General features: G+C 36.5%; 1 protein-coding gene across 4 annotated transcripts; it reads left to right on the top strand.

Annotated features, from left to right (window-relative positions):
• Positions 1-32,841: 32,841 nt before the first annotated feature.
• Positions 32,842-38,143, top strand: LOC110636300 (uncharacterized). Of its 4 annotated transcripts, XM_021785955.2 has the most exons (10): positions 33,085-33,254; positions 33,667-33,757; positions 34,155-34,295; positions 34,521-34,616; positions 34,696-34,822; positions 35,551-35,660; positions 35,990-36,070; positions 36,769-36,851; positions 37,011-37,274; positions 37,583-38,143. In XM_021785955.2, exons 1-9 carry the CDS (start codon positions 33,238-33,240, stop codon positions 37,228-37,230), a joined length of 966 nt encoding a protein of 321 aa, XP_021641647.2. In that variant the 5' UTR covers positions 33,085-33,237; the 3' UTR covers positions 37,231-37,274; positions 37,583-38,143. The 4 variants fall into 4 exon arrangements, 3 of the variants coding, with proteins under 3 accessions (XP_021641646.2, XP_058006078.1, XP_021641647.2); XM_021785954.2 differs by lacking the exon at positions 33,667-33,757 and having other exon boundaries at positions 32,842-33,254; XR_009150061.1 differs by lacking the exons at positions 33,667-33,757; positions 37,011-37,274; positions 37,583-38,143 and having other exon boundaries at positions 32,891-33,254; positions 35,949-36,070; positions 36,769-36,844.
• Positions 38,144-72,089: the final 33,946 nt, after the last annotated feature.

Below are 72,089 nucleotides of genomic sequence, written 5' to 3'. Positions count from 1 at the left end.
CACTTCAGCCAGAGAGGGAATTAAAATTCAAAACTAATTCCTCCTACTAGTCATGCTAGTGAGGCATTCAAATATATGGTCTTGACACTATGGTTTCAAAACTATCTCAATAATTTTTCAAACATTTATTGATAATTAACACACATGCAATTAAATTTTCAACAATTTAGATCAATAGCATAATATATATTTCAATCACCATTTTACAATATAAGTAAACCACAATTCATTTCATGCACTTTACAAAGGAAATTTTAAAGAATATTTTTATTGTGCACAAACCTCGTGCCAGTCGCCTCTAGGCATTGACTCGACGTATCGGGTTCTTTCCCGATATTCCTTTCAACTGAAATACACAATTTTACAGTGTTTCAGTATTTCAATTTATCATAAATCCAAAAACAAATTCAAATCTATTTATTTCTAACTTTAACATGCTTAACTTGACGTTCTTTAAAATTTGCATTTTGGGGTTACTATTCATGATACTATTCAAGTCAAATTGTTGACTTTCTCATGCTTAATAGGTATAGGAATTTTAATTTTACCCACATACCACATTTTGGTTACCTAATTTGTTAGTTTTGGTTGTTTCCTCAAATTTTAAGTCTCTTAGGTGAAATTTCAAAATTTTAGATTTGGTGTCCTATTTTGCACTGTTCCATTGGTCAAGTTGCTATTGAAATTTGGCTAAATTTTCTTCATAGTAGTTGTTCTTTATTGTCTTAACTTTATTTCTCTTTTTGAATCACTCCATTTGGAGTTTTGTAGCCCAAGATATGACCATTTGAATGGGGCTGGCCGGATTTGGTGTTACCCAGAATTCTGAGCATTTTTTGGATATTGGCAGTTTTGGTGTGCTGACTGCAGGTGACTTTTCAGATAGGTTATGGAATTTGGGTTTATTTTCTTCATGAAAGTTGTAGGGCTATGTCTCGGCTTTCCATCGGTATAAGATTCAGGTCATTTGGACCTTCCTAGACCAAGTTATAGTCATTTAAGTAACTACTGTTCATTTGGTCATTTTTGTACAGGGCAGTGTGCCCAAAGCTGGATTTGGCCTAATCGTTCACTATCCTAATGTCATTTTCTGAGCATGGTTCCTGAATGAAAAATGTGTCATTTTGTGTCTATTTTCATTCTCAATTGACCTTACACCAATTGGTTTGGTAAATTTCCATTTTTGGTCCCTGAAAGGGACCTAGGTCAAGTTGCCAGAATCTGATCACTAACCAATCCGAATTGTAACTTGGTTTTAGCAATTCACGTACACCACAAATGGTCACAATTGACAATTTCTCAACTCAAGTAAGGTCAATGGCATTAATTAACCAATTCTTCAATTTTTTTCGCAATCGTCAATGTTAGTAGTATGCTCTAGAGCATATCATTTAGTATGTATCTCGTACATATTTTTATTAATAAAAGGCATTTTTGCTTTTTCGTTTACATAATATATTTATGTGTAATAGAAAAAGTCTATTGATATTTTGTTAGAAATTCTATTTTTAAGTTGTTAAGAATATGAGTGACAGTATTTCTAACACAAAGTATCATAAATTAGTTCACAATCGAGGATACTTTACACAGGACATGACTTATCCAGAAAGAATGTATTCATGTTTGTTCCCAATGTATTTTTATGAGATATAAATAAGATGGAATGATGAGTCTCATGCCATATAACAAACATGATAGGCACTTATGCATGATAAGTAGGCTGAACCAGTGACATTTATGACAATCACATGGAGTTTACTCTTGTCAATGCATTGTCATAAATTATATAAGTGCATATAATCTTTAGACCTGAGATAGCACAATTATCTTGTATATAGGTAGTTTGAGTTTGATACTGCTTTCATACTTGTACTGTGTATGGGTATATGGGCATGTGTTGGCTCCTACTAGTTATATATGGAGGTAGGTGTTTATCAAGAAGGAATCTGTTACCCTAAGTAAATAAAGATAAAATCTTATGTTCATTTAATTGTTCTTGATGTTTCAAGTTCCTGGCCAGGACAGATAGATTTAATCAAAAAAGAGTTTCTTATGAGAAAATATTTTTAATCAAGAACTGGAATTAAAAGAGAACATAATATTCATAGTAAATGGGGTTTGACATAAACCGTGACTCCAGCTCGAATTGGGATTTTATGACAGAGAGATTCTAGTGCATGGTAACATATGATTATAGGTTCATTTAAGGTAAACCTTATTACTGATTGGGTGGCCATAGCATGCTATGCTAGGTGTTAACCATGGTCTATGAGGTGCATAAAATGATTTAGAGAAATCATTTATGGTAAGAAAGAGTTCTGATGATATTAAGAGTTGATATCATATCTCATTGCCTATTAGTGATGAGCCTAGTGAGTCACACACATACATAAGTAATCACTAAGTTAAATGTGATTTAATTAATTAGTTAAAGAGTTTTATTGATTAATTAAATAAGTTTGGTTTGCAATTAGATTGCAAAGTCCCTAGCATGGCTTGAAACCAAATATAGGTTATTAGATGTATAGTATAAATTAAATTTATATTTAAAGTGTTTAAATATAAATTTAATTATGAGAAATTAATTAATAGATATTAATTAATTAATTAATTTATATTTGATATAAATTAATTAAAAAAGAGAAATAATTATTTTGGGTTGAGAACTCAAAATTAAGACACAAGGATATTTTGATCATTTCACAGGGTGACATGTGGCACCATGAGATGGTGACACATGGCACTACACATAAGCTTGCCATTTGTCTTTTAATCATGTAAGATGATCAAAGTCAAGATTAAATCTAAGTTTGACATTTGGCACAATGTGATTGGGTCAATTAAACTAAGAGCCAATCAGAATATGACATGTGGCAAAGGTTTTAAGTGATAACCTAGCTATATAAGGGAAAGGATGAAAGAATAAAATAATAAGCTGCTATTCTTTCATATGTGCCACCACCCAAAGAAGCTCTCCCCTCTCTTCTTCTTCATCTCTTATCAATTCAAAGAGAATTGCCAACATTCTCATGAATTAAAATTGCTAGAAATCGTTTCTAGTATCCTATATACATCTATAACATCTCTAAAGGCAAAACCTTAATTTCTAATTGATTGGAAAAGCTTGAGAAGTTGTTCAAGGGGCTGCCATTGGTGATCTTGGCATGGAAAAGCTAGAGGGACAACATCTGGTGTCCTAGGTGCATCCCAAAGGTACCAAACACAAGTACAGTGCATCAAAAAGTTAGTGCACATGTTCTTGAATTAATCTAGGGTTCTAATGAATTAATCTGTTAATTCTAAAATCTTAAATGGAAAATGTAGATCCAAAAACATATTAAAAGTATTTTAATATGCAACATTAAAATCAATTAGGTAAAAATTGAATCTTGCATGATGCATGAGACCCTAGAAGAAAATTTTTGAATTCAATGTTCTAAACTAATAATTTTCATGCTTCCGCTCCTTCTGTCAAAATACTCAAGAACCTTAATTACATAAAGTTCAAATCTAAAGCATTCAAAATATATATCCATACTCTACATACCTAACTCAACCTAAACAACCATTTAATTTCACCAAATTCCATCAATTCCAACCACACCTAAGGCTGGCTGAATTTCTAGTTACTCCCCCAACAAGTGTTTTCTTTTGATTTTAAGTTAAAATCTAAGCTACTTAAACTAAAAACATAAGTATTAAACACAAATTTTCAATTCAACTACTAACCTCAAACTTGAAATTCAATCACCAAATTTCCTTCACTTTCTCCTTTCTTTTTCCTCTTCAATCTCCTTCTCTATTGTAGATTAGAAGCTTTTATCAATTGATTGGGGAAGAGATTAGGGTTTAGTGGGGTATTTGAAGCTTGAAGCAAGCTTTAATGGTGGATTTTAATGATGGAAAAAAAAGTAAAGAGAGAGAGGAAGGAGATGAGCGCCGGCACGGTTGGGAAAAATGAGCTTTTTCTCTTTAATTAATTTTTTTTTTGTTTTTATGTTTATTTAAGCAATAGTTGACTTGGTAAAAAATGGGGGTAATAAAATTGAATTATGATGTCATAAATGAGGTAATGTGATGATGTAAATTTTCATTTTTCTTTTCTTTTGTATTTATTTTTTCATTAGTTTTTTAATTTAATTTCTGATTCCAAAATTTTCTTTTCTCTGATTTTATTGGACATTTAAGTCAAAAGTCAGCTCTAGGGGTGAATTGACCAAATTGCCCATCGCTGGTTCAGTCCGGTTTGCAAGTTATTTGATATTTCTTTCGGATCCCTGACCTTATTATTTGACCTGTTTAACAACTCTTTTTCATGATTTTCTCTTTTCCATTGTGTTCGCAATAATCGTAAGGACCGCGGCGTCACATTTTCTGGTTTGAAATTTGAGTTAAGACTGACCTCGCAGTCATTTTTTGGGAAGGTCATCCATCGCTATGACTCCCAGCTCATTTAACTTTTTTTGTTATGTTTTTTTTTCTTTATACTTAACTATTTGGCAATTACTAATTATTTGTATTCAGGGCTTATCTAGGTGTTTTAGATGTGGTTCTAATTCTCTTAATTATCCGGACCGACACTGGTCACCGAAATAGTAAAATATACCAGGCAATGCAAATAGGGGTGTTACAGACTTGATCATGGGAGAAGATTCGATTTGTAAAAGGAAACATAGATTTGGCTAAGGTGACCGCTGCAACTCTATGCCTCCCAAAAGATCGTCTCTAGATGGGACTAAAGAGCATTGAGGACCTCCTCTATCATGCCATAAGCCTAAATTTGGAGTCTGCTGCCACTTAGCAAATGGTGAAGGAAAAGGTGCATTTCTTGAGGCGGGAGATATTCAGGGCGGTTAATAAAGCCATAGCCTTAAAAAATACCCTAAACATTGCCCGTGCCAAGGTACAAGAGCTGGAAGAGAATGTGAAGTTTTCTGAAGAGTTTACCACATAGCTACAAAAGGAGCTGGAGAATGTCAAGGTGAGCCAAGCTTCTAAGCTAGCAAAACTGAAAGATGAACTCAAAGCCAAGGAAAATGAAATCATTGACAAGGAGGCTATAACACCTATGTTCAGGCTCACTGTGATTTGCTTGCCGAAATGCTGAAATGATACTCGAATGAAAATTTCTCCTGGCTTGAAAGTGCACCCCTAGTGCTGGAGTAGAGAGTGATAGCGAGGGTGAAGAGCTGGAGGGTCCCAGAGTGTAAATCATGTTATTCTGACCGGTGGAGATCCACCTGTCGCATGAATTGTACTTTTTTTAAGTTAAATGAAATATTTCCTTGTTTTGCATTTTTACCAAACTACCGGATATCCAATCAATAATTCTACAATAAATCTTAATTTGATCATAATTTCCAAATTTTAATATGTAAACACCCTTGACATTTAGGACCCAAGCTTTTATCTATTATTTAAAATAAAACAATAAATATTCCAAGCATAAAATAATTAGTTCATTTAAAAATAGATATTTAAATAGATTTAATTTGATATCTCTCATTACTCTCAATTCTATATATTTTAAAGGTGCAAAAAAATTAATCAAATAATTTAGAAAAAATTTTGATGCTTTACTACTTTATTATGTTCATTTAATATAAATTCAATTTAACCTTATGTAAAAATAAATTTAATAACGATTGGATAAAATATTTTATATTAAAATATGTATAAAATTAATTAAAATATATATAATGAGTTAACCCATTCTATACAGAAATATTTGATATATAAACTTGAGCTTAATAATCTCAACTTATTTGATTATCTGCATATTCAGTTACATAATTTTGTGGTTTATATTTTGACATTTGTTTGACATTGATGGATTAGAGCCATAGAGGCGAGAGTTTTGTTCTGGCTCCAAACGCTCCCTCTGTTTACCTTAGGACAAGCTTATGAATTTTTTATTTTATATATATATGATAAATTTTAATGCCTTGTGAAATTACTTAATTTGAAACTATTTATAATTTATTTTAATTTATATAGAATTTAAAATAATTTATAAAATTAAAAGTCAGTTTCACTTTTTTAATGATTTAATCCAACACTAACTTATTTAAGCTGTCAGGAGTAAGTAAAATTTTAATTTAAAAATTAAATGCTTAAAATTTTATTAAAACAAAATTAACATTTTGATATTAAATAACTCATAAATTAAACATTTTGATATGAAATAACTCATAAATTAGCATAAATCTAATATAACTTTTTATCCAGTAATCTAAATTAATTTATAATCCACAATAATTTGATACAGACTTAAAAATAAATACTGATATGCACTTGGATTCATCTATTTGAATTTGAAATTTTCAAATATTGGATTTGAAATATAAAATATAAAATTTATATTTAAAAATACCTAGTTTAAATAAAAAAAATTTCAAATTTTAAATTAAAATGGAGGTTATAAAATTAAAATTTTATATTTAAAAATACCTAGTTTAAATAAAAAATTTTCATATTTTAAATTAAAATGAAGGTGAGTATCCAACTAAAAAATATTTCTCAGGTTGACATTAAATTTTAAATAACATAGGTAATATTGTTATTTCAAATCCTTGCTTTTTTAATTCTCTATATTTACCTTAGATTTATCAAAATTCTAGTTGATATTCTTTAAACTTTCCATATTTGATCCAAATCTAAATCCATGACTTTAAATTTGTATTTAAATAAGAAATCAATTTAACTAATCAAATTAAAATTTTTAAATGATAATAGATTTCCAAGTTATATTTTAGCCAATCAAAAATAGAACACGGTTTGTCATTTTATATATATATATATATATATATAAAAGGTAATTGGAGAAAAAAAACACTAAACCTTTTCATCGATTGTAATTTATCTTAGTGTTTTAATTTTAATTTTGGCATTATAATGTTTGATATTGAGTGCAGTTATATGCAATTTCTAAAATTTGCAATTGGATATAAAAGCCCTTGGCAATAATATACAATTATAACCAAACTTTTTAATATTGGATAAAATTAATCACAACCTTTGAGATTGGATGCAAGTATAATTAAAATCTAAAATTGATTTAGAAAAATTTAAATTTTATCAATCAAACTTATAATTTTGATAACTAATTGTTTTAAACTTACCATTATGGTAACTAAATGCTCTAAAAATATTTTGTACTTTGGAAATTAAGTTGATTGATTGTTTTAAAAGTTATCATCACATCAATAAAATAAATAAATAAAATCTGTTCATTTAAAACATATAGATTTCTATGGATTTAGGTAATAAAATTTAAATTTTAGAGTGTTTAGTTATTATAATTATAAGTTTAGTAGGTAAAATTTAAATTTTTCTAAATCAATTTTAGATTTTATGTATAATTCTCAAATATTTAAATCTATTATCCAAAATTGGAATGCTTGGATAATTACAAATTACCCGCAAATCTTTGGCTTTTATGTGTAATTGTAAATTTTAAAAATTATATAAATTACACCCAAAATGTCAAATTTGGAGATGAACAATTTTTTATTCTCAAAATTTTAGTGTTAAGATAAAGTTCTACATATGAATAAATTTTAGTTTAAGAACTAATAGGAAACTAAAATATGTATATGTCCCTTGGATTGTTACAGCTTAATTGAGTTGAATGTTTGATTGGCCAGTTGTTGGGCTTTTCCCCTAGCATCACAATGAGTATTAATAGCGGTACCTAACTGAACCTGGAAGGATCTGGAACCAACAATATTCATACTCTGCACGTCTGGGCAATTGCTACCCACTATCAGTAACTACTGTTAACCTCCCTTATAACAGGTAAGTTCCCACTAGCTGACAATCTCTATAGCTTCCCACAAGCAGGTAACTCCTTGTAATCTCCATTAATTATTAACTTCCAATAATAGCTATCTAAAAATAATTAATAAATATTACTCAAATCTCCTAATTAAATTAATGCAATAGAATTAATTAAATTAATTCCAAAAAAAACTAATTTAATTAATTATAAATTTAAAAATAAGTAATGAGCTAGAAATAGTTATTTTTAGTGCAAACAAAACTCAACAATCCTCAACTCAAATAACATATTTGATTCCATGGAAAGAGAGAGACCAAGATTCGCTATGATTGGAACTGCGGTTAAAACAACGACCGTAGCAACTCCTAACCCTACACTCACGTAGCCCATTTGTTGTTATTAGAAGAGTTGTGTTTGTCAATCGGAAAGATGGAAGTCTGTGAAGAAGGGCAGTGAGAGCCATAAACTAGCTGAGTGCTTTGACTCGAACCATTGAAACAACATACAATCTCTTTCTGCAATAAGGACTCAAGAAAGGAGTGGTTGTTTTTGGCTAGTCTTTAGTCATGATAGATGGCTGGACACGGTATGTAAAGGCGAGCGATGAGAACTGGCTACAAAAACTGCTTAGCTACTCCCCCCTGTCCCTTAACCCTTGATAGCGAGAATTGCTTAGATTTGGATTAATTTTGATCATTGGCTTAGAGAGACATTGAAATCCAAAGGATAGCAACTCCTGAAGGAAGATCAAGAGCCAGAGCTAGAATTTTGGATACGAGTTTTGTTTTTACTTTTAAAATAATTTAAATTTAAATTAAATATAAAAATAATATTTATCATATTAATTTAAATTTAAATAAAAAGTTCATTATTGGTTTAACTTAAAAGTTCAAAATGGACTTATTTATATATCATGAAAAAGTTGAAAGATAAATATGGCATTTTCTCTTACCAGCATTTTAAAATTGGAAACTTGCAATTATACTATATTTTTTAACGTGTGTGTTTCACGTGACAATAACTTGACTTTGTTAGAATGCGGCTAATATAAATTAATTGCACCAACCATCCCTCAATTTTAGAAGTAATTTTATTTCATTTACCTAACTTCAATTTGTTAAATAAAATTCCTCAACTCTATTTTAATTATATATATATAAAAAAAAAAAAATTCCTTTATCCTCCTATAAGAGGTTTCTGGTTGCAATCCACCCTCTCGCTTCTGTTGTCTGTCCGCTTTCTCTGTCCCTTTTATCTCTCTATGAACTATCAATTTTCTTTGCCCTGACGCCACCCCTAGTTGCTCCTTCTTATCCTTTTCCCTCTCCCTCTCGGCCTCTCCCTCATCATTGAATTCTTTGCTCTACTCATAGCTAACATATCTACAATCCCAAAAAGCTCACCACTCTAGATTCTAACCTAACTAAAAACAACAATTCCGAGCAAGTCGCATGAGTATCAGATGCCCCAGTTGAGCAACACCACCAATTCCATGCAAGTGCTATGGGGAAAACCTAGAGACAGACAACTAGCTGATTTCCGTTGGGCTTGCGGAAAATGGTTTTCTTCTTGCCTTTGTTTCTTTGAGTTTGTTCCACTCGGAGTTAATGTTAAATGGTTATTGAATGTCATTGTGGAAGTGGAAGTGCCTAATGACAAGCTTGTTGATCTGGTGTATGTTGGGCTTTGCTGTTATTAAAGTTGGTGGTCAATACCTTTTCTTGTCTCTGTTTTTATTTTTCGTGTCAGTAAGGAAGAATTAGCTAGCCAATTTTTTTTTTTTTTTATGTAAAATCCAATCGAGTAGTTTTAGCTTGTTTCCTCAATCATCATTTTTATGTTTTCATGTTTTTGTGGGTTTGTATTTGGGGTAGGAGAGGAGTTCGTTGGGTTGAGTTTTTGTTTCGGTTTTTGAAGCAGCAATGAGAGTTTTTTTACCGTAAAAGGTTACTGTAGAAAATAAAAAACAAAAATTGGGTGCGATGTGAAAAATTTATCTGAGCGGAGTGGAAAAAGTCAACCTACCATGAGTAGCGTTTCTATGTCGAGTCGCGGGACCCACACTTACAGACTCCAAAACGCTACTATATGTAGCGATTTTAATTTTGCACAGCTCGAAACCACTACTATGACTAGTGATTTTGTCCAAGGCATTATAAGATTTTATTTATATATAAAAAATAATAACGTATAATAATAATAATAATATGTTATAATTTTTAAAACATAGTATTTTCTATTTTTTAAAATATAATAGTTTTGTAAATTTAAAATATTAAAGTGTAAAATTGTAATTGTATTAAATTAACAAAAAATATGTACTATAATTTTTATTAAAGTGTAAATAATTATTTTTATATATTTAAGGAAATTAAATGTTAAATGTAAAAGGGTATTGTACAATTTCAAATTACTAGAAATTTTATTTGCAAAAAATAAAAAAAAATATGAACTATAATTTTAAAAAAAAAATATGTGAGTTTTATAAAATATAAATTTAAAATATTAAAGTGTAAAATTGTAATTGTATTAAATTAACAAAAAATATGTACTATAATTTTTATTAAAGTGTAAATAATTATTTTTATATATTTAAGGAAATTAAATGTTAAATGTAAAAGGGTATTGTGCAATTTCAAGTTACTAGAAATTTTATGTGAAAAAAAATATATATGTACTATAATTTTTTTAAAAAAATATGTGAGTTTTATAAAATAAAAATATTATTTGAACTAAATTTTTTGAATAAAAATTTAAATTGCAATTATTAAAAGAATAATTAATTTTATAGATTTAAAGAAATTAAATGTTGTAAAATTTAATGGAAAGTATTCTGTATGTAGCACGCTAGCTTAATTAGCATCTTGAGACTATACTCGTACATGTAGATATAAAAATTTATAATAATTAATACACGTTAAAAAAATTAAAATTGTTTAAATATAATTTCACAAAATATTTGTAATATATAAAAAGTAAGAAATTAAGTAAAATTCATTGCTTTAATATTATTTTTATTCTTATTATAATTAGGAATAATTTATTTTGTTGATAGCAATTAATAAATTTAAATTTTAAAAGAAATTAAATTATTATTTATTATGTGTTAGCATGTATAACAATATAAAATTTAAATACTGTAATTGATTTTCAGTTAGTGTCAAATTAAGTTATTAAAAATTTGTAGGAAATTTAATTGTGCAAAAAATATAAAATTGTCACTAGCATATTGTAGCAATTGACTTAAAGCGAGAAATAACTTGAGAGAAGTATTCATAATTAATATATAAATGAAAACAAATATTTAAATCAGTCATGTGCCACAACCAGGTCTTCGTATATGTCGTCTCAGTCGAATAACTCGATGTTCTCCCTCTTCTTGATGTTCAGTTGGATGACCTTGTGTATCTTTGGGTTGGCTAGCTTGCCCTTGATGTTGTCGCGATGATTTCCCCCCCTGCAATATAATGCACAGCACTTTGTTCATGGTGTCCAAATAGACCTGCAACAGATAGAATATGGCCTAAGGTACCAGACTGATATGGTGCAAAGTATTGTTCTGACCCATATCCACTAAATTGACCTTGTAACACCTCAAAAATTTTAAATTTATGAGCATTTTTGGTATTTTAATTTTATTTAAATTTTAGGAATTTTTTTGAGATTTTTCGGATTTTAAAAATCGGGTTCGATTTTCCGAAAATATAAACTTTGATGATTTTTAAAAATTAATTTAAAGACCACGTGGCAAAACTAAAAATATATTTGGAGTCTACGTATTTTTCTGAGTTTTCTGAAATTTTTTCGGAATTTTTGGACCTCGTTTTCGGTCCCGAGGCAGAGTAAAAATTCAAAATTTTGTATCTTGAATCGAACCGGCCGAATCGAACCGGACCGGATCGGACCGGTCGAATCGGACCGGTCTTCTTCTCTTTTTCTCCTCCCTCCCGCGCGCGTCGACCCTCTCCTCTTCTCTCTCTCTTTTCTCTCTCCTCCCTCCTCCCCTTGCCGCGCCGCCGCCTCCCCTGCGTCCCCACCTCGCCGGCGCCCCACCTCGGCCTTCCCCCACGGCGCGCACTGAACGCAGGAAAGCGGCCTTGGAGCGGACGCGGCGCGCGCGTGATGAGACTTCCCGGCCAAAATTCGGCCGATCCGGCCACCAATTGGACCGGGTCTTGTGTCTAAAATCATCTACTCGACGAGAGCTTTCCATAGACACCAAGAACGCTGAAATCCATAGAGCGGTTTGTCCAATTTTTGCTCGGAAAGATTTTAGCCCATTTCGACTTTTGGGCTAGATTTCTCGAAAACCGTGAATCCCACGAGAAAACCGAGGGTATCAGCACGCTCCACTCGTCGAGAGCTTCGTGGCGACATAAATTTCAAATTTTTCCGACACCGTTTTTCGGTGGGTCCCACGGAACTTCGCAGTGTTTTTCTGAGCATTTAATGAGCTTAGAAAATTCTGAAAAATTTATGTACTAACCCCCGTGTTATGGGCTTCGTGTAGGTATCCTCGATTCGCGGAAATTCGGCTGATTGGCCAAATTCTGCGAATTCGGCGAATGGACCGTTCTGGGAAAAGTCTCCGAATTGGACCGAGGTTTTGGCTAGCCCCCCATTGTCAGACGTCTCGAGCGTGTCCCCGAAGTCGGAATCGGCAAAGGTAAACCCGAACCTTGCTTTTTCGTAATTTTCTAGTGCTTAAATAGGATTAAAAATCCATAAAATATTCGTGGTAGCTTAGAAAATTATGATTCTTCTTGCAATAGCTTAGTAATATTGCTAAGGACCGCGGGGCAAAGTTTTAGAATTTTTAGAGCTGATTTGGGTAGTTTTTGCAAAAATGGTCAATTTATAGGGACTAAATTGAAATTTTACATGTTGTGATGGATGATTGATTTGGTGGGCCCAGGAGGGGCTGTGTGATGTGATTGAGTTGTGGATATATGGATTGTGAGTATAGAAGTGTATTTTGAGCCCTTTTGCAGGTTGGGTAGGTCCTAGGTATAGGGGAGACTCTGCCGGATTTTCGGCACGACTTAGGACGTATTGGTCTTTTTCTTTGTTTGTATTGAGTCAGATTGTATTAAATAATTGTAATATAATTGTCAGGTGAGCCGGGACAGCCTTCTTCCTCCGCCCAGCCGCCTCAGTGACCATCGTCAAGTCTGTGAGTAAAATATTAATTTTAATTGTAATTTCGATATTATTATATGTTCAGCATGCCCATGCATCACTTATATGCATATATTTATGTAGTTAAACTCTAGGCACGATTTATGTTGCATTCATAACTGTTAAAGTGCCATGAATGTTGTTGCGGTAATTTGGAGCAGTGTGCGTGCGTTGGCGTGCGTGTGATGTGGTATGGACTATGGATAGGACGGGTAGTCACGGCTTGAGTTCTTCGCTGGGACCCGATCCTTCGAGGGGTAGTCACGGCTTGAGTTCTTCGCTGGGACCCTCGATTTGGTTATTAAGTGGAAGTCCGAGCTGAGTTCTTCGCTGGCACCAGGTTGGATTTAAGAGAGCTGTATAGGGGATCAGCTCCCATATATTATGATTGATGTTACAGGGTGCGTGAGTGCTCCAAATTACCTTTTTGATGTTATGATGTGAAAATGTTGTTGCTGTTGCATTTCACTCCACAGGTTGCATTAGTACTAGATAGTTATAGAGATTATGGTTAAAATTGATATTTTACTCTCTGAGTCGAACGCTCACTCCTGTTCAAAAATTTTTACAGGCCACAGGAGGATATTTTTTTGAGGTTAACCTGCTTTCTCCCTCGCAGGTCAATTACTAATGTTTGTATAAACTGGTTAAATCTTAGAATTTTCGCATGTGTTAGAAATGTTTATTTGATTTGGGTCTGTAAACTAAATTATTATTTTGAGACCTGTAAACTTAATATGCTATGCATGTTTGATGGATTGGATGAGGGAGCTGAGCTCCCATTTATTTTTATGTTAATGAGTATGTGGAGGGTGAGCTGAGCTCCCCAATTGAATATATATTGTGTTTACAGGTCGTGTGAGTTGAAAACTCCCCGTTGGAAAGTCCATTTTATGGCTGGACTCTGTCCGTTTGTTTTCTTGAATTTGGGCCCAAATGGGCCTTAGAGTTGGGTTAATGAACAGTTAGGCTTACTACGGGCCTCGGGGGCTTTAGGCTGGCCCAGGTCCTAGTGCTGGTCCGGCCCATAGGTTGGGTCGTGACAAATGTGGTATCAGAGCCTAGGCTCCAGATTCTTAGGGAATGTTTGTCTAAAGTGTTGGGAAGAGTCTACTAGGAGTCACATGCGAAAAAATAGGGTCCACATTCGTCTTGCATTGTCGTCTTTGCTTCTAGTTTCTGCTTCAAATATTGTGTGTAAATATGAGTCTATAGAGCTGTGTAATGTGCAGTTTTGAATTTTGTGGGCTAATGCTGCTGAATTTCAGGAAAATGCGTAGAAGCAGGAGAGCTACCACTGCACTAGAACCAGATGTGCCTGACGAGGTGTCGGCACAGGATGAGGCGCCTGCCCCGAGGAGGCGGGGTAGGAGGCCTAGAGCTGCTCAAGTAGAGGAGCAGCCACCCCCAGTACAGGATCAGTCTTTTATGGCACAGGGTCCCAGGGACCCAATGGCAGCTACTCTAGCTGGGTTGCAGAGGACCATCGACATGATGGCGCAGTATATGGTCCACCCTCCACAGCAACAGCAATCCACCGCACCAAAAGGAGAACCTTACAAACAAATCATAAATTTCAAGAAGTTGGTGCCTGGTACTTATGATGTATCAGACGATGCATATCGGTTTTTGAATTCCTGCAGACAGGCAGGAACAGAATTGCAGTTGACTGATAGAAGACTAATAGAGTGTATACAGCATGTCATGGGGCTTATGCCTAGACAATGGATGAATGACTACGTGTTACCCCGGATGGAGGGTTTGACATGGGCTCAGTTTGTGGAACTTTTTATCAATCGGTTTGTGCCAGAAAGCTTTAGAGATCAGAAGCAGTGGGCCTTTGAAGCCTTAAGACAGAATGGCAGGTCTGTAGATGAATATGCTACAGAATTTCTGGAATTGAGCAGATATGCCCCTACAGCAGTATCTACAGAGACTATGAAGGTGAAAAGATTCCTAAAGGGGCTTGACAAGAGGTATGCAAACCTGGCCATGATGTCTGATCAGTCTTTTGACGTGGTAGTTGATCGAGCCAGACAGATAGAGATTAGCTATGCTGTGGATGACAGCGGAAGAGCAAAGAAAAACATAGCAGAGGGTTCTACCGGTGTTCCCCAAATGGGTACTCCGGATAGTGGTGGCCAGAGTAATTAAAGAGGAAAGAGTAGGAACGAAAGAAGTGGTTTTAGACACAAACCACGAGGATTCAGACCAGGGTACGGATCCAGCAGTGGTCATAGTTCGGGGTACAGTAGTTCTGGGTCTGGATCAGGATCCTCCTTAGCACCTTGTGCACAGTGTAGAAGAGGACATTCAGGACCTTGTCTGATGGGTTCAGGAGTATGCTTCAGGTGTGGCCAACCAGGTCACTTTGCTAGGGAATGCCCCGTTTTCAGTGAGCCACAGATGGGGTCACAGGGTTCTGTTGCAAATGTTCCTCGTCAATTGTATCCGGGTACTTCCAACATGGCAGGCAGTCAGTTCAGTGGCCAACAGGGCCGAGGACAAGGGGGACGTGGATTTGGAGGCAGATCAGGAGGTAGAAGTCAGTATCAAGGTTCTGCCACTCAGGGTAGGGGTCAAGCTCGGGTTTTCACCCTGACCCACCAGGATGCTCAGGCTTCCAATGCAGTTGTGGCAGGTATTCTTCTGGTCTGTTCTTATGAGGCTCGTGTTTTGATAGATCCGGGTGCTACGCACTCATTTGTCTCCCCTGTGTTTGCCATGAGGTTGGGTAGAAACCCTACAACTTTAGAGTACCCTTTGTCAGTAGCTACCCCACTTAGTGACAACATAGATGTAGATATGGTTTTTCCGGGTAGCCCAGTGGTAGTGGATGGAAAGATCCTCCCAGCAGACTTGGTTCCTCTACCAGTAATGGATTTCGATGTAATCTTGGGGATGGATTGGTTGGCAACTCACTATGCCACCTTAGACTGCAAGAACAAAAAGGTGTATTTCCACATACCTGGTGTGGAAGAGTTTAGCTTTGATGGTGACAGGAGCGTGGCTCCATATAATTTGGTGTCAGCAATTAGTGCCAGAAAAATGTTGAGGCGTGGATGCCAAGGGTATTTGGCATTGGTGAGAGATACATCTGTAGAAGGTGTCAGCATGGAAAATGTTCCTGTTGTCAGAGAATTTATGGATGTCTTCCCAGAGGAGCTTCCAGGGTTGCCACCAGGAAGGGAAATAGAGTTTTGCATTGATGTTGTGCCGGGTACAAACCCCATATCAATGCCACCTTACAGGATGGCACCAGCAGAATTGAAAGAGCTGAAGGAGCAACTACAGGAGCTTTTGGACAAGGATTTCATACGTCCGAGCACTTCACCCTGGGGCGCTCCTGTGCTATTTGTAAGAAAGAAAGATGGGTCATTGAGGTTGTGTATTGACTACAGACAGCTGAACAAGGTGACTGTGAAGAACAAGTATCCACTTCCTCGGATCGACGATTTGTTTGATCAGCTCCAAGGAGCTAGATTCTTTTCCAAGATAGACCTGCGATCAGGCTACCATCAGTTGAGAATCAGGAATGAGGACGTGTCCAAAACGGCTTTCAGGACAAGATATGGTCATTATGAGTTCTTGGTGATGTTTTTTGGACTCACTAATGCACCAGCAGCCTTCATGGACTTGATGAACAGGGTGTTCAAGCCATTTTTGGACCGTTTTGTCATCGTATTCATAGATGACATTCTGGTATACTCTCGGACCGAGGAAGAACACGTGTGGCACTTGAGGATGGTGTTGCAGACATTAAGGGAGCACCAGCTATATGCCAAATTTTCAAAATGTGAATTTTGGCTAGAAAGCATCTCATTCTTGGGACACGTGGTTTCTAGTGACGGCATTCAAGTGGATCCCAAGAAAATTGAAGTCAGAATCGATTGGCTTAGGCCTACAACAGTCACTGAGGTGCGAAGTTTTCTGGGTTTAGCTGGCTACTATAGGCATTTTGTACAAGATTTCTCCAGGATAGCGGCTCCCCTAACTAAGTTGACCAAGAAGAATGTTCCATTCATTTGGACAGATGACTGTGAGGTGAGTTTCCAGAAGCTTAAAGAGTGTCTAACCACTGCCCCTGTGTTGACACTACCTGTGAGTGGTGAAGGATACACCGTGTATTGTGACGCCTCCAGAGTTGGCCTAGGGTGTGTTTTGATGCAGAATGGAAAGGTAGTGGCTTATACTTCAAGGCAGCTGAAGAGGCATGAGCAGAACTACCCCACCCATGATTTGGAAATGGCGGCTGTAGTCTTTGCACTTAAAATCTGGAGACACTACCTGTATGGTGAAGTGTGCGAGATATACACCGACCATAAGAGTTTGAAGTACATCTTCCAACAGAGGGATTTAAACTTGAGACAGAGGAGATGGATGGAGCTTCTGAAAGACTATGATTGCACCATCCAGTACCACCCTGGGAAGGCCAATGTTGTGGCAGATGCTTTGAGCAGGAAATCTTCTGGCAGTTTGGCGCACATTTCAGTAGAGAAGAGACCGTTGATTCAAGAAGTACATGAGTTGATGGATCAAGGTTTAATCCTAGATCTTTCAGATGAGGGGGTATTGTTGGCTCATTTTTCAGTGAGGCCAGACTTGAGGGACAGAGTTAGAGTTTCCCAGCACAGAGACCAACAATTGATGAAGATCATAGAAAGAGTACAGCAAGGTGAAGGTGGTGAGTTTGGATTTGCCAATGATGGCGCCCTAGTGCAAGGTTCTAGGATATGTGTGCTCGATGTGGACAACCTCAGGAATGAAATCATGCGAGAGGCACACTACACACTGTACAGTGTCCACCCAGGTTCCACCAAGATGTACCATGATGTGAAAGATAGCTATTGGTGGAATGGCATGAAGAGAGACATAGCAGACTTTGTGTCCAAGTGCTTGACTTGTCAGAAGGTGAAGTTTGAACACCAGAGACCGTCAGGGAAGCTGCAAGAGCTCCCTATCCCAGAATGGAAGTGGGAAATGATCACTATGGATTTTGTGACTGGGTTGCCTCGTACCACGCGAGGATATGATTCGATATGGGTAATTGTAGACCGCTTGACCAAATCAGCTCACTTCTTACCTGTAAAGACTACATACTCTGTGGCACAGTATGCCCGGCTCTACATTCGAGAAATAGTCAGATTGCATGGAGTTCCAGCTTCCATAATATCTGACAGAGGGCCCCAGTTCACTTCTCGGTTTTGGAGAAAGTTGCAGGAGGCACTTGGCACCTGATTGAACTTGATGCGGCTTTCCACCCTCAGACAGACGGACAGTCCGAAAGGACAATCCAAACACTGGAAGACATGCTTCGCATGAGTGTCTTGGATTTTGGAGGTCAATGGGATGAGCAGCTAGCTTTGGTGGAGTTTGCCTACAACAACAGTTATCACTCCAGCATAGGGATGGCACCCTATGAGGCATTATATGGAAGAAAATGTAGGTCTCCTCTGTGTTGGACAGAAATGGGGGAAGCGAAGGTGCATGATGTAGACCTAGTGCAGTACACTTCAGAGGTAGTTCCTTTAATCGAGAACGATCAAACAATTTTCAGATGGCGAGAAGAGTTATGCACGGACCCAGACGGAGGATGTGGAGTTTGCAGTGGGCGACTATGTATTCCTGAAGATTTCTCCAATGAAGGGAGTCATGAGATTTGGAAAGAAGGGCAAGTTGGCACCTCGGTATATCGGACCTTTTGAGGTTACTGATAGAGTTGGAGCAGTTGCCTACCGGTTGGAGCTACCACCCAACCTCTCTCACGTTCATCCCGTGTTTCACATCTCCATGCTCAGGAAATACATTCCAGATCCTTCTCATGTATTACAGCCGGATGTGATAGAGCTAAAAGTGAACTTGACATTTGAGGAGCAGCCTGTAGCCATAGTGGACTACCAAGTGAGGCAGCTAAGATCCAAACAGATCCCTATGGTTAAGGTTTTGTGGAGGAGTCAGTCAGTGGAAGATTGGACCTGGGAGTCAGAACGGGACATGCGTAGCAAGTACCCTTATTTGTTCAATGTATAATCATGTGTTTTATTCTACCTTGTGTAAAATTCGAGGACGAATTTTCTGTAAGGGGGGAAGAATGTAACACCCCAAAAATTTTAAATTTATGAGCATTTTTGGTATTTTAATTTTATTTAAATTTTAGGAATTTTTTTGAGATTTTTCGGATTTTAAAAATCGGGTTTGATTTTTCAAAAATATAAACTTTGATGATTTTTAAAAATTAATTTAAAGACCACGTGGCAAAACTAAAAATATATTTGGAGTCTACGTATTTTTCTGAGTTTTCTGAAATTTTTTCAGAATTTTTGGACCTCGTTTTTGGTCCCGAGGCAGAGTAAAAATTTAAAATTTTGTATCTTGAATAGAACCAGCCGAATCAAACCGGACCGGATCGGACCGGTGGAATCGGACCGGTCTTCTTCTCTTTTTCTCCTCCCTCCCGCGCGCGTCGACCCTCTCCTCTTCTCTCTCTCTTTTCTCTCTCCTCCCTCCTCCCCTTGCCGCGCCGCCGCCTCCCCTGTGTCCCCACCTCGCCGGCGCCCCACCTCGGCCTTCCCCCACGGCCGGCCGCCGCCTGGAACGCCGAAAAACGGGCTTGGAACGGACGCGCAGCGCGCTCGCGATTGTTGGACTTCCCGGCCAAAATTCGGCCGATCCGGCCACCAATTGGACCGGGTCTTGTGTCTAAAATCATCTACTCGACGAGAGCTTTCCATAGACACCAAGAACGCCGAAATCCATCGAGCGGTTTGTCCAATTTTTGCTCGGGAAGATTTTAGCCCATTTCAACTTTTGGGCTAGATTTCTCGAAAACCGTGAATCCCACGAGGAAACCGAGGGTATCAGCACGCTCCACTCGTCGAGAGCTTCGCGGCGACATAAATTTCAAATTTTTCCGACACCGTTTTTCGGTGGGTCCCACAGAACTTCGCAGTATTTTTCTGAGTATTTAATGAGCTTAGAAAATTCTGAAAAATTTATGTACTAACTCCCGTGTTATGGGCTTCGTGTAGGTATCCTCGATTCGCGGAAATTCGACAGTTGACCGGGTCTGCGAAATTAGGCGAATGGACTGTTCATCGAAAAGTCTCCGAATTGGACCGAGGTTTTGGCTAGCCCCCCATTGTCAGATGTCCCGAGCGCGTCCCCGAAGTCGGAATCGGCAAAGGTAAACCCGAACCTTGCTTTTTCGTAATTTTCTAGTGCTTAAATAGGATTAAAAATCCATAAAATATTCGTGGTAGCTTAGAAAATTATGATTCTTCTTGCAATAGCTTAGTAATATTGCTAAGGACCGCGGGGCAAAGTTTTAAAATTTTTAGAGCTGATTTGGGCAGTTTTTGCAAAAATTGTCAATTATAGGGACTAAATTGAAATTTTACATGTTGTGATGGATGATTGATTTGGTGGGCCCAGGAGGGCCTGTGTGATGTGATTGAGTTGTGGATATATGGATTGTGAGTATAGAAGTGTATTTTGAGCCCTTTTGCAGGTTGGGTAGGTCCTAGGTATAGGGGAGACTCTACCGGATTTTCGGCACGAATTAGGACGTATGGGTCTTTTTCTTTGTTTGTATTGAGTCAGATTGTATTAAATAATTGTAATATAATTGTCAGGTGAGCCGGGACAGCCTTCTTCCTCCGCCCAGCCGCCTTAGTGACCATCGTCAAGTCTGTGAGTAAAATATTAATTTTAATTGTAATTTCGATATTATTATGTGTTCAGTATGCCCATGCATCACTTATATGCATATATTTATGTAGTTAAACTCTAGGCACGATTTATGTTGCATTCATAACTGTTAAAGTGCCATGAATGTTGTTGCGGTAATTTGGAGCAGTGTGCGTGCGTTGGCGTGCATGTGATGTGGTATGGACTATGGATAGGACGGGTAGTCACGGCTTGAGTTCTTCGCTGGGACCCGATCCTTCGAGGGGTAGTCACGGCTTGAGTTCTTCGCTGGGACCCTCGATTTGGTTATTAAGTGGAAGTCCGAGCTGAGTTCTTCACGGCACTGTTGGATTTAAGAGAGTCAGATAGGGATCGGCTCCCATATATTATGATTGATGTTACAGGGTGCGTGAGTGCTCCAAATTACCTTTTTGATGTTATGATGTGAAAATGTTGTTGCTGTTGCATTTCACTCCACAGGTTGCATTAGTACTAGATAGTTATAGAGATTATGGTTAAAATTGATATTTTACTCTCTGAGTCGAACGCTCACTCCTGTTCAAAAATTTTTACAGGCCACAGGAGGATATTTTTTTGAGGTTAACCTGCTTTCTCCCTCGCAGGTCAATTACTAATGTTTGTATAAACTGGTTAAATCTTAGAATTTCCGCATGTGTTAGAAATGTTTATTTGATTTGGGTCTGTAAACTAAATTATTATTTTGGGACCTGTAAACTTAATATGCTATGCATGTTTGATGGATTGGATGAGGGAGCTGAGCTCCCATTTATTTTTATGTTGATGAGTATGTGGAGGGTGAGTTGAGCTCCCCAATTGAATATATATTGTGTTTACAGGTCGGGTGAGTCGAAAACTCCCCGTTGGAAAGTCCATTTTATGGCCGGACTCTGTCCGTTTGTTTTCTTGAATTTGGGCCCAAATGGGCCTTAGAGTTGGGTTAATGAACAGTTAGGCTTACTACGGGCCTCGGGGGCTTTAGGCTGGCCCAGGTCCTAGTGGGGTCCGGCCCATAGGTTGGGTCGTGACATGACGTATAGTGTGATGGCCCAATGCTTAATGGTCTGCCAAATGGAGCAAATAAGCCGCCGAATGGTGTTTGCGGCAGTTGAGTCTCAGTAAAGTCGAATGGGCTTCTGTTTTGCATTTGAGTTTGATATGACATCCATGGTGCTAATGGGCCCGGCATTGATGGGGTAGCCATCCAACCAGTGTAATAAGTGGGGATAGTTGCTGAATATGGTTGGAATATAGTGGATGGAGCAGGGTCAGACGGTTCAGGAGCCGAGGGAATAGGATCAGAATGATCAAGCTGTAACACCCCAAAATTTTAAATTTTATTATTTTATGAGCATTTTTGGTATTTTAATTTTATTTAAATTTTAGGATTTTTTTTTGAAATTTTTCGGATTTTAAAAATCTGGTTCGATTTTCTGAAAATATAAACTTTGATGATTTTTAAAAATTAATTTAAAGACCACGTGGCAAAACTAAAAATATATTTGGAATCTACGAATTTTTCTGAGTTTTCTGAAATTTTTTCGGAATTTTTGGACCTCGTTTTCGGTCCCGAGGCAGAGTAAAAATTTAAAAATTTTGTATCCTGAATCGAACCGAATCAAACGGATCGGACCGGATCGACCAATAATCGACCTACTTTTCTTTTTCTTCTTCCCTTCCCCTTGCGCATCCGACCTCCTCCCCTTCTCTCTCTCTTTTCTCTCTCCTCCCTCCTCCTTGCAGCCGCCACCTCCTCGCCTCCCCACCTCGCGCCGCCGCCCTCCCCACGACCGATCACGCTCGAACGCCGGAAAATGGCTCCAGAAGCGACGAGTAGCGTGCGGGTGACCGTTCACATTCCCGGCCAAAATCCGGCCGATCCGGCCACCAATCGGACCGGATCTTGTGTTTAAACTCATCTACTCGTCGAGAGCTTTCCATAGACACAAAGAACACCGAAATCCATCGAGCGGTTTGTCCAATTTTTGCCCGGGAAGTTTTAGCCCATTTTGACTTTCGGACTAGATTTCTCGCAAACCGTGAATCCCACGAGAAAACCGAGAGTACCAGAGCACTCCACTCGTCGAGAGCTTCGCGGCGACATAAATTTCAAATTTTTCCGACACCGTTTTTCGGTGGGTCCCACGGAACTTTGCAGTGTCTTTTCGAGCATTAAATGAGCTTAGAAAATTCTAAAAAATTTATGTACTAACCCCCGTGTCGTGGGCTTCGTGTAGGTATCTTCAATTCGCGGAAATTCGACAGTTGCTCGGTGCGTGAATTTCCTACGCATGCACTGCACTAAAAAAAGTCTCTGAATTGGACCGAGGTTTTGGCTACCCCCCCATTGTCAGACATCCTGAGCGCGTTCCAGAAGTCGAAATCGGCAAAGGTAAACCCAAACCTTGCTTTTTCGTAATTTTCTAGTGCTTAAATAGGATTAAAAATTCATAAAATATTCGTGGTAGCTCAGAAAATAATGATTCTTTTTGCAATAGCCTAGTAATATTGATAAAGACCGCGGGGCAAAGTTTTAGAATTTTTAGAGCTTGTTTGGGTAGTTTTTGCAAAAATGATCAATTATAAGGACTAAATTGAAATTTTACATATTGTGATGGATGACTGATTTGATGGGCCCAGGAGGGGCTGTGTGATGTGATTGAGTTGTGGATATATGGATTGTAAATATAGAAGTGTGTTTTGAGCCATTTTGCAGGTTGGGTAGGTCCTAGGTATAGGGGAGACTGCCGGATTTTCGACACGACTTAGGACGTATTTGGTCTTTTCTTGATTGTATTGAGTCATTTGTATTAAATAATTGTAATGTAATTGTCAGGTGAGCCGGGACAGCCTTTTTCCTCCACCCAGCCGCTACAGTAACCATTGTCAAGTCTGTGAGTAAAATATTAATTTTAATTGTAATTTCACTATTATTATATGTTCAAGCATGCCCATGCATCACTTATATGCATATATCTATGTAGATAAACTTTAGGCACGATTTATGTTGCATTCATAACTGTGAAAGTGCCATGCATGTTATTGTGGCAATTTGGAGCAGTGTGCGTGCGTAGGCGTGCGTGTGATGTGGTGTGGACTATGGATAGGACGGGTAGTCATGGCTTGAGATCTTTGCTGGGACCCGATCCTTCGGGGGGTAGTCACGGCTTGAGTTCTTCGCTGGGACCCCCGATTTGGTTTATTAAGCGAAAGTCCGGCTTGAGTTCTTCGCTGGCACCAGGTTGGATTTAAGAGAGCTGTATAGGGGATCAGCTCCCATATATTATGATTGATATCACTAGGTGTGTGAGTGCTCCAAATTACCTTTATGATGTTATGATGTGAAAATATTGTTGATGTTGCATTTTCACTCTACAGGGTGCATTAGTTTTAGATAGTTATAGAGATTATGGTTAAAATTGATATTTTACTCTCTGAGTCGAACGCTCACTCCTGTTCAATATTTTTTCAGGCCATAGGAGGATATTTTTGAGATTAACCTGCTTTCTTCCTCGTAGGTCAATTATTAACGTTTGTATAAACTTGTTAAATCTTAGAATTTTCGCATGTGTTAGAAATATTTATTTGATATGGGTCTGTAAACTAAATTATTATTTTGGACCTATAAACTTAATATTCTATGCATGTTTGATGGATTGGATGAGGGAGCTGAGCTCCCATTTATTTTTATGCTGATGAGTATGTGGAGGGTGAGCTGAGCTCCCCAATTGAGTATTTATTGTGTTTACAGGTCGGGTGAGTCAAAAACTCCCCGTTGAAAGGTCCATTTTATGGCCGGACTCTGTCCGGTTGATTTCTTGAAATTGAGCCCAAATGGGCCTTAGAGTTGGGTTAAGTAAATAGTTAGGCTTACTACGGGCCTCGGGGGCTTTAGGCTGGCCCAGGTCCTAGTGCCGGTCCGGCCCATAGATTGGGTCGTGACACAGGCACTAATGTGATGCAGTAAGGGTGGAATGCGACAGGTGGGGGCAAAGCATCATCGGGAGGAGAGGCTGGACGCACTGGATGTTGACGACGTCGAGCAGGACGTGATTGTGCTGCTCTATGTGAGGGCTCATGCTGGTTGATGGGTTGGTCCTCTTCTAATTCATCATTAAAGGTTGTTGCTTGAGGTGCGGACTGAGGAGGTGGCATTTGGCAAAGCTGACTTTCTTCCTCTAGAGCAATCATCATTTTTATTAATGTATATTTAACTTCAGCCACATTTTCTGTTGATGGGTTCTGTAATTTTAGCAAACAATCCTCAATTGCATCCTCCTGTAAAAATATGAAGTCCATGTATTATGTTACAGTTTGTGTTAAATACTGTAATTAAAAATTATTATTACTGAGTATTTAATAATGAAAAAATATGTATTGTAAATGATTATCACACAACCAATGGCAGCTCTACTTATTGAGATCCAACATCTTACAACTCAACGATACCACTCCATATATTCAGAATGATGGTGGAGTGGCCATTTCTTGCCCTTGAACAATGTAATGTTCTCGCCTATTCCAACGATTAATGTACGTCGCATGGTGGTGCGCCCAATTACTCTCACTAAATCGGAGAGTAATCTCATGTAACTCATCTGTTTGCATCGATTATCGTGGAATAGGTTAGGCCAAACCAAACTGCCTCATCACTCTATCAGGCTGGTGCCATTCAATAATATGGAAGCAAATTAATGGCACCACTGCCTTCCATACGGGACGACCCTGTATGCACATGTCGGGCAGCTCATCTAACAATTCCTCATTACATGGTTCCCATGTAATCTGCAAGTGAATATGAGCAAAACATGAAGTATTAAATTTTCAAAACATAAAGTGATTATAAATATAGGAAAAAAATATAACACTATTTTAAGTCAGATTTTGAGAATTTTGATTTACATCTTCAGGTCGCATCCGATCAAGATTGTACCGAATTTGTTGTAGTACATGGGTTGTAACTTCAGTGATCTGTCGAGCTCTACTCCTTAGTTGATAAGAAAATTTAAAATATAATGCAATAAAAACCAATTTTTTTATTGTTTAATGGAAAAAAATATAAATTTAGTTACATACCTAGCACCTAGGGGTGCATCATGAGGTGCCGATGGATCTCTTATTGATGGAGAGATTATTTTAAATCTCTCCCAAGCCCAGATTTGCAATATGAACAGGGGTCCTGAAATCTCCTTTGCTTCAGTAATTGCAACATGACAAAGCTCACGATAAAGGAAGGCTAAGCAAGCTCCACCCCAACTGTATGTCGCAGCTTCCCTCAAGTCTTCTAATAGGGGTAGGAACATCAAGTTCACACATGAGTTTGTCTTGTCGGGAAATATCGAACCAATGAGTCGTAATATGAATGCTCTTGCATGCCATAACACTGTTAAATCATCAGCTTCATGTGGAATAGCTCCAAACTCATCAGTTAGCCATGATAATTTTAATGTAAGTCCTCAAATCATTTCTGGAAGTGGTCTAGCTCCCAACAAGAGCTCACAAACTTTTGGCCATTCGGCTCGTGACATTCCAGTTACTGCAGAACCATGTATTGGCAATCCGGTGATAATGCCAACATCTTGAAGACTGATTGTGCACTCCCCAATTGGCATTATAAATGTATGAGTTTTTGGTCGCCATCGCTCTACAAAGGCACTAATAAGATGCCAGTCAAGGGGAAAAAATCCTAATCTAGCAATTCCAATAAATCTAGAATCGTGGAGATGAGGAACAATTCGGTCATCAATGTCAGCATGCAATAAGTTCCCCTGCCTTCTACACGTAAGCACCTCATGCTCCATTGTACCAGTCTAAATCCCTTCAGAACGGTGTTGTGACTGGAGTCATAGAAGCTCTGGATCAATTGGACCTGGCACAATGTAATCTCTTCTTGTTTGTTGATTAGCCATACCTATTCATTATATGAAATATACATTTTCATTTTGTATTTTGACAGGTAAAACAATGCACATATTTTCCTTGTACAGTAAATAATACATGAATGGTAAAAAAATATTTAATACACATATTAAATGGTATAAATAAAAATTTCTCATTCAATGCATTAATTAATAAATCTACATTACATAGTCAATGCAAAGACAAAAGTACATCATTGTTTACTACATCAACTAATTAGGTCAGTCTGACTATTTGATTTACTAGACATGATCTAATTAGCTCGTCATAAAGATCTTTCTCCAATGTGTAGTCGATTGTAGGTAAACAAGGCTTTAACAGAGTATGTTTCTTACTATCACATATTTTTATACTACTCGCCCGACACATTGTCCTTGTAGCGACCCAACTAGCATATTCTTTGACAAATCTTTTAAGAAGTAGTAAATATGATGGGGTACGGTTAGCTTCTAATTTTCACCATACACTGTCAAGTATACCTTTATCCTGGACACAACTAAAAACTGACTTTAAAGCCAAATATCTAGGTTTATCTGTTAATAGCTCTCCTTCCCATATGATTTGTTGAATTAGCCCATTCACCCTTATCATATACTTAACAATGCAGAGTAGGTAATCTCCTGTAGTTGATGGGTTACTTCCATAGGTAGATTAATCAAATTCCTAATTAAACCATGTACTCTTGCCCGCTATTATTGACTGACAATTCTTTTCGAAGTGCGCATTATACGAGCCATTATTTTATCTAAGACATAAACAAAAGAGAGCATAAATAAATATATACGAAATAAATCATAATGCAGTAATTATATTAAATAATGCAATAATTTAAGCTGATTACCATAATATTAAATAATGCTAGGAGTATAACTTATTTAATTTTTTTAATGCAGACTTACAGTAAGTAGCCCCAACAAATGCTACCATTATTAGTAAAAAACAAATACCTCAAAAGGCAATAAGTAATATTTAAATGTATCTATTATGAATATCTTACCATCACAATATATATAAAGATTAAGATAAAATTGTAAAGTACGTAACCTAAAAACACGAGGTAATAATACACATAAAATGAAAAAATAATAATGAAAATTGTGTCCAACAATTAATAATAATAATACAAAGTATTTGAAAATAGTGTCCTTCAATGGATTTTAGACGGATCCCCTCTTTTTTGAATCACCATCCAATCCATTTCATTCATCTTCCTTAAAGAAGTTGGTCTTCCTTTAGACCTTTTCCGATTTGGGTCAGGTACAAGGATTGGATCATTGTCTGTTGACCAATCATCATGATGTCCAAGTGCATGAAACTGCCACTCATAACACTTAAGCGTTCATTCCAATGTATAATAATTTGAAACGTATTGCTCATAATTGATTGACATTGATTGGCATGCTGCTATGACATGAGAACATGGAATACATATCTCTTGAAAACTTCTCGCATTTGCATGTCCTCTCATCAAGTTTGACGATGTGCTTGTCCCCAGTTTTATCCTTCCAAACTTCAAATTCACCACATTCGCAATTAAACAATCAAACATTAAGTGAGTTTGCTTCATTCAAATTTTCAATCAAAATTTGACGACATGCCGGGGTTAAGTTGAAGCCCAACTGCAATTGTTCGCGGAAGGTCGTGTGGCGTGTGTCAAAATATTGGACACATTGGAAAAATATTTTCCCTACCATTACAGTTATTGGTAGTGCACGAATTCCCTTAAGCATTCCATTAACTGACTCAACGGTATTAGTTGTCATGGAGCCATACCTTTTCCCTCCATCATGAGAACGTGTCCATTTCTCCAATGGCATATTTCTGGCCCATTCAAACGTATCTGGATGCTCACTCTTGATGGTGTCCATGGCATCATAATTTTTTTTTTTTGAATTTGGTGAGCTGTTAATAAAAAAAATGTCAATTTTTTTATTATATCATATTGAAAATGCAATTAATGTTTGCAAAAATAATATTCTTTAGCAAAAACTAACCTGCCTTTCGAAGAGCTTCTTTTATGTCAGGATTTTTAAACTTCGTGTTATAATTGCTCAGTATGTGTCTTAAGCAGTATTGATGATTTCCATTAGGAGGCTGCCACCAATCTTGCTGCATTGCTTTTTTTATGGCAATATGTCTGTCTGATATAACACAAATATTAGGATGATCAGTCAAAAACACCCATAAACAAGACATGAACCAATCCCAATTCCTTGTATTTTCACAATCAACTATCGCCCATGCAATAGAAAAATATGGTTATTGCCGTCCAGGCCCGTGGTACAAAATAAACACCCTTTGTACTTTCCATATAAAAATGTGAAGTCTATGAAAATAATTGACCGACAGTGCTTGAAACCTTCAATTGTTTGTTTGAACGCCCAAAACATCCTATCGAAAACCCGATTCTTGGGTTTTAATTTATTATTAACAAATAGAGGGTCATCTTCAATCAAGAACGAAGAATCGGGGTTGTGTTTGCACAAAGCAAGCATGAATTGACGCAATCTTGTAAAAGATTCCTCCCAACCACCAAATATCTTAACAACTGCATCGTGTCTAGCCTTGCACGTCTTCCGCTAACTCAGCATATATCCAACCTTATCTTTGATTTCTGCTTGTAACGCAGATATTTTCACATTCGGCTGTTCTCGCACAATTACTAGGATGAAATCAGATATAAATTTGCTATCCAATTGCCTATGATCTTGTGAGATTGATGGATTAACACATGTATGGGGTCCGTTATATCGAGTAATTTTCCATATATCATATCCTTCCCGACGAGACGCATGCATTCTCCAGTTACAATTGTTGTTTCTATATTTGCACCTTATAGCATACGTTTTGCTCTTTGTCTCATCATAAGAAAACTCATGGTGCCTAAGTAAATGATATTTTGTGGCAGCTTTTTGGACATCCTCTCTAGACGAAAATGTCATTCCAACTTCAAACTCATTCGATGGATCCCACATTGAACTATATTGCGGTTTTGACCATGGATCAACTGTTAGCAATGAAAAATCTAATTCACAGTAAGGTGGAGGATGGACAATAGGCATTATTGGGTTTGCAACATGAGTGTTATAGTATGAAGGAAAGTTGACTACTACCTCATTATCATGCTCAACATCTTGATTGAAGTCTGCCTCATCACTATCAATCCATTGTTCATCAGAATCCTCTTCATCGACACCATTATTGAGGCAATAATGACTATCAGAAAGGTATGATTCGTTTGAATCGTACACCCATCGACGTTCACAAATATCTTTAGATTCATTGAAAACCCCTAAAACTTTATCCTCAAACGTACTACTATCAAGTTCAGATGATTGATAGCGTACAACTACCTCATTAGTAGTACCAACATTTGATGGTCCCGCTTCATCAACAACATTTCTAGATGCATCCGGTCGAAAAATATCAATATATAATTCTATCGATGACATACCTCCAATTTCATCAATAAAATTAAACATAATATTTACATCATCATCATTAGTCAAACCCATATAGTCCCATTTCACTGAACCATGTCCTTTAATGGGTTGTCTGAAAAAGATATTCAATATAAAGTCACACCCAGCTTCAAGATTAATTGCACGTACTATTTTCATACCTAAAGCACAGAAATCCATACGTCTACTAATGGTAATGACTGTTGATGAACCCCTACAATAGTCGTAGCCTTCACCATCAATAATAATTTCTCCATCCCAATATACGGTAGCAAACGATTGACATTTTTCTGATTAAATAAGAATCCTAGTTATTTGAATGACACATAAGAAAAATTATAATTAATAGTATTGCCTAACTTTGTAAAAAAAAAAAAGAATTCAAATAAAGATGCAGTTTGGTTCTTTATTTCAGCCAAACCTATTAAATTTTAATTCAAATCAGAAATTTTTTTAAAAAATCAAACCTATTGCTACTGCGGTTTGATTCGGTTCACGTAAGAAATTCTATAAGTACTTGGATAAACAGTCCGGTTCACCTCATATATTAAACTATATGTGTTGAAAAAAAAATAATAAAATGAATCGAATCAATTTGATTTTCTGGTTCGATTCATTTAATTATTTTTTGATTTTCTGAATTCTCATAATCGATTAGGTTAACCACAAATATTCGATTATTTTAATTTCTTTTATTTTTTTATTTTTGTTTGAACTATCAACTTAATAATATACATTTATATTATATATTCTCTACATTCTTTATTATAAAATATTATAAACACTATTTTGCTTGAAATTTTTTCTTCTTTCTATAGTTTTTACATTAAATATTTCTAATCTACATATTCAACTACTATATTTTAAAAAATATATATATTTTATGTTTTAACTAATATAAACTTTATTTCGGCTATTTGTGGTATTTATTAATTTTTTTATTTTTTAATTATATTAAGAATATAATATTATATTATCTCTTTTATTTTATTCTTTAATATAATATATTATAAACTAAATTTCCTATTATTTTTTCTCTTTTTTCACTAACTTTTACAATTTTTCAAAGTATATATATATATATATATATATATATATATATATATATATATATATATATATATATATATATATATATATATATATATATATATTCCTTTCGAATCTTAACCTAGTACTAATTTTTTTTTTAAATTAAACCACTATTTAGATTAAATTAACTTTTCCTATTATTCTCAAATTTCTAATTTACATTAAATTTATTTTCTTCCATAATTAAAATTTTTATTAAGAATATACTATTATCTTATCTCCTTCATTTCATTCTTTTATATAATATATTATAAACTAAATTTCCTATTCATTTATTTTTTTATATAAAATTTTATATTTTCAATAAATTTCATCATTTATCAAAATATTATACTATTAATGATATATATATATATATTGTTAAAAATATTTTCTTTAATTTTTAAGATTATCTATAAACTAGTTAAAAATTATAAAAATTAAATATATATTATACAAAAAAATTCATTTGAAAATATTAATAATAAATCACTCATTTTTCTTCTAATATATGACAATATTACCTGACACTTGTAAAATATCACTCAACAACTACGTATTATCACATGCATGCATATTTAAACAAATATTTCATCAACTTTCTACAAATATAAATATATGAAACATTGAAATATTTAAATATATTACATATTTATTTTCTTAAGAAAATAAAATACGTACCAGGATAATATATCTTTAGAAATCACAAAATATAAGCACAATTTTTTTTTCACTGGTCCACTACTACATTTTCTGCTTCTTGGTCCACCGAAAACAAACTGGCTCCACCACCTGCTTCAACAAGCAGTTCCACGAGAAGGGAGAAGGAATGACGGATATGGGAGAAAAAAGGGACGATAGAGAGTGTTGTAAATGAGAGGGACGAATGAGAGAGACGAGAGAGTGCCGTTGGTGGTGTTTAAATTGGACAGTGTGGATGGTTGAGTGGGAGCTCGGGACGCCATTCAAAGAAGCGTCCTCTGTTCATTCTGGCTTGATGGGACGCGACGGGGCTGCATGATCGGGCTGCAGAAAAATCTCTGCAAAGAGTTTCTGCACGCTATCTATGATAGCATCCCGCATTTGGACGCTGTTAAGAACAGCGTCCCGGCTTTCTCCTTCATCTGTACGCTATCTTTGATAGCGTCCCGGCTTTCTCCTGCCTCTGCACGCTATCTTTGATAGTGTCCCAGTCCAAGACGCTATCTTGACTAGCGTCTGTATTTTATCCTCATCCCGTGCCCATAATTTTTAGATTTTCAATTCTTTTTCCGTATTTTCCTTCTCATGGTACACTCCTACGATAATTAACCCCAGCAATGAAGTCCTTAGCTGATTTTCTCCACTTATTTTTGCTTTGTTTATTAATAAAATTTTATGGCTTATAATAATAATAATAATAATAATAATAATAATAATAATAAAGAGAGACGATAAGGTGAGAAGAAAAAAAGGAGATAAAGAGATACGAGAGAGAGAGATAGAGAGAGAAGAATTGCTGAAAAGAAAAATCTTGTTGTAAGAGGTCAGAGACTTTTTCTGCTATTAGAAAAGTATTAAGAGATTCTATTTTAATAAATTAAAATTAAATAATTAAAATAAAATAACATTCAAAATTAAGACACGATCGATGCAATTAATTCAGTTAAATGTAAAATTCTGATTTTTGTGATAAAGAGTTCAAAGTCAACTTATACCCTTAAATTTTGGGTAGAACTGTAGATGATCGAAGAATGAAAGTAAATAAATAAATCTTTATTTAAAGAAACGCCCCCGTATTAGTCATCGAGACCAAAACAAGACCGGCGAAAAAACCCAACCAAGACGCCATGTTTTCTGCCACTAGGGCCTTTACTTTCAAGTTCCCTCTTCCATCTTTCGCATTCTCCGCCAAAACCCTCATGGAGTCTCCACCCAGAAACCCTAAAGCTAACGTTTTTAATTCTTCTTCTCGTAGTCCTTCAAGAAAAGCTGATGCCAGAGACACTGATGATGTATCTATAACGCTGCAGGAATGGCAGGGTTGGGGCACCATATCGCTTGTACCAGCTAAGGTTTTGGAAGTTGTTGAGGATTTGAAGCTTTTGGAGAGAACCAATGATGCCCAGATGACTTTTGGTGGCAATGGTGGCAAACTTCAGGTAATTTAGTCAAAGAACTCTTTTGGGTTGCAGAGAAAATGAGGGAAATGAAAATGAAGTGATATGAATTCTATGTGTCATTTGTTATCTAGTTTGATGGTTATCAGAAACTTATTTGCAGCCCATAAAAGCTAAATTTTATGTTCAAGTTAGATTAGCTCCTAAATAAACAGAGGATTTCTACAAGTTGGGAAGAAAAATTCCTAAAATGTTAGCCCTCAATATGTTTTTCTTTTGTTATTTTCTGCCTTTTCTCGTAAACTGAATGGAAATAAGATAGTAGAGCTTTAAATTTCGAAAGAAAATTTTAGATATTAACATTTGCAAATGAATTTTTGTATTCATTTTAAAATTTCCCAGAAAAGTGTATTGGAAAGCATCCAAATGTTTCTGTTATGTGCTAAATTGCTAGGTATGGGACTTGGATCCCACATCAAGTATGGGATTCTGATGGGGGATTTATATGGACTTGGGCTCTCCAGTCTCAACAAATAGCTTTTGGGGTATGGTTTTCGTGTCACTTTCTTTCTTTCTCCTTTTTTGTTTTTCAATCCTGTGCAATGTTGTTACTCTTTAAAGGGCCTTCTTATAGGACAAGTGCAGAGGAATTACCTCCTAAATCCATATTTATGGGCTTGCCGATATGGTGCACTTTTTGATAACGTGAAATTAAACTCCAACGAGCATGTATAAAATCTTTGACTAGTTTATTGTTTCTATGAATTCATCTTTATGTTTGTTATTTCCATTTTGTGTCTCTAGGTTTTCTTCTCTCTTTTTCTTTTTTAATTTGTATTTTGGATTTCCCTTATGAGATAGAAGAAGAATTATTATATTTCAACTGCATATGGTCCTGTGCCAGAATTTTTCTCATTTCTTTGTCTTCTGGATGTATATCAGGGTGAATTTAAAATTCAAGAGGACAAGAAACACAGAGCAACATATGAGGCTTTAGGTGATTCTGAAAAAAAGATCCAATTCTTTGCAGCTAGACAAATAGCATGTCGTGTGCTTGGAAGTAGAGATTATCTTTGCCAGAAGGTATATTATTGCTTTTCTGTGGATATCTTCCATGGGGGCAGGGTTTTGTTTTGGTTTTTTTTTTTTTTTGGAGGGAGGGAGGGGGGGGGGGGTGTGGTTTTGTGTTTAACGTGTTTCTTTTTGTCTCAAAACTCAAAAGCATAGCTTAAGTAGAGTTGGAAAATTATGGCCAAGTAATTGCAAAAGAGGTTTATTTGTTTTAATTGAAATCCTATTTATTTGCAGTGCTGGCTGACTTTGGAAGAAGATTGCATGTGTTCAAGAGTCAAGCACTCCTCTTTATGGCCTGGTATACGTTTCTGGTTGTATATGCATCCAAAGGTTAGATTGTTTTAATGTTATCACACATGTTATAACTTGTGAATTATATAATGTAATTTTTAGCATTAACCTTTGGCAGGATTTTCTACGACAAAACAACACTGGAAAATTGTTATGGCAAGTATTTGGAATTCAATCAGCTACTTTATGTCTCTTTGGTATTCCTGAGCACGAGGAAATAATGAGGAATGCATTCAAGTTTTCAGGTTTCTTTTTTTAATATGTAGGCATGCCATACACTTAAGGATTGCTACACAAACATCTGCCTGTGTCTGATTTGCATTACTGTCATATGAGAATTTATATTTGCTTGCATTAAAAGACATATATATGAGAGTTTTGTTGTTTTGTAATATTCTTCACTTCACCAGACAATGTGCCTAATTCACTTCACCAGACAATGTACCTAATAGGATGGTTTAAACCATGTTTAATATGGTAAAAGCAAACACACTATATGCCCATGTCCAGATTTCTGGGAATTGCCATGCGTGTCTACGTTGAACCATGGTGCTTGTGCTTGTGTCCACAGATCATAGCTTTTGATCTCTTTGTTCTTCACCAAATGTTGCTGTTTTAGAGCTTCATTCCTTAAATGGATAACTACTTTATGAGACAATTACAATCATTTTGTTTGCACAGAGTCCAAGTGAAATAGATAGTTGCTCTATTTTTTTGGCACAAAAATTTGCTGATTAAAGTTATATTACTATGTTTTGACCCTGACTAGTTTGAGATTAAAGCTTGGTTGAGTTGAGTTGAGTATTGTAACCATGTGCTGGAAATTTAGTAGTGGCCTTTACTTCTTAGTCAAGATGGTGTTGTAAAGTTATCTGTCATTTTGAGCACTAAGGCTGCTATTTTCATATTCTTTAAATTCCATAATTCAACATTTGGAGCCTCTTTTTTCTAATTGTTTTGTATGACATTGCAGGAAAAGACAACGTTTGGTGCCTTTATCCCAACAAGAATGCAGTCACAAAGTCAGTTCACGATGCTTTTGGTCAAGGATTTTCGGATGGCATAGAACACTCCCCCACTGTGGTACTCTTCTCCTGCAGGATTATTGCGTGCTTATTATGCCGCAATTGTTGTATTTACTGGAAATGCTTAGATCAGCATAGGCACCTTATATCTCGTTCAGTTGATTTTTTATGTGGTCCATTCTATGCAAAGAGAAAGAGCAGCAGTAATGGGAGACCCATGCTGTATCTATGATGGCAACAGGGTGCTGATAAAATGTAGAAATTAGGCATAAATTGATAACAGTTGCCTTCTACTTTGAGATGGACTGTCTGTTATCTCAGTTTGAAATCTCCTCTTTTCTTTCAGTTCAACTAGGTGGTAATTCTCATGTTGATTATACTTCACAGAAAAATGAAGACAAAACCTTGAATTTTGTTTTGATTGATGGTACATGGAGTAACTCTGCTGCAATGTTTAGGCGTTTAAAGGTAATACTATAAAGTATCTCTTTTATTCAGTATTTAGCAATTTTAATACTCATTTACACAATTCACGACAAAAATTTTGCAATTTGTTTTAGGAAGGCCTATTTGCTATTGTTGATGTTGATGGTAGAACTAAGTTTGTACTTGCCTCGTTCCTGTAATATCATTGCTTTCCTGAGTAAAAAAGGAAAAGAGGAAAAAATGAAACAATGGGTGGATCTGATGATTCTGTGTCCTTTCTTTATGATGTGAGCGATGCAATTTATTTCCTTCATTGTCTCTGCATGGTCAGAATGAAACCTGAGTTTTCATAATTCTACCCAGGACTAAGGAAAGATCTATAGCTATCTTTATCAATTTCTGAAATAAAATTGTATTGTCAAGATTTTTTTTAGCTGCATCATACATTTCTCTCTTATCAGTCATCAGCTTAGTTGCTTCCTCCTATGTGTATAAAGACCATTTACTGGAATCTCCAGGAGCTCTTTGGAAAATTTAGAAATCTGCCTCAAACATTCATACTTCCTGAAATTATTATTGGTGAATGGGAATGCAAAAGTTAGATATTCTTGAAGTGCACCAGACAATTGCTGAATGCAGGCTTGGACGAACTGATCATAAATATTTAGATTTTGTCAACCTAATTTCTTTTTTCTGTGAGCTTTTTGGAGACTATAAGCATGCAATTATTATACATGCAGGAGCAAACAAAGTCAGTTTGGGGAGAGGAGGATCTTCCTTGCATTTCCCTGGCCACTGGTGCATCTACAATGCACAAACTGCGGTGAGATTTATAACGTAGTGAAATCCTTTGTGAAGCAGCTTCTATCTTTTCCCATCTCTATTCCCACCCCAACTTCTCTCTTATTTTTCTCTTCCATGTTTTAAAGCCCTTTGCTCATATTAAACTTACAAATATCCGTCACTGGTGTTTGGAGGACAGGCCTCAGCCATCATGGGATCGTACCTGTACAGCAGCAGCAGCTATTGGCCTCCTTTCAGAACTGCAATGCCTTCCAGAGTTCTGCTCCTATGGATTGGATAAACAGGCGGAAGCATTAGAGGATGCCTTGGTTGTTTTACTAGAAGCCCTAACAACTAGACGTCTTAGGATGGGCAGGTCAATAACACGTAAAGTGAGACACGCCAGCAATATCTGTTAAGGGCCAGCCTGCTATCATATTCTTTAGAGTTGAGAATTGCAGAGGTTTGTTCTGTGAAATCTTTTTCATTTAGCTTTGGATTAATCGCCATTTATTTTTTCATATATTTTCCTTTGGTAACTTCTTCCATTATTGACTGGTTAATGAGAATATCCAAGTGGCAAAGCCACGACGGCTGGATAACATGCAAATGCTGTGTAAGCTGATGAATCTTGTTTAAAAACCAAATTCAGCTTGTTTCTTGTTTTTGTACCTTTTACTTCTCTGGTTCTTCTCCATATGATTGAGCATTGTCTTCAACATAAACATTAACATATTACTCTTTTTTTTTAATTTTTTATTTTTTTTACAGGTTACCGAATTTTGCTTTAGTTATGATGCTAATTTTAACCACTATCATAGTCAGCAATCAAGTGATCAATGCACCCACACCAGCCATTAGGTGTGATTTTTACTCCTATGCCGCATCACATGGTAGTTCTGTTGTGATGTGGCCTCAATTTTCATGTAGTTTCATTTTGGAATAGCTTCTCACATTGTGACTTACTTTTGAGAAAAAGCTGATGTTTGTTGTGTAATTGCTGCTAGTATATTGGATAAATCTGAGAAACACATCTCTCACCAGCTGAAACAAATTATTTTAAGTTGGATACATTTTCAGTTCTGAGATCCCAATAAGTTCACCTCGGAGAAGAGAAGGGTGGACTTCTCCAGCGCCGATGATCAAAACAGCTGAAAGCATACAAATATGTAGTTGTGTGTTCTTTCTATTAAATTTGAAAGTTTATTTAGTTTAGTTAGATCTTTACATTCTTTAATGCAGCAATTTTGGTTCATTGCACATAATTGTAGTCTGGATTTTCCCTTCTCATAGTAAAAAATAACATTATAGGAGTGCTGAGTTCATGATCAAGAGCAATACTATAATCTTTTTGTTTTTGCCTATTGATAAAAATTGTATCCTACATTCTATCCATAATACAACGTGACTACAAATTTCTTCAAGATTTTTGTTAGAACATTCTTGGTGTTCATTGATGAGTTGTTTAATTTTTTCTATGTTGGTATGCTAGAGAAAAGAAACAGCTCTAATAAAATTAACCAAACAAGAAAGAAGAAATTGGCTTGAGCTTTATTTCTTAAAATGGTGAAAAAAAGACACAGTATTCTCAGGAGAAAAACCCTCCCAGCGGAAGAATTCTGCCCCCAAGCAACTCTTACCTGACCTGAATCTGCAACATGGTCAACCGTTTTGCTTTTGGCAACAGTTGGCTCTCTTTGATTTGGAATCTGGAATTGAGTTGAGCTACAATTCATTAAGTTGAGCTACAATTCATTCCGTTGCAACTGCAAATTAAAAAAAGGGATAAAAAGGATAGGGTGAAAAAGAAAAGTTAAAGGGAGAAAAATCCTTTTGGTTTTTTTATGCTCAATTCAAAAGAAAAATATTATGTATGATAATAAATTATTTATTAAAAAAAATATGTATCATCATTATAACAATAATAATAATAGAGTAAAAAAATAATTTCAAAAATACAAAATTCTTGTTATGATATTACAATTTGTTTCAAAAAGCAAAATATATTGTCGATGTAATCGTAAATATCATCATTTATTAATAGTATTGTCAATAATTTCAATTTAGAAAGATGAATGATTGGCTTTTAACTGATATTTAAATTTTATACCATTACATATATATATATATATATATATATATATATATATATATATATATATATATATATATATATATATATTCCTAAAAACATAATAATAATAATAATAATAATAATAATAATAATAATAATAATAATAATAATAATAATAATAATAATAAATTTATGCAAAATAATATATACCATAATATATTAAAATTTTAATTACAATTAAAGTTTAAAATAAATCAATTATTTATAAATAAAAATATTAATGTTAAAAAATAAAATTTGAAAACCGAATGAAATCAAAGTTTCATGCTCTTTTTTTTTTTAATGAATTGGGTCTGTTTTTTTTTTTTTTTATGTTATTTTGTAATGTATAACTGCTTTTTGTGGGATCATTTTCCCACGAAAGGCGTCACAATGGCTCTACTTGTGATATTCCTGCTAGTAGTATGCCCTAGAGCATATCATTGTATTGTATTTTGTAAATATTTGTTATTATTAATGGTAAATATCATTTTTTTTTGAATTTAAATGGTTTAAATTTAATTAAAAATGCCATTTAATATCTTGTTAGATGTTCTATTCTTAAGTTGTTAAAAATATGAGTGATAAAACATTCTAGTACAAATTTTATAAATTTAATTCACTATCTAGTATACTTCATTGGACATGATTTATCCGGATAGATTATCACCCTTATTTGTATCCATAAATTAATATAAGCTACTAATGGGATGTAATGGTGAGTCTCATGCCATATGACAAAAATGGTGGGCACTTATGAGATAAGAAGGCCAAACCAGTGACATAAGATGACATGTACATGGAATTTACTCTTGTCAATATATAGTCATCTAGAGCATAATAGTGCATATAATTCCTTGACCTGAGATAACAGAATTATCTTGTATATAGGTGATTTGAGTTTGATACTGCTTTCATGCTTGTACTTTGTATGAGTATATGGGCATGTGTTGGTTCTAACTAATTATATATGGAAATAGGTGTTAGTCAAGATGAGATCCGTTATGCTAAGTAAATAGGGATAAAATCCTATTTCCATTTAAATTGTTCTTGATGATTCAAATTGCTGGCCAAGACAGATAAACTTAGTCAAAAAAGAGTTTCTAACTAAGAAGTCTCATTAATAAAGAATTATAATTAAAATGAGGATATATGATTCTAAGCATAATTGTTTGACATGAACCATGACTCTAGATGGAATTGAGATTTTATAACATAGAGATTTTAGTGTATGGTATGTATAATCAAGGTTCATAAATGAGGAAATAATTCATAACTAATTAAGTAGTCATGGTACATTATGCTATACGTCAACCATGATTTATAAGAACTTAAATGAAAAGGGAATTTTATTTTGAGTTTAGAATAGTTCCAATAATATTAAAGAGTTAATATTATTCTCATTGTCCTTTGAGCTTTTATACCCAAAAGTGGTCTAACCAATATTCCAAGACCACCCCATTTAAGTCCAGGATCTCTCCCGTGCTTTTCCGATGTGGGATTTGCCTAAGGGACCTTTTTCCCCCCCTTTTTGGGACTCAGCGTCCTCGCTGAGGTTTGCCCCACCATCGCCCAAGAGGCCACGCGGAGTGCTCTAATACCAATTTGTAGCAACCGAATCAATCTCTAGTTAGTATTGTCCGCTTTGGCCCGTGGGCCTCACGGATTTGTACCTTGGGAGGTTTCATTCCCAAAAGCGCACTAACCAAGTGAGGAAGGCTCCCACATATATGGCCCAAATCTTTCCTTCTTGTTTTCGATGTGGGACACAAAGTCCACTCTAGTGCGTAGCTGGTTGAACGAGCACGTCCCAACCCCATCCCTGGGTCGTGACATGATCAAAGCAAAATTAAATTGATTAATTAATTAAATAATTTAATTAATTAATTATGTCACACCCTATTCCTCTGTAAGGCATAACATGATCCCGTAGTATATCTAATGAATTACCAACTCTGTCTACTGATAACCCATTAAATACACTACATGGGATTTTAAAAACTTTTCTTACTTCTTTTACAGTGGTGAGCACTATTTACAGGTGTTAAAAACCTTTTTGAACTGAAGTGATAGAACTAACACATTTGAATTATTTGGAATTTTTGTAAAAATTTTGGCAGAGTGCCATCTGTATTTTGGATAAAACAGTTCTTCAGAAAAACCTGTAAAAAGCACTTCAATATATTTCCAAATCTCAACTCCAACATGTTCCTCAACTCAAATCCATAGTGATTTTTCAAAGACTGAGATAAAAGAAATATAATACAATTTTTACAAGCCAAAATAACTCTAATTATTTTACAACTTCAATGTACAATTTGAATTTACAACTGCTAAAAACCAAAAACAATATATACATACAGTGGTCATACATTACAGTACAAAATGCAAAATGTTGGTATACTCATTATACCCGGTAGTCTCTCACTGGAGGTACTAGCAGCCTAGTCTGCTGCCCTGTCTGTCTGTTTACCTGCGACAGCAATAAAAAGCTATCGCTGAGATGATGTCTCAGTGGTGCACAACATTAACCAAATACAATTTAAATCACAATTCATAAATCATATAAATAGTGGATACTTAAAACCATAGTAAATTTCAAGACAGTAATTGTCAACAAGAATTTAAACTCCATTTCTCAATATCACAATAATTTTCAATAAGTCAGATCATGGTTGAATTCAAAAGACAGTATATGTCAATAAGAGTTTAAATTCATTTCACAATCTCACAATACATATCAATAAATCACACACAGCTTAATCATGTACCAAAGTTCAATTCGTCCCAAAAGCCGATGGCTAATGAGGTATTCAATTCGTCCCAAAAGTCAATGACTAATGAGGAATAACATAGCTAGCTATCAAAAATATGAGTACTCATCCAATTCGTCCTCAACAGGCACACACCTCAACACTTTAGCCAGAGAGGGAATTCAATTCGTCCCACTAGACAAGCTAGCGAGGAATACAATCAATATACATGATAGCTGTGGTTTCAAACCATTTCCAATACTTTTCAATCAATAAGTATCCATCAATATCATTCAAATAATTTCTCACAGTTTTCAAATCATTTACAATGCTTTTCAAGCAATAAATATCCATTCAAACACATTTCCATAATTTAAAACAATAATGTACAAATAGTCATAATTCATTTCAATTAAAAAATTCAAATGAAATAGTTGTTGTGCACAAACCTCTAATAACTGTCTCTTGGTCTGGACTCAGTGTTTCCTTCCCTTTTCCTGAGTCTTTGGTAACTGAGAAACACAATTTGAAGTGTTTCAGTACTAAATTAAATTGTCTCTAACGATAATGTTCGATAAGTAATTCACCGAAAGCTATTATTTGCTTAATCACCTAATATACCGACCCTCGATGCGTTCTAGGTAAATTAGGTTTTAGTGTCATTAATATGTCACATTCGATAGTGTTTTAGGGTTGGTACACATTAACAATTTCATTTCCTTGTTTAGTGCATTTTATTGCAAATTGCTGTATTCCGGTATACTAGTTTGACCTAGCTCGACGACCTAGTTCCCTCAGTTTTCGGGTTTCGGTCAAAACTACAAATTTGTAGATCTATGTCTTATGGAACGCGGGGCAAAATTTTAGGTCATTCTGAGTTATGTAGACCAAATTATGGTCATTTTACTATTACTGGTCAAATGGCATCAAATTAGGTCATTTTAGGTCAATTTGGTCAACTTTGGTTCGGCCAGTTTTTGGACCCGAATTTGTGCAAGCTGTTTGACTTACTTATGGTCATTTCTGGGCTTTGGTGTCTTCATAAGACTTGTAGGTATGGGTCTTAACTATTCATGGTTAAAATTTCAGGTCAATTGGACCTGTTTTGAGTGAGTTATGGCCTAAACACTAACTGCTGCCCAATTGGTCAGTTTTCAGGTTTCACTTGCACTTAATCCGAATTGGTCATTTTTCATGTCACCTTGCAAGCAGAATTTTGGTATGCTTTCTTAATGAAAGTTGGCAAATTTTGTGCCTAGTTTCACCTCCAATTGGTCTCATACCAATTGGAGTTACACATTTAAAGTTATGAGCTAAAATGTAGGCTGTCCTTAATTACATTGTTTATACTTGTATCAATTACACATTTACCTTGCTACAATTCCACCTCTCAACCCCATTTTGTTTTGGTACATTAACAGAACCATATACCACTTCACTTTAAAGTCTCTTTGGGCAGATTACAAACATCCTTAACACACCAAATAAAACTCTAATTCATAAAGTCCAATTACAACCATAAATACACATAAATACTACTCATCATTTCATACAATTTCCACCACTAATTTATATACATATCCATCAATCCTCAATGTTATAATTCTGCCAAAATCTTCATGAATTCATACATTCATCAAAGAGTCCCAAGGCTGCCGAATTGTTCCACAATGCCAAAGTGTCCTACAATTCATCAATTTCCATTCCAAGTGCATAATCACCATTTACATGTGGAATTAACTACTAGGACATCAATTCACCCTATTCAACATGAATTCCAATCAAACATATGTAAAATAAATCATCAAATATACAACTCCATGGCTGCCCAAGATTGATATATCAAGAACTCCTCAAACTTGAAAATTTTCTTCACAATTCAAACACCCATAACAAGTATACAAACTTTAACAAAGCAAAGTTCAAAAATACAAACTTACCTATGGTTGGGGCTTGTTAAACCTTCACCAAACTTCTTGATTTTGGGGACAAGCTCTTCCTTGTGATGTGGGGACAATTTTTAGTGAAGCTACCTAGGTGATTGGAGGTAAATTGAAGGAGTGCATGAAGCTTAAAGAAAAATGGCCATGGAGGTTTTGGGAGCTTTTCATTTACAGCATGGATGATTCTCAAGCTTGAAGATGAAGTGTTTAGTGGAGAAATCTGCCCACTAACACATTTTATAATCCTTAGTTTATTCCTTAGTGGTCCACTCACTTTAGTTTAATCATTTTATATGTTAAATGTGTTATTTACACAATTTTCACTCCACTTTTGGCTATTTACATTAGGTACCACCAAATTAATTCTTCATTTTATTTTCTAAGTGTAATATTATTTATTTTTAATGGACATTTAGGTCAAAAGACAATTTGGGATGTCAAATGACCATAATGCCCTGTTAGTTGCATTCGATTTTCTCGTAACAGGGTTTTGTCCGTTTTTCGATTTCTCGCTTTTCTTTGTACTAATTATTTAATTTTTCTTTGATATTTCTAATGATATTTATACTTCAATTGATGTCTCTTTAAGTCCTAAAAATATTTTCCAGGGTTCCCCACAGTCCAGGGCTAGTCAACGGTTCACGCCGTGACTTCCCGGTGCGGTCACCCATCATTAGGGTTCTCGGCTCGCTTAACCTGGTTACATTTCTTTGCTATTATTTTTCCTTTGTTTTCCTTGTGTTTTCACTTCTTGTATTTCATTATTTTATGTCTCCTCACTCATAACGAAGTGTAGTTCTAGGCATCCTAGCTGTCCAGATAACACTGGCCACCGGAACAGTAGAACGCATTACCGAACTTAGGGGTGTTACAATTCTCCCCCCCTTAAATAAATTTCGTCTCGAAATTTTACCTGGTATTAGTCTCTGAACAGCTGTGGGTGCTGTCTCCTCATATCCTCTTCACGCTCCCAAGTAGCTTATTGGCCTGAATGATGGTTCCACAGCACTTTAACCAGGTGTATCTGTTTGTTCCTCAGCTGCTTCACCTCATAAGCCAGAATTTTTATGGGTTCTTCCTCATATGAGAGGTCTGGATTTACCTCAATCTCTTCAACTGATAGTACATGAGATGGGTCAGATCTGTACCTCCTTAACATGGACACATGGAAGACACTGTGTATCCTTGCTAGCTCTAGAGGTAATGCCAACTGATATGCCAAAGGACCCACTCTTTCCAGAACTTCATATGGTCCAATGAAACGAGGACTCAGTTTCCCCTTTCTGCCAAATCTCATAATCCTCTTCCAAGGAGAAACTTTGAGGAATACCTTATCACCCACTGCATATTCAATATCTCTTCTTTCAAATCAACATAGGACTTCTGACAGTCTGATGCAGCCTTGAGTCTATCTCCAATCAATCTGATCTTTTCCTCTGTCTGCTGAACAATTTCTGGCCCAATCATCTTCCTTTCACCTACTTCATCCCAACATAAGGGAGTTCTGCACTTCCTGCCATACAATGCTTCATATGGAGGCATCCCAATGCTTGATTGGTAGCTGTTGTTATAAGCAAACTCAATCAAAGGCAAGTGTGTATCCCAACTACCTTCAAATTCAATCACACAAGCCCGTAGCATATCCTCCAATATCTGAATAACCCTCTCGGGTGGCCATGCATGCGTGGGTGGAATCTTTGTCTTTGAAGTTCAATCTAGTTCCTAGGGCTCTCTGAAGACTACCCCAGAATCTAGAAGTGAACCTAGGATCTCTGTTAGACACAATTGATACTGGCACTCCATGCAATTTTACAATCTCATATATGTACAATCTGGCCAATCTTTCCAGGCTATAGTCCATCCGAACTGGCAAAAAGTGAGCAGACTTGGTCAATCTGTCAACTATAACCCATACTGCATCATGACTACTCTGTATCCTTGGAAGTCCTGTAACAAAATCCATAGTTATTCGTTCCCATTTCCACTCTGGTACTGACAAAGGATGTAACAAACCAGCTGGAACTTGATGTTCTACCTTTACTTGCTGACAAGTTAGGCATTTGGAAACAAATTCAGCTATATCTCTCTTCATACCCATCCACCAGTAATGCTCTTTCAGCCCTCTATACATTTTAGTTCCACCAGGGTGCATAGCAAATGGAGACTCATGTGCTTCCTTCATAATAATCTGTCTCAATTCAGCATCATTAGGAATGCACATTCTGCCCTGATGTAGCAATAAACCATCATATCTCATAGAGAATTCAGGTTTCTTGCCCTGCTGGACTTCTTTCAGTAGCTTCTGATATTTTTCATCACTCTGAGCAGCCATTCTGATCTGATCAATCAACACTGGCTGTACATGCCATGCAACTACTGTTTGTCCCTCATCATCAATCTCTAAACTGGCATGCTGTGCTTTCAATTCATATACCATGGACAAAGGAGAAACTCTGAGACTTGCCATAGTCTTGCGACTTAAGGCGTCAGCCACCACATTTGCTTTCCCTGGCTGATAGTCTATTAAGCAATCATAATCTTTGATGAGTTCTAACCATCTCCTCTGCCTCAAATTTAATTCCTTCTGGGTGCCTAAGTACTTCAAGCTCTTGTGATCTGTGTAAATGTAGCATTTCTCCCCATACAAATAGTGTCTCCAGATCTTCAGAGCAAAACCACTAGCTGCTAGCTCCGGATCATATGTTGGGTAGTTCCTCTCATGCGGTTTGGTGGCGTGATGCATAAGCAATGACATTCCGATCTTGCATCAGTACACAGCCTAACCCATTGTGAGAAGCATCACTATAAACTGTGTATTCTTTACCCGGAGTAGGTAAAGTGAGGACTGGAGCTTCAGTCAAACACCTCTTCAACTCATCAAAACTTTGCTGGCATTTATCAGTCCACTGAAATTTTACATCTTTCCGAAGCAGTTTGGTCAGTGGAGAAGATAACATAGAAAACCCCTCCACAAACCGACGGTAATATCAAGCTAAACCTAAAATGCGAATTTCGTGATGTTCTGGCGGCTTCCAATTAAGGATAGCTTCTACCTTGCTGGAATCTACCTTGATCCCTTCAGCTGACACAACATGTCCCAAAAAGGAGATTTCTTTCAGCCAAAATTCACATTTCGACAATTTGGCGTATAGTTGTTTCTCCCTTAAAGTCTGCAGTACAATCCGTAGATATCTGTCATGCTCCTCTGCATTCCTTGAATATATCAAAATGTCATCAATAAACACCACCACAAATTGATCAAGATATGGTCTGAAGATAGTGTTCATCAGATCCATAAAAGCAGCTGGAGCATTTGTTAACCCGAATGGCATTACTAGAAACTCATAGTGGCCATACCGAGTTCTGAAAGCAGTTTTTGGAATACTCTGCTCTTGCACCTTCAACTGATAATAACCAGATCGTAGATCAATTTTGGAGAATACAGCTGCACCCTTCAACTAATCAAACAGATCATCAATGCGAGGCAATGGATATCTGTTCTTTATTGTCACCTTATTCAACTGCCGGTAGTCAATGCATAAGCGGAGAGTACCATCCTTCTTCTTAACAAACAACACTGGTGCTCCCCAAGGTAACACACTAGGGCGGATGAAGCCCTTTTCAAGTAATTCTTGCAGTTGTATCTTCAACTCCTTCAATTCTGCGGGTGCCATTCTGTATGGCGTTATGGAGATTGGTTCCACACCAGGCATAACATTAATTTCAAACTGCACTTCTCTTTCCGGAGGTAATCCTGGCAATTCATCAAGAAACACATCTAGAAAGTCATGTACTGTAGGGATGTCCTCAATGCTGGACTCCCCACTTGGGTGTCTACCACATGTGCCAAGTAGGCTTCACACCCCTTTCTAATCATTTTTCTGGCTAGTGCAGCCGAAATGATGTTTGATGGCAATAATCGCTTTCCCATGTATTACCACATCATCAGATCGAGGAAGGCCAAAAGTGACTTGACTTACAGTCAATCATGGCATGATGCCTAGCTAACCAATCCATGCCCAAGATGATATCATAATCTCTGAAGGGCATTTTAATGAAATCGACAGAAAGTGTGTCCTTGGATCACCAAAGGACAATCTCTATACATTCTATTAACCACGACCTCTGTCCTAGTGGACTTGTTACTAGCACCTCAAAGTCTATTTTTTACATGGAACAAAGAATGCAATCAATGATGCTAGCACTCACATAAGAATGGGTAGAACCGGATCAAATAACACAAACACATTTTGGATAAAAGTTGAGAAGGTACCAGCCACAACATCAGATGTCTCTGCCTCTACCATCAGTCTCATTGCATACATTCAGATTGCAGCACTGTCATGCTCAGATTGTTTCATCGTGCCTTGGTCACTTTGGGCTACCTCTACCCCTGCCTCTACCTCTGCTGGGTGGTTGTGAACTTCTGGTGACAGGGCTCTGAACTGACCCTTCTGCAGTAGTAGGAGGTGGTCCAACTCTGCGACTACTGGTGCAGTCCTTGGAAAAGTGTCCGGTGCCTCCATAGTTATAACAGGCTCCAATAGCCTTGTAGCAGATCCCACCATGATTTCTTCCACATGTCTCACATTGGCGGGGAGGATAGGAACCTCTGGTACTCTGCTGACCAGATAGGGGAGGCTTCTATCCTGAATATCTTCCCCTACTAGATTTCGTGCCACCTCTGCCATGTCCCCCATAGTTCTTCCTCTTTCCAGTAGGACCACTGGAACTCTGTTCTACTGATTTTCCCTCTTTCTCTGTCTTCTTTGATCTCTTTTTCTCAGGAGCAGCTTCAGACTCAATTCTTTCTAATTCTAGAGCTTGAGAAATAAGTTCAGAGAAGTTAGTGTGTTTGAAGCCGACTACTTGTAATCTGATACTGGGCTTCAAGCCAGTTTCAAACCTCTTGCATCTCTCCCTGCTGGTAGAAAGTAAACTCACTGCATAATGGCTCAGGCAGGAAAATTCTCGTTCATACTCAGCCACTGATCTGTTCCCCTGCTTCAGACTTAGGAATTCTTGTAGCTTCTGGTCTACATAAGCATCAGGGACATATTTCTGTCTGAATTCCCTGAGAAAGTCATTCCATGTTAGCACTGCAGGTTCTACGGTGTGGGGAATGGTTTTCCACCAGTCATAAGCATCCCCCTGTAGCAAAGATACAGAGTATTCGAATCTGAGCTCCTCTGTGCAATGCAGTTTCTTGAATACCCTATCCATCCTTTCTAACCACTGTTCAGCTTCTAGAGGATCTACTGTCCCCTTAAACTCTGTAGCCCCATACTTCATCAATTTATCATACTGCCTAGTAGGAGATTGTGGTTGTACCACTGGTGTCTGTATTGGGACTTGAGTAGGCACATTACCAGCCATTTGTTGGAACATTGCAGCCATCTCACGAGCGAATGAGCAGAAAGCTGCAGATGCTGCGGTGGTCTTCTTTGAACCACTGACATTGTGTAGGCCTGGGGCATCCCCTTGCACCTCAGCCTCAATAGATTGATCGACTGAACGATCACCCTCTTCCATAGTCAATGCGAGGATTTTAGATCTCCTGAACAAATAATACAAGGAGATTTCCTCCCGTTAGTGCATATTTATAATGTAATGTACTGTATGTATCAAACAATGATATTGAGCAGTTGTACTATGAAGAAAGAATATTCAAATAACAGGTGAAAACAGAATTTAAAAACTTTGCTCTGATACCACTAAAACATGTCACACCCTACCCCTCTGTAAGGCATAACATGATCCCGTAGTATATCTAATGAATTACCAACTCCGTCTACTGATAACCCATTAAATACACTACAAGGGATTTTAAAAACTTTTCTTACTTCTTTTACAGTGGTGAGCACTATTTACAGGTGTTAAAAACCTTTTTGAACTGAAGTGATAGAACTAACACATTTGAATTATTTGGAATTTCTGTAAAAATTTTGGCAGAGTGCCATCTGTATTTTGGATAAAACAGTTCTTCAGAAAAACCTGTAAAAAGCACTTCAATATATTTCCAAATCTCAACTCCAACATGTTCCTCAACTCAAATCCACAGTGATTTTTCAAAGACTGAGATAAAAGAAATATAATACAATTTTTACAAGCCAAAATAACTCATAATTATTTTACAACTTCAATGTACAATATGAATTTACAACTGCTCAAAACCAAAAACAATATATACATACAGTGGTCATACATTACAGTACAAAATGCAAAATGTTGGTATACTCATTATACCCGGTAGTCTCTCACTGGAGGTACTAGCAGCCTAGTCTGCTGCCCTGTCTGTCTGTCTACCTGCGACAGCAATAAAAAGCTATCGCTGAGACGATATCTCAGTGGTGCACAACATTAACTAAATACAATTTAAATCACAATTCATAAATCATATAAATAGTGGATACTTAAAACCATAGTAAATTTCAAGACAGTAATTGTCAACAAGAATTTAAACTCCATTTCTCAATATCACAATAATTTTCAATAAGTCAGATCATGGTTGAATTCAAAAGACAGTATATGTCAATAAGAGTTTAAATTCATTTCACAATCTCACAATACATATCAATAAATCACACACAGCTTAATCATGTACCAAAGTTCAATTCGTCCCAAAAGCCGATGGCTAATGAGGTATTCAATTCGTCCCAAAAGTCAATGACTAATGAGGAATAACATAGCTAGCTAGCAAAAATATGAGTACTCATCCAATTCGTCCTCAACAGGCACACACCTCAACACTTCAGCCAGAGAGGGAATTCAATTCGTCCCACTAGACAAGCTAGCGAGGAATACAATCAATATACATGATAGTTGTGGTTTCAAATCATTTCCAATACTTTTCAATCAATAAGTATCCATCAATATCATTCAAATAATTTCTCACAGTTTTCAAATCATTTACAATGCTTTTCAAGCAATAAATATCCATTCAAACACATTTCCACAATTTAAAACAATAATGTACAAATAGTCATAATTCATTTCAATTGAAAAATTCAAATGAAATAGTTGTTGTGCACAAACCTCTGATAACTGTCTCTTGGTCTGGACTCAGTGTTTCCTTCCCTTTTCCCGAGTCTTTGGTAACTGAGAAACACAATTTGAAGTGTTTCAGTACTAAATTAAATTGTCTCTAACGATAATGTTCGATAAGTAATTCACCGAAAGCTATTATTTGCTTAATCACCTAATATACCGACCCTCGATGCGTTCTAGGTAAATTAGGTCTTAGTGTCATTAATATGTCACATTCGATAGTGTTTTAGGGTTGGTACACGTTACCAATTTCATTTCCTTGTTTAGTGCATTTTATTGCAAATTGCTGTATTTCGGTATATTAGTTTGACCTAGCTGGATGACCTAGTTCCCTCAGTTTTCGGGTTTTGGTCAAAACTACAAACTTGTAGATCTATGTCTTATGGAACACGGGGCAAAATTTTAGGCCATTCTGAGTTATGTAGACCAAGTTATGGTCATTTTACTATTACTGGTCAAATGGCATCAAATTAGGTCATTTTAGGTCAATTTGGTCAACTTTGGTTCGGCCAGTTTTTGGACCCGAACTTGTGCAAGCTGTTTGACTTGCTTATGGTCATTTCTGGGCTTTGGTGTCTTCATAAGACTTGTAGGTATGGGTCTTAACTATTCATGGTTAAAATTTCAGGTCAATTGGACCTGTTTTGAGTGAGTTATGGCCTAAACACTAACTGCTGCCCAATTGGTCAGTTTTCAGGTTTCACTTGCACTTAATCCGAATTGGTCATTTTTCATGTCACCTTGCAAGCAGAATTTTGGTATGCTTTCTTAATGAAAGTTGGCAAATTTTGTGCCTAGTTTCACCTCCAATTGGTCTCATACCAATTGGAGTTACACATTTAAAGTTATGAGCTAAAATGTAGGCTGTCCTTAATTACATTGTTTATACTTGTATCAATTACACATTTACCTTGCTACAATTCCACCTCTCAACCCCATTTTGTTTTGGTACATTAACAGAACCATATACCACTTCACTTTAAAGTCTCTTTGGGCAGATTACAAACATCCTTAACACACCAAATAAAACTCTAATTCATAAAGTCCAATTACAACCATAAATACACATAAATACTACTCATCATTTCATACAATTTCCACCACTAATTTATATACATATCCATCAATCCTCAATGTTATAATTCTGCCAAAATCTTCATGAATTCATACATTCATCAAAGAGTCCCAAGGCTGCCGAATTGTTCCACAATGCCAAAGTGTCCTACAATTCATCAATTTCCATTCCAAGTGCATAATCACCATTTACATGTGGAATTAACTACTAGGACATCAATTCACCCTATTCAACATGAATTCCAATCAAACATATGTAAAATAAATCATCAAATATACAACTCCATGGCTGCCCAAGATTGATATATCAAGAACTCCTCAAACTTGAAAATTTTCTTCACAATTCAAACACCCATAACAAGTATACAAACTTTAACAAAGCAAAGTTCAAAAATACAAACTTACCTATGGTTGGGGCTTGTTAAACCTTCACCAAACTTCTTGATTTTGGGGACAAGCTCTTCCTTGTGATGTGGGGACAATTTTTAGTGAAGCTACCTAGGTGATTGGAGGTAAATTGAAGGAGTGCATGAAGCTTAAAGAAAAATGGCCATGGAGGTTTTGGGAGCTTTTCATTTACAGCATGGATGATTCTCAAGCTTGAAGATGAAGTGTTTAGTGGAGAAATCTGCCCACTAACACATTTTATAATCCTTAGTTTATTCCTTAGTGGTCCACTCACTTTAGTTTAATCATTTTATATGTTAAATGTGTTATTTACACAATTTTCACTCCACTTTTGTCTATTTACATTAGGTACCACCAAATTAATTCTTCATTTTATTTTCTAAGTGTAATATTATTTATTTTTAATGGACATTTAGGTCAAAAGACAATTCAGGATGTCAAATGACCATAATGCCCCTGTTCGGGTTGCATTCCCGATTTTTCGGTAACACCGGGTTTTGTCCATTTTTCGATTTCTCGCTTTTCTTTGTACTAATTATTTAATTTTTCTTTGATATTTCTAATGATATTTATACTTCAATTGATGTCTCTTTAAGTCCTAAAAATATTTTCCAGGGTTCCCCACAGTCCAGGGCTAGTCAACGGTCCACGCCGTGACTTCCCGGTGCGGTCACCCATCGCTAGGGTTCTCGGCTCGCTTAACCTGGTTACATTTCTTTGCTATTATTTTTCCTTTGTTTTTCTTGTATTTTCACTTCTTGTATTTCATTATTTTATGTCTCCTCACTCATAACAAAGTGTAGTTCTAGGCATCCTAGCTGTCCAGATAACACTGGCCACCGGAACAGTAGAACGCACTACCAAACTTAGGGGTGTTACAAATTAAATTAACATATTTAGTTTGCAATTAGATTACAAAATCTCAAACATAACTTGAAACTAAATTTATCAATAGAAGTGTTTAAGTTAATATTTAAAGTGTTTAAATATAAACTTGATTAATTAAGCTTAAGGAAAAAAATTAATTTGATTAATTTGAAATTTTGACTTGGTCAAAATTTGCCAAGTTTGACTTGGTCAAATTTTGAGTACTTTGACTTGGTCAAAAGAAGAAAGAAAATTAAATTAATTGTTATATGATAATAATTAATTGTAAAACTTTAATTTTTTAATTATGTCAAGTTAACAAGTGGAAAAAACATTTAATCAGTGAATTAATTGTTTACGCTTATTAATTGAATTTTAATTAAGGAAATTAAAATATAAAAGATAAAGATGAGAAAAGAAAATCATCATCTTCCTTTTCTTTCTTCTTGGCTGACTCACTTTCTCCACCATAACCAAAGTTTTATTTCTTCTTTCTTTGCTTGATTCAGGAGAGTTAAGTGTTAAAGCTCTTGAATTAAAGTTTAAAAAAGTGTTTCTCATCACTTCTACACACTTGAAACTAAGAAAAATCTAATCCTCATCTTCTTCCACATTTGGCCGAACCATAAAGAAAGAGTAAGGAGGGTTTTGTTTCAATCAAGGAGCTTTGATCAAGTTGCTTGTGTGGACAAGTTAGAGGGCCAACACTTGGTTGTCTTCACTCCTAAGATTTGTAACGTCCTGAATGTTTGAGCTCTAAATAGTACTATTTTCAGTATATGAATAATACTATTTAAAAATGAAGTGAAAATAAATTGAAATAAGTAGTATAAAATTTAAGTGACCATCAGGTTATAGAGTTAAAGGTTATTATCGAAAAAGATATACTATAACCCGATGAGGGGCATTTTGGTCATTTGACATCTAGAGTCGACTTTTGACCAAAATGTCAAATTAAATTGAGTGAAATTATTGTAATAAAATATAAAGAAAATTTTGATAAAAATTCAAAAGAGATGTGTAATGGAAAGAAGAAAATAAAAGAAACAAAAATTCAACTCTCAAGTATGACATAAGCGTGATGACATGATGATCTAATTAAAAATTTTAACCAATTGAAATTAGCCAAACAATTATATAAGGGATAAATAATTAAATGAACTAAAAAGAAAAAAAAAAAGGAAAAAGCCATCATCTTCTTTAATTCTTTCCCTTGGCCGAACCATACGACCATTGCTCTTCCACAATTTTTGAATTTTTGAGCTTCAAAATTCTTAGTTCTTCTCCATATTTCCTATAAACCCTAACACAAAAACTTAATTTTAGACCTTGATTAAGAGTTTGAGGGCAAAAAGGAGAGAAGAAATTGAAGTTAGAAAGCTTGGGGATTTCACCTAAGTGAGGTTAGTGCAAGTTTTAATTTTCTTTCTATTTTTAGCATTGACATTAAGTTAAATTATGATAGAATTGTATGAAAATTGATATAAGGGATGTATACTTGAAACCCTTGAAATTTCGCTAGCATATGGAAATGAGGGTTTGATGTTTTGGTTGAAATTAAACATTGATTTTTAACTTTGGTGAAGTGACAAACATGAAAGACAAGTTAAATTGCATATGATGTATGAGATTGTAAATTGTGGTGGTTAGGGTTTATGAGAATTTAGGGGTTTTGTGCCATGATGCTTAATTGAGGTTGTTGAGGTCAATTATTGACCAATTGATGTGTGTTTGTTGCAAATTAAAGTTAGTTGTTGATTGAATTGAAGAATTGGAAGTGCTGTTGGGTGCTGGAATTCTGGACCTTTGAGTCCAGTGTGTTTATGTGACCATAAGGAGATCTACATTGCTCCAATTAGTGTGAGGTCAATTGAAGATGAAACTTAAGACCTAAAGCCACAAACTTCATGAAGAAACCTTGCCTAGAAACTGGCCACAATATGCCTTAAAATTAGCTTGAATTCGGAATGACATATTCTAGACCTGTAGAAATGACCATGTAAACAGTAAATGTTCAAATAGGCATAACTCATTGTAGAAAGCTCCAAATGACCTGATTCTTGAACCTATAAAAATCTTAGACATAGTAGAACATTTTTCATGAAGATTAGGAACCTTAATTCGAGCCCTAACCAAATCAAATTGCTAAGTAAAATAAGTTCATCAAACCTGTTAGACCAAAACCTGACCTAGAAGTTCTGGACCTTAGGCCATCCGATTAGTTATGGCAAAAATGCCATAACTCAGTCTACAAAACTAAAAATGCAGTGATTCAAAAGCCAAAATCTTCACAAGACCTAGAACTACAATTTTGATGTTTTGACCAGAATCCAGAACTAAATACAACTTAGGGAAATTGCTAGGAGAAATAAGGAATTCCCAATCTGGAAATTCCTGCACCTAGACAGATTAACTATTTGACACCCGGATAGTAAATGAACCATAACTTCTAGTAGAAAACTCCAATTGGGATGAGCTAAATTGATTTGGAAACTTAAGAAATAGAGCTACAATTTTGGTTCAGAAACCCTACTCAAATTTTGAGTGTAAGAACCTCAAATATGAACTGCAAAGACTGGCCTGAACTCATCTTATACAACCTCAAATGTAACACCCCTATTGGTATAGCCTGGTATATTTTACTATTCCGGTGACCGGTGTCGGTCCGGACAATTAATGGGATTAGGGCCACACTTAAGACAATTTGAAAAGCCATAAACACAAATAATTAGTAATGTTTAATTAGTTAACTATAAATAAGAAAAACAGAACATAAGAGGTTAAACGAGCCGAGAGTCACAGCGATGAGTGACCTCCTCGAACGAGCTGAAGTCGTTTTAAACTCAAATTTCGAACCGTAAAAAGTGACGCTGCGGTCCTTAGGACCCTTATAAACACAGTGGAAAAGAGAAAATCATGAAAAAGAACTGTTAAGTCAGTCAAATAATTAGGTCAGGGAGCCGGAAGAAATATTGGATTATTTGCAAACCGGGATGAACCGGCGAGGGGCGATTTGGTCAATTGACCCCGAGAGCTGACTCCTGACCTAACTGTCCAATAAAATCAGAGAAAAGAAAATTTCAGAATCGAGAATTAAATTAAAGAACTAATAGAAAAAAATAAATAGAAAAAAAAAGAAAGAAAAAGATGGAAAAGTCAAAGTTGATGACATCATGAATGATGTCATAAACAAATTAATTAAGTGAATTATTAAATTGGAATTTTTGGCCTTCTAAAAGGGATAAAGATGAAAGAAAATAATAATAAAAAAAAAATTCTTTCATCTTCTTCTCTCTTTGCCGCCCCATTTCTCCCTCTCATCTCCATGAAAGCTTCTTCCATTTAAGCTTAATTTTAAGCTTGAATTTCTTCACCCAATCCACATAACTCCCCTAAAAACTTCATTAGACCTTGCAATCTCAACCTAGGAATAAGAAAGAAAGAGGAAAGAAAGAGAACAATTGAAGGCTTGTCATTTAAATTGAGGTTAGTATGCTAAACTCTTTAATTACCCATTCAAATGCATATGTGATGGTTGAAAGTGAGCTTAGAACTTGATTAAATGAAATAAACATGGGAGAAGGACTAAACTGAAATTTTGACCTAGTTGAAGGGAGTATGAATTGCATGAATTAAATGAGATAGAATGAGTTTAAAAGTCTTAATTAGTTGATTGATTATAGTTTAAAGTTTTGAATTTAGTTAATTGCACAATTTAAGTGAATTAAGGTTTGGAGGCTAGGGTTTATGAACCAAAATTTGGAGAAATGCATAAATGGCACGTTTGACCTATTGTGAAATGAAATAATGGTCAATTATGCCCAAATAAGTTGTGTGGGAATTGTTGGAATGAAAACCAAATTCGTAGGTCCAATGGTCATGCTGCTGGCAGCATGACCAAACCCACTTTGAAGGACCAAAACTCAAATTTTATAAGTCCAATTGATATGCCAAAAATTGGGGATGAAAATAGACATAAAAGAGCACAATTTTCATTAAGGAACCATGCCCAAAAACTGACCAAAACTGGGTGAAACAATTGACCAAAGTGAAATGAGAGCAGGCTGCCACTGCACCAAACTGACCAAATGAACAGTAACTGTTCATTTGGTCATAACTCGAGTTAGACAGGTCAAATTGACCTGAAATTTGGCCAGGGGTTAGAGGAGATATAGATCTAAAACTTTCATGAAGAACATCACCCCAAATTATGCCATTAACCCATTCAAATTATTGAGCAAAGTTAAGTTACCAAACCTGCAACTCTACAGATTTTCATTTGAGCAGTAATGTTTGGATGGCTATAACTCTCTCTAGGAAACTCGGATTTAGGCGATTCTTGAACCGATGGAAACCTAAGACATAGTAGAACATTTCATATGAAGAAAGTTAGACCAAATTATGAACTTAACTTGATCAAATTACTGACCAAAGTTGGATCAAAATCTGCCAGAACCCAAGATACCAGTATGAACAGTGCACGTGAACAGTAAACTTATTTTGGCCATAACTTACAAAACTCCGATTGAGGTGATCCAAAAATGAGAATACACTTAAGACAATAAGAAACATTTTCTATGAAGGACATTTTGTCAAATTCCAACAGTAGGTCGACTAATGGAATAGTGCAACTTTGGAGCACCAAAACCGAAAATTGGCAATTTTGCCAAAATGACCTACGCTTTGAAAAAATGACCAAAACCAACAAGTTTGGTGAACAAAATGTGGTATGTGGGTGAAGTTGGAGTTCCCATACCTATTAATCCTTAAAAAGTCAATAATTTGACTTGAATAGTGTAGTGAATAGTAACCCGAAACACAAAAACTTTGAGAACGTCGAATTTAACGCAATAGAGCTAGTTAAAGTGAAGTTAAATTTATTTTTGGAGTTATGTTAAGTTATGGTACTGAAACACTATGAAATTGTGTGTTTCAGCTGAAAAAGACTTGGAAGCTCGGAGAGACTGAGTCAAGGCCTAGAGGTGACTCCAGTCAGGTTTGTGCACAATAAATTTATATAATTGTTTTCCAATTGAAAATTTGAATTGCTATACTTTATGAAGTCGCTGCGTTATTTATGAATTGTGTTGCCACTTTGTGACGATAAAAATGACTTGAAAATTGTTTGGGATCTCTCATAAATTATTGAAAATAATTGTTTTAAATTGATTTTGGATTCACACTTAGCATGACAGTATCATACTTCCTCCTCCATTTATGGGGTTGAGATCGTTTATTTTCCTCCCTCTCTGGCTTGCCAGTTGAGGTTGTAGATCGGATGAGTACTCATTAGCTAGCTAGCCACCTCCCTCATTGATTTCGATTAATGGGGTTCTAGATTGCTTTGTCGTGGTGTACAACACGGCATTGATTGGAAATTTTGTGTCATGGCTTAAGTTGTGTATGACTTTGACAACACCGTGTTTATGAAATTATTTGACTAAACTGTGTTTAATAGATTATTTGACAAAATGGTGTTATTAGGAACTTTGATAATTGTTGAAATGTGTTTGAGAAACATCTGAATTGTGTTTGGCAATGAATGATTTAATTATTGCATTTTAAATTTTTATTGTGCACCACTGAGTAATTTTATACTCAGCGATAGTTTAATTCTTATCATGCAGATAAGAACAAGGAGAAAGCAGCAGAGTGAGCTGCGGGATTGACAAGAACTTCTTGATCCCTTTTGTACGGGTATTGTTTTATACCCTTATGGTTATTTTGATGTAAATACTGTAATGTCATAAGTATCAATGTAAATTGAGCAGTTGTAAATAAATTGTAATAATATTTTTCTTTGATTTTCTTCTGTAAATCTAATATTTGTACATATGAATTTACTACTTTATGTTTTGTTAATGAAGATATTAAATATTTTGAGATGAGAAATCTTGATTTGTATTGTGAAATTATTTGAAGTGCCTTGTATTGAGTTGATTTGAGAATTATTGGTGGTTGGGAGTTGTGAAATATTTTTGAAGTGTTTTTTTTTCAGGTCTTTGAAGAACTGGTTTCTCAAAATACAGAGGGAACTCTGTCAAAATTTTTATAAAATTTGCGGCAAAAATTAAATGGACAAAAATTTTTACTAGTCCTTAAGCTTTGAATAAATGGTTTTTAATTCTCACTAAAATGCTCACCACTTCCAAAATGTAAGAAAATTGTTTTAAAATCCCTTGTAGGGTACTTAATGAGTTATCGGTAGGTGAAGTTCGGTAGTTCATTAAGTATTCTACGGGATCATGTTATGCCTTACGAAGGGGTAAGGTGTGACATGTTTTAGTGGTATCAGAGCATGGTTTTGCAATAAATTTTGACTATGTATGTGATTATTTCTTTGATAAGTACAACTGCTCAAGTGTCTTTAATTGATACATATGACATATTTACATCATGAATATGCACTAATGGAGGCCAACCTCCTTGTGTTTGATCTTAGGAAGTAGAAAATTGTGAAAAACGGAATGGAAGGAGGAGATCATTCCGAAGAACAATCTGTTGAGGCTGAGGTTCAAGGGGAAGCCCCAAAGACCTGCATGTGAGTGGGTCACCACTCCACTCCCGCCCAAAGACCGCAGCTTCTGTTCAATTTGTATAGCAGATGGCTGCCTTCTTTCAGCAAATGGTGGGTAATGTGCCACCCCAAGCTCAGATGCCAGTACCTGTAGCATAACCACAGCCCTTAGCTCGGCAATATGAAAAACTGATGAAATTTGGGGCCACCGAGTTTAAAGGCACTGTGGATCCACTGGAGGTAGAACAGTGGTTGGAAAGAATAGAACGAGTTTTCAGGAAGCTACAGTGTACAGAAGAATTGAAGTTTGAGTATTCTGTTTCCTTGTTGCAAGGGGATGCGTTTGAATGGTGGAAGACCATCCCCCACACCGTTGAGCCAATTGCGGTCGACATGGACAGACTTCCTGAGGGAATTCAGGCAGAAATGGGTTCCCGATGCATATGTGGATATGAAGTTGCAAGAATTTTTGAGTTTGAAACAAGGGAACCGACTTGTAGCAGAATATGAGAGAGATTTCTCAAGGCTAAGCCACTATGCTGGAAGCTTAGTCTCCACCCCCAGAGACAGATGCAAGAGGTTTGAGTTCGGGCTAAGGCAGAGTCTGAGGATGCAAGTTGTGGGTTTCAGACATCAGAATTTTACTGAATTGATCTCACAAGCCTTGAAATTAGAAAGGATAGAATCCGAAGGGGCAGTGAAGAAGGGTTCGCAAGAGAAAGAGAAACCTGAAAAGACTACTGAACAAGCATCTAGAAGTGGTTCTGGGAAGAGAAAACAGTTTGGGGGATCTAGCTCCCGTAGAGGCAGAGGCAGATTTTCTGGCCAAAGACCACCCCGGTCCGGTCAGCAGACCCAGCAGGCACCCCGAGGGGCTCTATCGGTCCGGCAGTGTGAAACGTGTGGTAGAACTCATGGTGGGGTTTGTTTCAAGGCTACTGGTGCATGCTTTAATTGTGGAGGAAGCGGACATTTAGCTAAGGATTGCACTAGTCCGCGCCGGTCTGGATCTTTTGCCACACCTGAAGAATCAACTCAAATCTCTGCACCCAGAGGGTCACAGTCAGCTGCTAGAGGAAGAGGCAGAGGTAGGGGTCCTGGTAACACCCTTGGAAGTCAGAGCACTGTTAACCAGCCAGTACCTAGTGGCGCACCAGTCAGAGTGTATACTATGCGTCAGAGGAAAGAGGCTGAAACATCAGATGTTGTAGCTAGTATTTTCTCCATCCTTGACCAAGATATGTATGTGTTATTTGATCCTGGCTCCACACATTCATATGTTAGTGCTAGTGTGATGTGCTCTACTGCTATTCAGTGTGTACCAATGGACTATGATATGCTAGTAACTAGTCCATTAGGCCAGGAAATCAGGGTAAATAGGCTATATAGGGACTGTCCTTTGGTGATCCAAGGACATACTTTTCTATCTGATTTAATTGAAATGCCCTTCAGAGATTATGACATTATCTTGGGCATGGATTGGTTAGCCAGGCATCATGCCATGATTGGATCGTAGATCAAGATGTCACTTTTGGTCTCCCTTTATACGGTGATGTGGTAATACACGGGGAGAGGCATTTACTGCCATCAAACATCATTTCAGCTGCACTGGCCAGAAAAATGATTAGGAAAGGGTGTGAGATGTATTTGGCACATGTGATAGACACCCAAGTGGGGAGTCAAGCACTAAGGGACATCCCTACTGTATGTGACTTTCCGGATGTGTTTCCTGATGAATTGCCAGGATTACCTCCAGAAAGAGAAGTGCAGTTTGAAATTGATGTTATGCCTGGTGTGGACCCAATCTCTATAACACCATACAGTTGCAAGAGCTGCTTGACAAGGGCTTTATCTGCCCTAGTGTGTCACCTTGGGGAGCGCCAGTGTTGTTTGTAAAGAAGAAAGATGGCACTCTTCGTTTGTGTATTGATTATCGGCAGTTGAATAAGGTGACAATAAAGAATAGATATCCATTGCCCCGCATTGATGACTTGTTTGATCAGTTGAGGGGTGCAGCTGTGTTCTCCAAAATTGACCTGAGATCAGGTTATTATCAGCTGAAAGTACAAGAGCAGAGTATTTCTAAAACTGCCTTCAGAACCCGCTATGGCCATTATGAGTTTTTGGTTATGCCATTCGGGTTAACTAATGCTCCGGCTGCTTTTATGGATCTGATGAACACTATCTTCAGACCATACCTCGACCAGTTTGTTGTGGTATTCATAGATGATATATTGGTCTATTCGAGGGATGCAGAAGAGCATGATAGACATCTGCGGATTGTACTGCAGACTTTGAGAGAGAAACAGCTATATGCCAAATTGTCGAAGTGTGAATTTTGGCTGAAGGAAATATCTTTCTTGGGGCATGTAGTATCAGAAGAGGGCATTAAGGTAGATCCAAGTAAGATTGAAGCTGTCCTTAATTGGAGACCACCTAGAAATGTCACAGAAATTCGCAGTTTTCCTGGTTTAGCTGGATATTACCATAGATTTGTGAAGGGATTCTCCATGTTGGCATCTCCATTGACCAAGCTGCTTAGAAAGGATGTGAAATTTCAGTGGACGGACAAATGCCAGCAAAGTTTTGATGAATTGAAAAGATGTTTGACAGAGGCTCCAGTCCTGACTTTACCCACACCGGATAAAGAATATACAGTTTACAGTGATGCTTCTCACAACGGGTTAGGTTGTGTGTTAATGCAAGATCGAAATGTCATTGCCTATGCATCACGCCAGCTAAAACCGCATGAGAGGAATTATCCGACACATGATTTGGAGCTTGCAGCCATTGTGTTTGCTCTTAAGATCTAGAGATATTATTTGTATGGGGAGAAAGGTTACATCTACACAGATCATAAGAGTTTGAAGTATTTGGGCACCCAGAAAGAGTTGAATTTGAGACAGAGGAGATGGTTAGAGTTGATAAAAGACTATGATTGTCTGATAGACTATCAGCCAGGGAAAGCTAATGTTGTGGCTGACGCCCTAAGTCGCAAGACTATGGCAAGTCTATAGGTTACCCCTTTATCTTTGGTACATGAGTTGAGATCATTACATGCCAGTTTAGAGATTAATGATGAGGGGCAGATAGCAGTTGCATGGCATGCACAGCCAGTGTTGATTGATCAGATCAGAATGGCTGCTCAGAATGATGAAAAGTATCAGAAGTTATTGGAAGAAGTTCGACAGGGCAAGAAACCAGAGTTCTCAATCAGAGATGATGGTTTACTACTACACCAGGGTAGAATATGTGTTCCTAATAATGTTGTTTTGAGGCAGATCATTTTGAAGGAAGCACATGAGTCTCCTTTTGTCATGTACCCTGGTGGTACAAAAATGTATAGAGGGCTAAAGAAGCATTACTGGTGGATGGGTATGAAGAGAGATGTGGCAGAGTTTGTATCAAAATGCCTAACTTGTCAGCAAGTAAAGGCAGAGCATCAAGTGCTAACTGGGTTATTACATCCACTGTCAGTGCCAGAATGGAAATGGGAAAGAATAACAATGGATTTTGTGATGGGACTTCCGAGAACACAGAAGAGTCATAATGCAGTATGGGTCATTGTCGACAGACTAACTAAGTCTGCTCATTTTCTGCCAGTTCGAATGGACTACAGTTTAGACAGATTGGCTAGGTTGTACATTGATGAGATTGTGAGACTTCATGGAGTGCCAGTATCCATTGTATCGCATGCAGATCCTAGGTTCACTTCTAGATTCTGGGGTAGTCTTCAGAGAGCCCTAGGAACTAGATTGAACTTCAGTACTGCATTCCACCCACAGACAGATGGCCAGTCTGAGAGGGTAATTCAGATCTTGGAGGACATACTACGGGCTTGTGTGATTGAGTTTGAGGGTAGTTGGGATACACACTTGCCTTTGATTGAGTTTGCTTACAACAACAGCTACCAATCAAGCATTGGGATGCCTCCATATGAAGCTTTGTATGGCAGGAAATGTAGAACCCCATTGTGTTGGGATGACGTGGGTGAAAGAAAAATAATTGGACCCGAAATAGTTCAACAGACTGAAGAGAAAATCAGGGTGATCAGAGGTCGACTTAAAGCTGCATCAGACCGTCAGAAGTCATATATTGATTTGAAAAGAAGGGATATTGAGTATGCAGTGGGTGAGAAAGTTTTCCTCAAGGTTTCTCCTTGGAAGAGGATTATGAGATTCGGCAGAAAGGGGAAACTAAGTCCTCGTTTTATCGGGCCATATGAGGTTCTGGAAAGAGTGGGTCCTTTGGCATATCGGTTGGCACTACCTCCAGAGTTGGAGAAGATACATAATGTCTTCCATGTGTCTATGTTGAGGAGGTACCGATCAGACCCATCTCATGTACTACCAGTAGAAGAAATAGAAGTGAATCCAGACCTCACATATGAAGAAGAACCCATAATGATTCTGGCTTATGAGGTGAAGCAGCTATGGAATAAGAAGATACCGTTGGTAAAAGTGCTGTGGAACCATCATTCGGGCCAAGAAGCTACTTGGGAACGAGAGGAGGACATGAGGAGACAACACTCACAGCTGTTCAGAGATTGATACCAGGTAAAATTTCGAGACGAAATTTATTTAAGGGGGGGAGAATTGTAACACCCCTATTGGTATAGCCTGGTATATTTCACTATTCCGGTGACCGATGTCGGTCCGGACAATTAATGGGATTAGGGCCACACTTAAGACAATTTGAAAATCCATAAACACAAATAATTAGTAATGTTTAATTAGTTAACTATAAATAAGAAAAACAGAACATAAGAGGTTAAACGAGCCGAGAGTCACAATGATGAGTGACCTCCTCGGGAACGACTGCGAAGTCGTTTTAAACTCAAATTTCGAACCGTAAAAAGTGACGCTGCGGTCCTTAGGACCTTATAAACACATTGGAAAAGAGAAAATCATGAAAAAGAACTGTTAAGTCAGTCAAATAATTAGGTCAGGGAGCCGGAAGAAATATTGGATTATTTGCAAACCGGGATGAACCGGCAAGGGGCGATTTAGTCAATTGACCCCGAGAGCTGACTCCTGACCTAACTGTCCAATAAAATCGGAGAAAAGAAAATTTCAGAATCGAGAATTAAATTAAAGAACTAATAGAAAAAAATAAATAGAAAAAAAAAGAAAAAGATGGAAAAGTCAAAGTTGATGACATCATGAATGATGTCATCAACAAATTAATTAAGTGAATTATTAAATTGGAATTTTTGGTCTTCTAAAAGGGATAAAGATGAAAGAAAATAAAGAAAAAAAAAACAAAAAAAATCCTTTCATCTTCTTCTCTCTTTGCTGCCCCATTTCTCCCTCTCATCTCCATGAAAGCTTCTTCCATTTAAGCTTACTTTTAAGCTTGAATTTCTTCACCCAATCCACATAACTCCTTTAAAAACTTCATTAGACCTTGCAATCTCAACCTAGGAACAAGAAAGAAAGAGGAAAGAAAGAGAACAATTGAAGGCTTGTCATTTAAATTGAGGTTAGTATGCTGAACTCTTTAATTACCCATTCAAATGCATATGTGATGGTTGAAAGTGAGCTTAGAACTTGATTAAATGAAACAAACATGGGAGAAGGACTAAACTGAAATTTTGACCTAGTTGAAGGGAGTATGAATTGCATGAAATAAATGAGATAGAATGAGTTTAAAAGTCTTAATTAGTTGATTGATTATAGTTTAAAGTTTTGAATTTAGTTAATTGCACAATTTAAGTGAATTAAGGTTTGGAGGCTAGGGTTTATGAACCAAAATTTGGAGAAATGCATAAATGGCACGTTTGACCTATTGTGAAATGAAATAATGGTCAATTATGACCAAATAAGTTGTGTGGGAATTGTTGGAATGAAAACCAAATTCGTAGGTCCAATGGTCATGCTGCTGGCAGCATGACCAAATCCACTTTGAAGGACCAAAACTCAAATTTTACAAGTCCAATTGATATGTCACAAATTGGGGATGAAAATAGACATAAAAGAGCACAATTTTCATTAAGGAACCATGCCCAAAAACTGACCAAAACTGGGTGAAACAATTGACCAAAGTGAAATGAGAGCGGTGCCACAAGATTAAATCGACCAAATGAGCGAATCGCTGTTCATTTGGTCATAACTCGAGTTAGACAGGTCAAATTGACCTGAAATTTGGCCAAAGGTTAGAGGAGATATAGATCTAAAACTTTCATGAAGAACATCACCCAAATTATGCCATTAACCCATTCAAATTATTGAGCAAAGTTAAGTTACCAAACCTGTAACTCTGCAGATTTTCATTTGAGCAGTAATGTTTGGATGGCTATAACTCTCTCTAGGAAACTCGGATTTAGGCGATTCTTGAACCGATGGAAACTTAAGACATAGTAGAACATTTCATATGAAGAAAGTTAGACCAAATTATGAACTTAACTTGATCAAATTACTGACCAAAGTTGGATAAAAATCTGCCAGAACCCAAGATACCAGTATGAACAGTACAAGTGAACAGTAAACTTTTTTTGGCCATAACTTGAGCTACAAAACTCCGATTGAGGTGATCCAAAAATGAGAATACACTTAAGACAATAAGGAACATTTTCTATGAAGGACGTTTTGTCAAATTCCAACAGTAGATCGACCAATGGAATAGTGCAACTTCGGAGCAGCAAAACCAAAAATTGGCAATTTTGCCAAAATGACCTATGCTTTGAAAAAATGACCAAAACCAACAAGTTTGGTGACCAAAATGTGGTATGTGGGTGAAGTTGGAGTTCCCATACCTATTAATCCTTAAAAAGTCAACAATTTGACTTGAATAGTATAGTGAATAGTAACCCGAAACACAAAAACTTTGAGAACGTCGAATTTAACGCAATAGAGCTAGTTAAAGTGAAGTTAAATTTATTTTTGGACTTATGTTAAGTTATGGTACTGAAACACTATGAAATTGTGTGTTTCAGCTGAAAAAGACTTGGAAGCTCGGAGAGACTGAGTCAAGGCCTAGAGGCGACTCCAGTCAGGTTTGTGCACAATAAATTTATATAATTGTTTTCCAATTGAAAATTTGAATTGCTATACTTTATGAAGTCGCTGCGTTATTTATGAATTGTGTTGCCACTTTGTGACGACAAAAATGACTTGAAAATTGTTTGGGATCTCTCATAAATGATTGAAAATAGTTGTTTTAAATTGATTTTGGATTCACACTTAGCATGACAGTATTACACTTTTTCCTCCATTTATGTGGTTGAGATCGTTTATTTTCCTTCCTCTCTGGTTTGCCAGTTGAGGTTGTAGATCGGATGAGTACTCATTAGCTAGCTAGCCACCTCCCTCATTGATTTCGATTAATGGGGTTGTAGATTGCTTTGTCGTGGTGTACAACGCGATATTGATAAAAAATTTTGTGTCATGGCTTAAGTTGTGTATGACTTTGGCAACACTGTGTTTATGAAATTGTTTGACTAAACTGTGTTTAATAGATTATTTGACAAAATGGTGTTATTAGGAACTTTGATAATTGTTGAAATGTGTTTGAGAAACATCTGAATTGTGTTTGGCAATGAATGATTTAATTATTACATTTTAAATTTTTATTGTGCACCACTAAGTAATTTTATACTCAGTGATAGTTTAATTTACTGTCGCAGATAAGAACAAGGAGAAAGCAGCAGAGTGAGCTGCAGGATTGACAAGAACTTCTTGATCCCTTTTGTACGGGTACTGTTTTATACCCTTATGGTTATTTTGATGTAAATACTGTAATGTCATAAGTATCAATGTAAATTGAGCAGTTGTAAATAAATTGTAATAATATTTTTCTTTGATTTTCTTCTGTAAATCTAATATTTGTACATATGAATTTACTACTTTATGTTTTGTTAATGAAGATATTAAATATTTTGAGATGAGAAATCTTGATTTGTATTGTGAAATTATTTGAAGTGCCTTGTATTGAGTTGATTTGAGAATTATTGGTGGTTGGGAGTTGTGAAATATTTTGGAAGTGTTTTTTTTCAGATCTTTGAAGAACTGGTTTCTCAAAATACAGAGGGAACTCTGTCAAAATTTTTATAAAATTTGCGGCAAAAATTAAATGGACAAAAATTTTTACTAGTCCTTAAGCTTTGAATAAATGGTTTTTAATTCTCACTAAAATGCTCACCACTTCCAAAATGTAAGAAAATTGTTTTAAAATCCCTTGTAGGGTACTTAATGAGTTATCGGTAGGTGAAGTTCGGTATTTCATTAAGTATTCTACAGGATCATGTTATGCCTTACGAAGGGGTAAGGTGTGACATCAAATTTGTTGAGTCTTGAACCTGTGTAACCATGAGACACAGGGGAACAACTCATATGAAGAATACTAAGCCAAATTATGGCTGTAACTAGTCCAAATAGCTTGACAAATTTGAGTTCCAGAATCTGCCTTGTTCTAGGACAATATTGGTCACTAGACCAGTACTTGGTAAATTGTCTATAACTAGAGCTAGAAAACTTTAAATTTGATGATCCAAAAAGAAATTAAACTTAAGATAATAAGGAACAATTTTCATGAAGAAAGTGGATCAAATTACTACTGTAGCTTGACCTAAAATAAGGGTGAAATCAAGACTACAAGTTTGGAATTCGTGAGGTACACTCACAACAAATTGAAATATGATTGGTATTTAATACAAATGAATTATTGAATATAAATGTGATATGAATATGTATTTGGGACCCATGTTCCCAACATGATTGAAACCAAAAAATGCTTTGAAGCATGAATATAAAATGTGATGAGAATATATGACCTATGAATGCTTAAATGAAAAAAAACACCAAGTGCCCATATAGGCCTAGACATGTTTTTATAGTTTGGATAGATTGGCATGCCAAGAAAGGGCCGATATGTTTAGCAATACTGCTTATGGCTTTTAAGCCATTTTGTTATACATGCCTTGTGTGCCATTTTGTTATATTTGGCTTTATGCCCGTTCATGACTTTTAATTCATTGTGTTGATATTATGGCTTTTAGCCATTCTACATACACGATTAACATTATGTATCCCATGGTATGATGGCCCGAGGCACTACGGTGTCTAGTGCTCAGAAACCCGCATATCCAGTCCAGTTAATCTGTCAGTCATAGCTTACTTGGGCAGTGATAAATGTTAAGGAATAAAAATTGATATGAATTTAAATGGGGAGTAATTCATAAATTATAAAAATAAATTTATTTTATTTTATTTTATTTTATTTTATTATTGCACCACTAAACATTGTGCTTAGCGCGTAGATTTTTCCTCGCGTAGATACTGGAGATAAAGAGAAAGCCCATTAGTCATCAGACTGAGAAATTGAGAGACCAGATCTACATAGAGTCCAGTGTGCCACCATGCTCTGCAGTGCATTTTGGTAGGATCTACCCGGCTATATTAGTTATTCTGTATTTTGTACATGAACATAAGTTTGTAATGTAAATTATGAGTTCATGTAATTACTTTGTACATGATGTAAATTAATAAATTTGACAAATTCCATGGTTGAATGAGATTTAATTTTGATATGAATGAGATTGGATTTTTGAAATATTGAGATGATTATGGAAATATTGGATTAGATATGAAATTGTTTTAAATAGGTGAATAGTATAACTCGCCAAATATCCATAAAATAGGGAAAACTACGTCAGTTTCTCCACATGAAAGTAAATTGAACAATTAATTAAAATAGCTAATAAATTAATATGGAATTAGATAAGATAAGATAAGGTGCTCCAGCATAGAATGTGACAGTTCTTACTCAGCTACACTATAGACTGGTAAGGGGTGTCACATTTAGTGGTATCAAAGCATCGGTTTAGGCGTTTCTGAACCTAAATATATAAAAAAGACGTAGAGTGCGTATCATGCATTGCATTCATAAGAGTCAAAGTGATACTAATGCAGATCTATTCTTTGTTTGTTTTAGGTTAAGTTATGGACCCAGAATCCCAGAGAGCTATAGAGGAAGAGGTCGAGAGTCATGCTCCGCCTATGGCTGATGTTGAAGGCAGGGGAGGTCCTGCTCCACCAGTGCCTGAAGAGCCTGCACAGCCCCAGCAGGCCTTATTTCAGCGGATGACTAAGTTCTTTAGGAAGATGAAGGGGCAATTCCCCAAGTTCAACCTCAGCCACCCCAGAAGTCTCATTTGGAGAAGCTCTAGAAGTATGGAGCAGTTGATTTTGAGGGTAAGAAGGAAGATGACCCATGCAGCAGCTGAGTACTGGTTGGAAAGGATCGAGAGGGTCCTTCAGCAACTTCATTGTACCCCTGAATAGAATTTGGAAGGTGTTATATCACTACTATAGGAAGAGGCATACCAATGGTGGGACATGGTGTCACGGGAAGTCTAGCTGGTACAGTTAACCTGGGAATTCTTCTTGGATGAGTTCAGGAAGAAATATATTAGCAATGTCTACCTGGAGGCAAGAAGAATAGAGTTTATCAGTCTAAGGAAGAGAAAATTAATAGTGTTAGAATATGAAAGAGAGTTTGTCAGACTGAACAGATATGGCAGAGAAATAGTTCCCACTGAAACTGATAGATGTAGAAGATTTGAAGAGGGACTAAATGATAATATCAAGATGCACATCATGGCCTTGAGAATCATTACTTTCTCTCAATTGGTAGAGGCTTCCTTGAATGTGGAAAGGGTTAGAATAAATGAACAAAATTGCAGAGATAAGCAATATAAAAGGGGTCCGAGATAGTCTAGTTCATCAGCTGCACCCAGTAAGAAATATAAGGATCCCCATACCCAGGGCCAGGGTCAAGCTCAGAGTCAGGGTCAGTCACAGAGGCCCAGATCACAGTATGCTTTGAGGAGAGGTTAGTCCACTCCTTCAGTGGGTAGTTCTTTAGGAACAGTGGGTAGAGGAGTCGCTCCAGCAGTAGCCTGCCCACATTATGGTAGATGGCATAGAGGGCTGTGCTGGAGATTGACTGGAGGGTGTTATAGCTGTGGGGCTACCAATCATTTTCAGAAGGATTGCCCGAGGAACACTTCAGCTACCACACCAGCTCCAGTTGATAGATCTGCCCCTGCAGTTCAGAGGGGTAGGAGGCCAGTTAGACCAGAGATAGCCGGTAGTTCATAGAGGCCTGCATCAGAAACTGTTGAGAGGCCAGAGGCTAGGGCCCCAGCTCGTGCATATGCCATCAGGGCACAAGAGGAGCAAGATGCCTCGGATGTGATTAAGGGTATGTTCTCACTCTATGACATGTCCATGCATACATTGGTAGATTTAGGATATACACATTCTTATTGCTGCATTAATTTACCTGTGGAAAGGAGTATCCAATTAGAGAAAGTGACCAAGATATTCTAGTCACTAACCCATTAGGCTACAGTGTAGTGGTAAATAAGGTCTACAGAGGTTGCCCTTTGAGAATTCAGGAGCATAAGTTCTCGACAGACCTTATTGAATTACCCTTTCATGAATTTGATGTAATCTTAGGGATGGACTGGTTGTCGCGTCACTAAGTAATAGTTGACTGTAGATTGAAGAGAATTACATTGAAAACTCCTAAAAATGAAGAGATCACAGTTGTGGGTGAAAGGACGGATTTCCTTTCTAATGTTATATCAGCTACTGCTGTAAGGAGACTGAAAAGGAAGGGTTGAGAAGCCTACCTGGCACATGTTGTTGATACCAGAAAGGCTAGGTTTAGTCTCCAGGACATACCCACTGTATGTGATTTTTCTTATGTTTTCCCTGAAGAGTTGCATGGTTTTCCACTAGAAAGGAAAGTAGAGTTTACTATTGATATGATGCCAGGTACAACACCGATCTCGATTGCTCCTTAGAGGATGGCACCTACCGAATTAAAATAGCTAAAAATCTAGTTACAGGAGTTACTGGATAAGGGGTTTATATGCCCTAGTGTGTCACTATGGGGAGCTCCAGTGTTGTCTGTGAAGAAGAAGGACAAGACATTGAGACTGTCTATAAACTACCTACAGTTGAACAAAGTAACAGTGAAGAATAAGTACCCATTGCTCAGAATTGATGATCTGTTTGATCAATTGAAGGGAGTAGGTGTATTTTCTAAGATTGATCTCAGATTAGGGTATCATCAGCTGAGGGTAAAGGATACAGATGTTCCTAAGACTGCACTTAGGACTCGGTATGGGCATTATGAGTTTTTAGTGATACCGTTTGGGTTAATAAATGCACTAGCAGCACTTATGGATCTTATGAATCATATCTTTCATCCTTACTTAGATCGATTTGTAGTGGTCTTCATCAATGACATATTGGTGCATTCCAAGAATAGAGAGGAACATGATGAGCATCTGAGGGTTGTTCTGCAGACCCTGAGAGAAAAGAAGTTGTATGCTAAATTGTCCAAGTGTGAATTCTGGTTGAATGAGATTGCTTTTCTTGGACATATAGTATTAGCTGATGGGATTAGAGTAGATCCCAAGAAGATTGAAGCGATAATGGAATGGAAGCCTCCTAGAAATGCAACTGAAGTCAGAAGTTTCTTAGGGTTAGCTGGTTACTATAGAAGATTTGTGAAGGGGTTTTCCCTAATAGCTGCTCCACTGACT

Source organism: Hevea brasiliensis, chromosome 7, assembly GCF_030052815.1.
Source record: "Hevea brasiliensis isolate MT/VB/25A 57/8 chromosome 7, ASM3005281v1, whole genome shotgun sequence".
NCBI lineage: Eukaryota > Viridiplantae > Streptophyta > Magnoliopsida > Malpighiales > Euphorbiaceae > Hevea > Hevea brasiliensis.
This window is presented reverse-complemented; position numbering and strand designations above follow the sequence as displayed.

Bases quoted from the DNA above. Each gene is read 5' to 3' on its own strand.
- LOC110636300 (XM_021785954.2), top strand. From the start codon at position 32,943: ATGTTTTCTGCCACTAGGGCCTTTACTTTCAAGTTCCCTCTTCCATCT. The intron at 34,296-34,520 runs GTATATTATTGC...ATTTATTTGCAG, and splicing joins GAGATTATCTTTGCCAGAAG to TGCTGGCTGACTTTGGAAGA. The intron at 36,071-36,768 runs GTAATACTATAA...TTATACATGCAG, and splicing joins CAATGTTTAGGCGTTTAAAG to GAGCAAACAAAGTCAGTTTG.